Raw genomic sequence first — 66,026 nt, 5'->3', positions numbered from 1 at the left:
ATGTGATCTTGTTTTCTCCATGAACAGAGATACCATTTGGATGTAACATCATCTTCCTTATACGTCACATTGAGAGTTGCACTACGTTTGGTACAAAATTAAAGAGGAAGCGAGTAAGATTATGTACGACTTACAGAATTTAACGTTAAGTCACAAAGGTTGGTGCCGCCTGCCTATAAGAACGTAGGTATTCAATGCGATTTACTTCGCTCTAAACACATAATCACGGATCCTCCCGATACATTAACGGTACTTTTAGATACCTCAAGCACCGGTCACCGTCCTCGGCGAATCCGTCGCTGGAGACGAAGGACTCGACGAGCGAATTAACCCACAGACACAGCCCACTGAGTTTCTCGCCGGATCTTCTTAGTGGGTCGCGTTTCCGATCCGGTGGTAGATTCTGCGAAGCACTGCTCTAGCTAGGGTCAGTGTTAGCAACAGTCCCGGTTTGAGCCCCGTGAGTTCACTAGCTCGGTGAATTTAGAATAACCCCTCAAGGTTACTAGAACGGGTTGAAACAAAAAACGATTTACTTCTGATAAGATGTATTATAAGCCCCCACAGGTAAAATGCTACGTCTCTTAATGCCACAAAGTTGCTATGCATTCCGGCTCCAAAAGACACCTGCTTATTAATGCATTACAGCCCCAAAAATTAAGTCAGCTCAAAGATCTGTTTGGGACGCCATTTTAAAAGATGCCGAGATGATTAAATATATTTAACAGTGAGACATTGCTATTTTATTTGCTTTCGTCCATCGAAACCTGTGTATTCTCACTAATTTTCCTATCTAACTCCCTAATTGCTAATCTCCAAATCCTATCAACATGTGCCTATTCGTGTCGTTAAGCAAGCACGCATTCCATTTACAGCTTGGTACCTACTCCTTCTATCAATGCTATTGTAATTTCAATCTTAATATTGAAGACGGAAGTTTCATTTGCATCAACATTGTATAAGTCGGTTCCAGCTTAAATCAAATGATACGATAATTACCTTACGTTTATTTTAATAAAAAATGTTAATATAGTACCTATACCTAGTCAGGTCATAAATTCTGTCACATGTTTAATGTAAAATAATTGACACAAGTTTATTCATTATGTAACCATTCATATACCAAAATGAACTTAACAAAACATAGATTCTTATGACACTAAAGTTTATTCAAAATGACCTCCGTGATTTTGAATACAGGCCTTCAACTGCGCGGCCAGTCGTCTATCGCAGCACGAACGAGGTCCATGTCAATATCGGCGGCTGCCTTAATCAAGGATGTCTTGAGTGACTCCAAATTGGGATGAGGTTTTGAGCACGCCTTTTCCTCCAAGTGTTGCCATATCTTGTAATCTAACGGATTCAAATCTGGACTGGAGGAGGGCCAGTCTTCGTGCCGGATGAAGTCGATTTCACGCGCCGCCAGCCAGTCTTGTGTGCTCTTCGCTCTATGAGCTGGCGCCGAATCTTGTTGGAATACCCAGTGCCTGTTATTGAACATGGTATGAGAAACAGGTTCCACAAGGTTCGTCAGGACTGTATTTTGATACACAACTGCATTCGTTTTTACACCTTTTTCACAAAAATGTACCTCTGTTAAGCCCCAATAAGAAACTCCCAACCATACCATGAGCGAGGATGGAAAATGACCTCGTTGGACACGCGGAATACGGTTGCTCGCTTCTTCACTACTGTGTGCGTACACCTTATCATTTTGTTTATTGTAGCTCTCTTCTACGGTAAAAATTTTTTCATCCGAAAAAAGAATTTCCCGATATTTTTTTCCCGCGTACCGCTTCAACAAAGCGCGGCATATCTTCAGTCTCCGGTCCATTAGACGAGCATTCAAACGATGTCCTGTTTTTCCTCGATGTGCCCGAAGCCATAAGTCTTCATTTAACACCCTTTTCACCGTGGTTCTGCTTAACCCCATCTGAAGGGCCAACAGTTTCTGCTTACGTTTGGGATTTCTTTGAATTCGCGTCTTCACAGCTTTTATCACTGCTGGAGTCCTAATAGACCGAGGGCGACCACTTCTTGACCACATCTACACTAGAGTCTTCATTGTATCGTTTGATGGTACGATAAACGAATCTTTTGGTTATATTCAAATTTTTCAGTATGTTAAAAATTTGAATTGGCGCGTAACCGCAACGATGCAACGCAATAACTGCAACACGGTCTTCTTTAAGCGTCCACTCCATATTTAAAAATGAGTAAAATTCTAAAAGTATACATTTTTATTTTCATGAACAATTCGAAATTCGAATTCAATAAACTTTTTTGTGGCCAGCATTCTAAAAGAAAAGTTTTTACTTTGTGACAATACTTATGACCTGACTAGTTATATTTTACAAACCGCCTTGCGCTTCGCTATCAGACCGCATCCGAAAGCATTTGTCAACGTTATAATTTAAAGCATTCACGATGACGTAACGTATGCGAACCTAATTTACTTCATTAATGCTATGCTTTATTACCAAGAAGACATATCTTATAATGATAGTGTAGTGATTAAATTTAAAATTTGATTTTCATTTTCGTGAATAATATTAATGATTTAAAAAGAAGGATCTGGTTGCAGGGTGTGGTGACGAGCCTTCGGGGAAGCTGTGTGAGCTGATAGATACTTAGATAATAGTGTGTAGGTATAGATTTTTTTTTTTTTTTTTTTTATTGCTTAGATGTTTGAACGAGCTCACAGCCCACCTGGTGTTAAGTGATTACTGGAACCCATAGACATCCACAACGTAAATGCGCTACACACCTCGAGATAGAAGTTCTAAGGTCTCAGTATAGTTACAACGGCTGCCCCACCCTTCATACCGAAACGCCTTACTGCTTCACGGCAGAAATAGGCGGGGCGGTGGTACCTACCCGTGCGGACTCACAAGAGGTCCTACCAGCAGTGATTACGCAAATTATAATTTTGCGGGTTTGATTTTTATTGCACGATGTTATTCCTTCACCGTGGAAGTCAATCGTGAACATTTGTTAAGTACGTATTTCATTAGAAAAATTGGTAACCACCTACGGGATTCGAACACCGATGCATCGCAACAACGAATGCACCAGACGTCTTATTCTTTAGGCCACGACGACTTACAAATTACTAATTACTAATATACTCTGCCTTACTAATTACTACTACTAAATATAGAGAGCCTGGTTTGGATATTGAGCTGTCTTAATATGGATGCGTCACCACATCAACAAATTAGTAGATATACTACCGCTAACTACAGGCACCACTACAGGTATTCGGTATATAAACACGATATAAATATGACGGCGATACCTATTCCCGTGGGATCGATATACATCTCCTAAATTATTACCCGAATTTATACATCTCGCATGTGCAGTTTTATCACCCGATATTTTCGGAACCCTTTATAAACTCGTATTAGTTGTTCAATTATTTAAGGAATATTTTAGGAATTTATTTGAGGAAATTTCTTTCCTTAAATCATTGTCCATCCGATGGTTGTCTGGAAGAGTTGGTGATAAGACCAAGCCTTTGTACTTTTGTATTTCTTCTTCCTAGTCGGAACTCTTGGCAGAGTGGTCGTGACTGTCGATGGACAGGGTTGCGTCTCGTCGTCTCCGCTGGCATCCACGGCACCCGCACACCGAGCGATGTTCCTCCAGCGGAGGCGACTGTTGGCATTGCGAGCACATTACTGGTGGTAGGAGCTCTTGTGAGTCCGAGCGGGTAGGTACCACCACCCTGCCCATTTCTGCCGTGAATTAGTAATGCGTTTCGGTTTGAATGGTGGGGCAGCCGTTGTAACTGTACTGAGACCTTAGAATCTCAAGGTGGTGGCGCATTCACCTTGTAGATGTCCATGGGCTCCAGTAACCACTTAACACCAGGTGGGCTGTCAGCTCGTCTACCCATCTAAGCAATAAAAAATAAAAATAAAAACTTGTGTTTAATGTTTTGCATCAGTGCTTATTTTATATTGGTGTGCAGTAAGGCATAGTAGAGACTCTACAAGAGCAAGGATTTGAACCCGGCATATTTGCACCAATTGACGTGTAGTAACACATCGCATATTACTATTCGACAATCAAAGTTTTAAGATAATTTCGATCCCACATCTCAAGGTGGATGGTAAACGCAATCAGCTCATATGTTGGAGGCGATCAAATAACTGCGAATAGTCATTTCGACAAATTACTTACTCGCTCAGTTAATAAATAATAATTTATTTTTAATTCCAGCTCACTTAATTCGGTTAATAAGTTATGATGACGTCCGGCTAAGTACCTTATATTTTAAGTAACACTTCTCGAGGAGGGTTCACGGTGAAATCTCGGAGGCTAATTTAATGTTAATTTGCCAGATTCGTGAAGTACGTCGACAGTGACGTCGTGTTGGGTTCTTTATAACAAACAGCTGATTCTAGGGCTCAAACGGGTCGTACTGACTATTCTAGATCCGATACAGGCAACGTAAAGCCGCCGTCGCCCGAAATATGCCTTGTCGGATCCTCCGGATCTCCTCTCGGTGCTTTAAGGCTTCTCAAGCAATAGACACAGCCCACTGAGTTTCTTCGAAGATCGGGTTCAGTGGCGAGCTTTGGGGGAGGCCTATGTCCAGCAGTGGACTGCCGCAGGCTGATGATGATGATGATGATGATGACTGAGTTTCTCGCCGGATCTTCTCAGTGGGTCGCGTTTCCGATCCGGTGGTAGATTCTGCGAAGCGCGGCTCTTGCTAGGGCCAGTGTTAGCAACACTCCGGTTTGAGCCCCGTGAGCTCCACCTATACATCAAGGAGAAGCTGAAATAGCCTCTCAAGGTTATCAGCATAGGTAGGGAAAAAAAAACGCCCAACACATTCCGACTCGAGCAGTCGAACGGAGTGGAGCTCCCTGTTGTTATCATTGTAGGTGCACTTGAAACGTATTAAGTGGAATTCATAGGAATAGTGAGTCCTAATTACTGTCACTATGCTAGGCTATGATAATAATGAAAGATCATCATTTGGAATATCAACCATCAGTCGTTACTGGTGACGTCATCATTTTAAAAACACCATGGAACCACTCACTCCATGTGTATATTCGTATTACAAGATAAAAATAAATCCGCAATTAATTTGTTTATTGTTGAATTAGTTCCTGTGACGAGAATTCGTAGATCGACCAGAAATCAATAACTCATTAATAATTAATTCAAATAACACAGCGAAAGAGCTAAATTAGCTATTCCGATAAACCAACCGACTTGGATTAATTATCTTACAAAAACAACGGGTTTTTGCTGCAATCAAGCTGATCCCAAATAAAGTTGCCTTAGCGAGTGGAAATGAGACTGAAAAAATATGAAAGTAAACCGGTCTAGAGTTTCAGCTGCCTTTCCCTGAAACATTTATTTCAATGCTTCAGGCTGAGATCAAATTAAAAACGTGTTTAATTGAAAGGCAAATAAGTAAATACGGAAATTTAAAAACAAAAAACGCTTTTATATACAAATTTAATTTACTTAGTCATCTTTATCGAGCGGGGGCCAGAGAGGCGGATCTCACCCAAGCCCTGGCTCTCTAAGTGTTCCAGGTCCCCCTCACATGTCGGTCTGGGGACCGGCGAGGGGGGCCTAAGAAGATGACGTGCAAGCTGCTCTACACCCGTTTTACGCAAGAGTTTCCGGATGATGGAAGGGCGGCTATCCTCGACCCTCGTTTTTAACCCAGCGGGGTATTCCGTTGAATAGTCCATTCTAATCGGCGCCATCTAGGCGGGCTTCGGATAGCCTGCCGACTGAGAGGACTGGTGGTCGTGGTACTGACGATCGCCGGTCCAGCGTCCCACGGGGAGGGTGATGGGAGAAATGTGTTCCGCACTAAACGCTTCATTTTTCCCCCTTTTCCTTTTCACGAGTTCTGTCTTATGTGAGGTTCAGAAGTGGGTTGATGAGCGACAGAAGATTGTGGTCGGTTCGACCCCGACATGCCCCGCCCGCTATCCCCAGTGGAGGGCACTGTTGTCTATACTTGAGATCTTAGAACTTATATCTCAAGGTCGGTGGCGCATTTACGTCGTAGATGTCTATAGGCTCCAGTAACCGCTTCACATCAGGTGGGCTGTGAACCCACCTGATGTGAAGTCCACCCATCTAAGCAAAAAAAATAATCCTCCTGACAAAGAAAAATGTCATCTTTGTCGGGACGTTTGATTAAAAGTATTAAGCTTGTCGTATTGCCGTCATCGGCCTTCGATATGTGTGAAATGGTCACTTTAATTGGACGCCTTGAAATTGGTGAAAATAACGTTACATAAATGTGTACAAATCAGGCTAATAAAAGCATTATTATATGTATAACAAATATGAGTATTATTATTTAATTTAGACGATGACATTCTATTATATATTACTATGTAGTATGTTTGTATTATATAATACTACAATATTTTTGTTGATTAAGAAGGAAATATATTCAATATTCAGATCAGACTTGTACGAGTAAATCTCGCTGCTGTTGTAAGATATGAATATTGCAGCGATAGTTGCCTGTTGCTCTTCTGACATAATAATGAAGTCGTACAACGCACACTGATCGCAATCAGAACGAATTTATATCGTCAATTAAATGTAGCAAAACATTCATTTAATTGATCACTTAACTATTAACATCCTTACACCGAAATTATGTCAAAACATTTCAAAAACAACTAAGACCTATCCATATTTCCCTTCCGCTACACTTTTTTTTTTATTGCTTAGATGTGTGGACGAGCTCACAGCCCACCTGGTGTTAAGTCCTTACTGGAGCCCATAGACATCTACTACGTAAATGCGCCACCCACCTTGAGATATAAGTTCTAAGGTCTATATAAGTTCTAAGGTCTCAAGTATAGTTACAATGGCTGCCCCACCCTTCAAACCGAAACGCATTACTGTTTCACGGGAGAAGTAGGCAGGGTGGTGGTACCTACCCGCGCGGACTCACAAGAGGTCCTACCACCAGTAAACACTATGGTAATAATACAATAAAATCTTCAGGTGAAACTTTCGTACAGACTATTCAACGAAATTACATTAGGTTCTCTTTATGACACTTATTTCCAATAATGTTCGCGGGAACGTGACATTTTTTCCGGGACTTTTTTGTGGAAATCACTTTCCTTTGACCTGAAATTTCGGGTGACACTTCTCAAAGTCACTGCCAGCGATATAGTGACAGTTTTACATTCTCGTCGCGAGCACGCCTAAGTGTAATGTGCTTAGAAAGTTCGGCTGCATTGAAAACTGTTTTATAAAATAATCTATACTAATACTTATTATAAAGCTAAAGAGTTTGTTTGTTTGAACGCGCTAATCTCAGGAACTACTGGACCGGTTTGAAAAACTTCTTTCAGTGTCAAATAGCTCATTTATTGAGCAAGGCTATAGGCTATACAAAATCACACTAAGACCAATAGGGCCAAGCGGAGCACCAATAAAGAATGTTTCAAAATAGGGGTATTTTCCCTTTTGAGAGTTTACGCTATATTATTATGTAGATATACGCCAAAGTAACTATTCCACGCGGACGAAGTCGCGGGCAAAAGCTGGTAATTTAATAATTGTAATACAATTAATTCAAAAATTTGGATATTTTTTTATTGCCCTTGTAGGCAGACGAGCATAAGGCCCACCTGATGGTGAGTAGTTACCGTCGCCTATGGACTTCAGCAATGCAAGGGGCAGAGCCAAGCCGCTGCCTACCGTAAAATATTTATATGTTGGAGACCGTCATTAGTTTGGTAGCTAAACGAAACGCAGCACGATTCCCGAGATATGGCAGCACGATTGCGGTATCGTCGGAACTCGGCTAGCTTCGTGCTACGACAGATCCCAGCCGATGGAGGCGCGTAGACGCCAACACACTTACCAACCAGCCTTCTTGAAGAGCGGTGCCTCCGTCCTAAGAACTATCATTCGTTTTCGTTTGCTAACGTCAAGAGAGGATTTCTAAATTGTTCTAAGACAACAAACGATTCTCTCGGATCGTTTGGAGCCTCTGGGTCTGCGGAGGGACTTCGGTTCCCTCTGTATTTTGTACCGTATGTTCCATGGGGAATGCTCTGAGGAATTGTTCGAGATGATACCAGCATCTCGTTTTTACCATCGCACCGTCCGCCACCGGAGTAGAGTTCATCCATACTACCTGGAGCCACTGCGGTCATCCACAGTGCGTTTCCAGAGATCTTTTTTGCCACGTACTATCCGGCTATGGAATGAGCTCCCCTCCACGGTGTTTCCCGAGCGCTATGACATGTCCTTCTTCAAACGAGGCTTATGGAGAGTATTAAGCGGTAGGCAGCGGCTTGGCTCTGCCCCTGGCATTGCTGAAGTCCATGGGCGACGGTAACCACTCACCATCAGGTGGGCCGTATGCCCGTCTGCCTACAAAGGCAATAAAAAAATAAAAAAACAAACGTGATTGGTGTACTCAATATTTCTCTTAGTTCGATCACCCTATTCGCCCCTACGATATCTGACGATGGTGTTAATAATTGTGGTTTCTCCGACATATAATATAATAGTATATCTCTACTCACAGACCGTGGTACTTCCCTTTCATCAGCGAAGACTTCAAGCCTAACATTTAGGTCTATTTTGAGTGTTTTGGATGTTACTAAATGGAAGCTATCTTTACAAGAAAAAAATTATCGTTTGTTGCCTTTTAAAAAGATAACGGCAGAAAACAGACAATAAGAACAATGGAACGACAAAAGAATTTTACTTCGTGGTAGGACCTCTTGTGAGTCCGCGCGGGTAGGTACCACCGCCCTGCCTATTTCTGCCGTGAAGCAGTAATACGTTTCGGTTTGAAGGGTGGGGCAGCCGTTGTAACTATACTTGATACCTTAGAACTTATATCTCAAGGTGGATGGCTCATTTACATTGTAGATGTCTATGGGCTCCAGTGACCACTCAACACCAGGTGGGTTGTGAGCTCATCCACCGCCACATCTAAGCAATAAATAAATAAAAAAGAGCTACCTTAAATTGCGTTCACCGAATCGTTGTCCCACATGCTAACGCGGCAGGCAGGTCCTGATGAGACATAACAATTCTTAGGAGCGTACCGTTTCAAGGCGTAGACCTCGACCCTCCGGCATTAAAAAACGATTAGAAGGCTGATGGCCTTCCTGTTCTGCCATCTGGTAGGACACAGGACGCTATAAGCACAGCTGTCGCATTCTTCCTACCAATCAGAGCGAGTGTAGAGCATGCTTCACCCAAAAACCTAATAACGTTTTTTTTTTTCAGTTCAATTTACTTGATATATGAAAGAATGTATGAGTCAAGTTCATTCGTAGCACTAATGTCCCTTATATTTACGAAATAAAGAAATCGAATTTTCATGTGTCATTCCTTTTCAGAGGTAAACGTCTGTAGTATTGATTTCTTTCGTGAGACATGCGTGTGTGTGATAATTTTTTTTTCTTAGTGTGTGGCCAAGCTCACAGCTCACCTACCACCAGTAATGACGCAAATTATAGTTTTGCGGGTTTGATTTTTTTTACACGATGTTATTCCCTCACTGTGGAAGTCAATCGTGAACATTTGTTAAGTACGTATTTCATTAGAAAAATTGGTACCCGCCTGCGGGATTCGAACACCGGTGCATCGCTAGATACGAATACACCGGACGTCCTATCCTTTAGACCACGACGACTTCAAGATTTTTAAAACGATTATTTATTAAAATGTAAAATATCTTGTTTTAGTCCCAATGTTAAGGTAATTTCAAGAAACACATTTCGGTGTATTGACTTCCATTACAAAAAACATTGCTATCTCTCCGTAACCTTCAAAGAACTCCACTTCATTATATTCCGATTATCATTCAACTGATCTTAATGCGTTCTTTTTAAAAGATTTTATTTAATACTAGCGACCCGCCCTCGCTTCGCTTCGGAAACATTAAAACACACATGAAACCAAAAAAAAAAACAAAAGTACCCTATGTTCATCAGGGACAATGTCGGCTTCTAATGGAAAAAGAATTTTTCAAATCGGTCCAGTAGTTTCGGAACCTATTCTAAACAAACAAACAAACAAATCTTTCCTCTTTATAATATTAGTATAGATATAGATTTTTAAATATGACTGGATTTTAATTGTGGTACTCACATGCCCTGGAAATCGCTTAGCACTAAGTAAAACTGTCTCGTGTTCTCTTCTAAGAGAAATAAATAAAATCTACATAATGTCTAAAGTATCACTTTACATCAAACGTATCCTCGAATAAATGTAACTTTCTAGCCCTTTCGTAACACACCGATGGCAAGTCAGGAACCCCTTGCTGACTTTAATGATGGAGTTATTAAAGAAAATTCGCTACAACAGACATGAAATTGCAGTGAGATTAATAAAGCAATATATCATAATGGAACAGTATGCTAAGTTGACATGGAAATAAAATTTGTTCTGACATCAAATCTATGGGATTTCTTAATTTTTCGGATTTTCGTGGTCAGAAAAACTCCACTGTATTATGAGTTAGGTGGTGATAAGAATAGTCTGGGCGACATGTTGTAAATTTTTAAACAAAAAACACAGTACATACTTTGTGTTTACAAGCGCTCAATATTAAGGTGGGACTGTGAATATTTATTAGCTTTGTTTTAAGACACACTTTGTTTTTGCTTAGCGCAAAAATTGTCATAATGGCACTTAACTATGCAAGCGTCCACAATCCGTCCCTGCCAACAATAAACTCAGTAGTCTGGTTTTCTAGTTAGAACGCCGCCACCATAGTAGAGTTCATCCAAGTATGGATGAACCAGGTAGTAGCCTGGAGCCACTGCGTTCATCCACAGTGCGTTTCCAGAGATCTTTTTTGCCACGTACCATCCGGCTTTGGAATGGGCTCCTCTCCACGGTGTCTCCCGCGCGCTATGACATATCCTTCTTCAAACGAGGCTTGTGCAGAGTACTTAACGGTAGGCAGCGGTTTGGGCGACGGTAATCACTCACCATCAGGTGGGCCTACAAGGGTAATAAAAAAAAAAAACACAATCACCGATAAACATTTTTTATTGCTTAGATGAGTTGACGAGCTCACAGCCCACCTGGTGTTAAATGGTTACTGGAGCCCATAGACATTTACAACGTAAATGCGCCATCCACCTTGAGATATAAGTTCTAAAGTATCAAGTATAGTTACAACGGCTGCCTCACCCTTCAAACCGAAATGCATCACAGCTTCTCGGCAGAAATAGGCAGACACACAAGAGGTCCTACCACCATTAAAAAATATTCCTGCTATCTGAATCCACTTCCACGTGTGAGATGAGTTTTCAGCAATTTGTGTGCGATACTATTAAGCTATAGATTATGAAGTCTAGAAGGGATTAGTCCCTTTCACTGTTTCCACAGTGCATTAAATTTTTGCGGCGCCGGTTTTCGAAATTAATATTCATAGAAAGTTACTGTTTCTCTCTATACTGTTCACTATAATATTTCGTAAGGGTTTGATGTTTATGGCAATTAAGTATGTTTAGGATATGTCCAGCATAATTATTACGATAGAAATTCTTGATGACGTGTTCCAGAATAAATTCATATAAACGAGTACCTTTTAATTTAATGCGGATATCATTTTTACAAAGTACGTGAGTAATGTCCACTTATCTATTTTTACCCGAAAGCACTTAGTCATGTATCTAACGGTTGTAACTCTGAGGGCCTAAAAAGCTCCGTACCTCTAATGAAGTAACAACAAAGACATTTCATATTACTTCAGTTAGGACATATTCTATGTTGCGGTAGTAAAATACATCCGAGATAAGGAGAAGAGGGGTTTACTGGTGTTAGGACCTCTTGTGAGTCGTCACGGGTAGGTACGACCACCCTGCCTATTTCTAGGAAGGCCTATTTGAGGGTAAGGCAGCCGTTGTACTGTAAAAATTGAGATCTTGGAACTCATGTCTCGAGCTGGGTGGTGGCATTTACGTCGTAGGTGTCTATGAGCTCCGGTCACCACTTAACACCAAACTAAGAAAAAAAAAGAATACATACGCGATAAGAACAAGAGCCCGAAAACCTCTGACAACGATTGCAATCGACTTGGATGTTTGTATTTCTGTAGTGCCACCGTCCTAATTTGGAATTTTATCCTGTTTACACCGATAACACAAAAACGTGACAAGACCAAAACGCGCTGTTTTTATTCCCTTAATAAATTTATCAGTACAACTACGCTCCGAATGACAAGTATCTTCACTAAAGATCCGACTCCAGCTCGGTGCCAAATACAATTCGTACTATACGATCAGGCCAACGAGGTAATAAATGTTTTTATGCTTTGCTTAGATGCTTTTTACTGGTGGTAGGACCTCTTGTGAGTCCGCACGGGTAGGTACCACCGCCCCGCCTATTTCTGCCGTGAAGCAGTAATGCGTTTCGGTTTGAAGGGTGGGGCAGCCGTTGTGACTATACTGAGACCTTAGAACTATATCTCAAGGTGTGTGGCGCATTTACGTTGTACATGTCTATGGGCTCCAGTAACCACTTAACACCAGGTGGGCTGTGAGCTCGTCCACACATCTAAGCAATAAAAAAATAAAAAATTTAAAAAATGGAATAATGAGCTCATAGTCTGCACCTGGTGTTAAGTGATTACCGGAACTCATCACCACGTAAATGCACCCACCCATCTTAAGATATAAGGTTCTTCATATGTGTTAAATACGCATTTCATTGGAAAAAACCTACCTACTGCATTTGAATACCGGCACAGCCACATCACTCGACACGAGTACACTGAGGGTCTAATTCTTACCACCACGACTACTTCCAAAGTGTGTGTAGCTATTGAGATGTCCACGTAAGAAAGGACTGTGATCTTAATACTATCGAAGTACCATCCTGAGCAATTACATGGCATGCTCTTCACGTCTGCATTGGTTTGCCACGTATATATTGATAGTAGAAACTTGAATGCCAGAGATTACAACCCTTTCATTGATTGAGCAAACAAAGTGTATATAAATTACAAAGACTCGAAGATTATAATGTAAGCAGCATCAACAATATCGTCATATTTACAATACAAGTTTGCACAATGAGAATAATTCAACGAGTCAAAGTTATCGCGTTATTTATGAGTTAAACCTGAAACAGGGTTATTATTTGGGCATTCGCACGTGTGCTCCTTCGATGGACTGTTATTGCCAAAGAAGTGAAAAGCGAGAGTGATTGTGTTAAATACAAATAAATGTGTGGTGTCGTGGGACACCGGATAGGAACGAAGTTCCTTATTACAAAAATATTAATTTTAAGTTCTATTCGAGGTATAGAGAAAATAAAACTGGAGGCTTCGCAGCAACCCACGGTCATTCGGTAACGTGTGAACTTATTGTGGTACACTTCATTCACGGTTGTTTGCATAAGAGTTTTAGTGTTTTGCGCAAACGAACACTCTGAGATCGTGGTCAATGAATGATAAAAATCATGTTATTTCTTGTACGTTATTACAAAGTTAAGTCGTACACTGTGTGCATTACTAATAAAAATCTTACGTTACGGACGTTTTTTCCCAGTTAGGGTACCCCTCCATAAGGAACTTCGTTCCAATAGAATTTCTAATAAAGACTATTATTATTACTTGCTTATGCGGCAAAGCGGCAAGATAGATCTGCACTACTTGCTAAGCTTTTTCAGAAGTATCATCGTCTTGGTCAAGTGGAAGAGAAGCGAGCCGCAACGAAAAGTTCGGACACTATGAAGAGGATAGTTGGCGGCAGCATCCAACAAACGATCCACCTCGCAGCAGATCTTCACGGAATACTTGCATACGTGTGGTCGCGATCCGCAGTTATGAGGTACGCAGTAACGGCGAAGAAGAAGAATGCGGCAAAGCAGTTCCGTTCTTGTTTAAAGAATGAACGAGTGTATAACAAAACAAAACTCATTATAAATTAGTTTTTGAATTCGCGTCTTAAAATGGCGGTATTCAGATTGTGATATTATCTATGAATTTCTGCAAAAAATTTAGTTCAGGTATGCCGTGAATTTGTCCGAGTATTTTAGCAAATCAAAATATAGTGACAACATTTTTACGAAACTGTAATTCAAATTCAAAAGTTTCATTATTGCCAGCTAAAAACACGAAACAGTAAATTGATGAGAAGCTAAACCATAAATGACGGGATAGTAACAGTTTCAGTTACTGAATAAATATGACAACAATACAATATGACAAAAAAGTCATTTATCAAGAAAGACGGGCGTGTAATGACAGATTGCTTTTATAGTGAGAGAGTGCCGGCAAAAATCATTTCATGTAGGTATATTATTTTATTATACATAGGCGGCACTGAAAATTTCGAGAATTAACGAAGTGACCCAACATTACTATTTAAAAATGTACTTATTGCTTTTCGAAGTATTCTCCGCGAAATTTGACACATTTTTCCATACGATGAAACCAATCATTAAAGCAACCATTCCATTCGGAAGTTGGGGTCTCCAAAATTGCCGTTTTGTAGGCGTCCACAGCTTCTTCAGGTGATGAAAATCTCTGTCCACGCAAATTATTCTTTATTTTAGGGAAAGTATAGAAATCATTAGGGCTTAGGTCGGGGCTGTACGTCGAATGGTCTAATAGTTCTATGTTTTCTTGCTCTAAAAACTCTTTTGTTCTGTGCGCGGTGTGAGAACTCGCATTGTCGTGATGGAGGATGATGCGGCGGTTGCAGTTCTCTTTACGGAGTTCCGAAACGACCTGTGGCAAACAAATGCTAGCATACCATTCTGCATTAACCGTTCTTTGTCCCTCAAGAGGAATAGTCGTAACATGGCCGGTTTTGGAGACAAACGTGGCCACCATTTTTTTTGCAACACTCCGTGAACTAACAATTTTTGTTGGCTTTAACTCATTTTCGAACACCCAAACTCGTGACTGGTTTTTTGTTTCGGGTTCGTACGCATATATCCAGGATTCATCACCTGATACAATGTTGTATACAGCATTTGAGGATCCTGCGTGGAATCTTTCGAGAGTTCTGACGCACCAAGTAACGCGAGCCGCTTTTTGCTCTTCACAGAGCGAATGCGGTATCCATCGGGAAAACAACTTTTTTACACCTAATTGTTCATGCAAGATGATTTGTATTTAACTCATGCCAATGTCTAAAGTTGCCTGAATTTCGCGATATGTCACATGTCGATCTTCCTCAATCAGCTTACGCACAGCATCAACGTTTTCTTTGGTGACTGCAGTTTTTGGACGACCTTGACGGGGATCATCACTGAGCTTGACACGTCCACGTTGAAACTCAGCAAACCAGCGATAAATTGTGGTTTTGGATGGGGCTTCATCACCAAATGCAGAAATCATCCGGTCAACACACTGTTTTTGTGTTAAACCACTTCGAAAGTCACAAATAAATCATCGCTCTTGAATTTTCTCGAGTCAATTCCATTTTCTCAACGACTAAACAAGTTTGACAAAACCTCGTGACAAGACCGAGAATCTTTTTTTAAATAAATAAATGGTATTCGACTTTTAAAACCTAGGAGTTTTCAATTAAAAAGATTTTAATATGACAGGAACAGTGGAAATATTCCATTCCCGATACTTTTAGTGCAGCCCTCGTAACATTCCCAAGTTTTTAAGGGTATAAAATATTGTGTCAAATCAAATACAAAAAAAGCCTCGCAAAGAATACTTAAAGCCAAAACGTTTATAAACTTAGTGCGAACGATCATTGCGTGTATGTATTCATGGGGGGTGCTTGTGTGCGTAAACGTGTCTGTGTGGCATTCGACAATAACTCGGTACCGTCTTACGAAACGGGGTCCGCGGTAACGTGGATAACATTAACACTGGGGCAATACATTAAAATATGAAAATTAATTGAAATCTTCAACCGCGAAGGGCCTCTAATCATCGTTTAGTTAACTGTCTAAATTGTACATAAATATATATATAATTAAATTTTAGTTTTTAAATGAGATCTAAAATTTTATGATTAAGAATCGTTAGCTGCAAAATAAACATAAGACAAAACGAGTACTTAATTTACCAATGAGGTCATTATGTTCTTTTTTACCCTACCTAGCCGTTTGTAGCCTAAGGGGTTGTTCCAACTACGCACGGACGGGTGGGTGAGCTCCCGTGCTCAACCTGAGAGAATTGCTAATACTAGCTAGGGTTTGTTAGGACAAGAGCAGTACTTCGCTGTCTCTGAATCTACCACGGATCGGAATCGTGACCCACCGACAAGATCCGGCGAGAAACTCAGTGGATTCTGTCAATTCTGGAATTTTTCATTCAACGAATTTGACGAGAACGTTGACAAGTGCTTGAAGAGCTTAAAAGCACCAGGAGTAGATCAGGAGAAGGCACTTAATTTAAAGAGTTTCTAAATTGATCGTTCCTTAACAGTAATTTCATATTCATCCTTGTTCTACAACGTAATTATTTTACATACACGACATAACATTCGAAGTCGTCGTGGCCTACAGGATAAGACGTCCGGTGCATTCGTATGTAGCGATGCGCCGGTGTTCGAATCCCGCAGGCGGGTACCAATTTTTCTAATGAAATACGTACTTAACAAATGTTCACGATTGACTTCCGGCGAAGGATCTAACATCGTGTAATAAAAATCAAACCTGCAAAATTATAATTTGCATAATTACTGGTGGTAGGACCTCTTATGAGTCTGCACGGGCAGGTACCACCACCCTGCCTATTTCTGCCGTGAAGCAGTAATGCGTTTCGGTTTGAAGGGGGGGCAGCCGTTATAACTATACTGAGACCTTAGAACTCATATCTCAAGGTGGGTGGCGGCATTTAGGTTGTAGATGTCTATGAGCTCCGGTAACCACTTAACACCAGATGGACCGTGAGCTTGTCCACCCAACTAAGCGATAAAAAATAAAAACATAAAAAATAAATATATTTTAAGAAGGATCATCCACGCTAATGTAACAAGGTACTCCAATCCATTGCAGAGCACCCTGTACAAAATAAAATGTATTTGCCGTAAGCAGACCGTAATGCCAATGGTAAATATTTGTACTGAATCGACAATTCGGCACCCCCTTCCCCCTGCCCCCCCAGTCACCCAGTCAATTTGCATGTAAGGGGCTTTGGAGTTTTCGCTATCCAACGTTCACGATTAACTGTTATGATAACTGCGTTAATATGCCATTTTATTCGTTTATATTGGTTGAGTAACTCGGTTTAACCTAAACGCAATGGCTGTCGAAGACTGTGTTGTTTGTTTAGGTTTGTGCATGAACTATAAGCACGCAAGTTTTTTAAAGAAGTCGTCGTGGCCTAAAGGATAGGACGCCCGACTCGTATCAAGCGATGTGACGGTGCCGGTGATCGAATCCCGCAGGCGAGTAAATTTTCAAAGGAGCTCGTTCGCTCTAAAACTATTTTTGTTTTTTTCTTTGTTCTTCACTTGCTCGAACTAAACCGTGAGAACTAATTAATGAAGGTTTTTAAGAGTAAATAGTTTTTCATTGTCATTAGTATTATTACGTCTATGGGAATTGAGTAAGGTGTTTCATAATTCGTTTTCACAAGCAACTAGTGACACCATTCTCGATATATTCTTGTTAGCTCACCGCTCAGTTATTATTTTTATTGGAATAGCACAGGATCTGTCTCCTTAAAAACTGTTTTATTTTCCTTCGGCCTAATGCTAAGTGAAGTCAACCAAGTCAGTGACGGTCGTGTTAATAAGCGTGGTGAATTTATGAATACCGCGTTACACCACGTTTTGTCTTCTTCACACGCAGTCAACTTCAAACACAACCGAAAGAGAGAAAAAACCGGCTGAGCATGAATCCGCTTCACCTTATTTATTACCTAAATATCATGAATATTCTTTAATAACGACTATGTAATACATTCAATAAAATTTCTCTATAAATTTAATATACGAACGAACTAGTTTTTTTTTTTTAGGAAATATTTGAGACAGAATCAATCTGTTTTGTAACGCTTGTTGCGAAACCACGTTGACTAATGAAACCAGATTCTGATGAGCCTTTTGAAAGAGACGCGGATATTCGCCGATAGGCCGGAGAGGAAGCTTTTTTGATGGCCACGCTCATATATACATTTTGTTTAGATTTTCCGTACGAAAATTCGCGAAATATTATATACTAGAAGCACGCTCCGGCTCCGCTCGGTTCTTTAACAAAAATTTCAATGATATTTGACGTTGTTTTATTTTTAAAAATAAAAGAACACTTATTGCGGCATAACTATAATAGTTAGGCATATGCTGTCGCGACACTTTTTGTAAATAATAATGTGTTCTACAAAGTCGTAGTACCTTATTTTCAAAATCAATCATCAATAGTTTTCGCAGGGCACGCGATGTAAAGAATATTTTAGGTAATTTTATTACACCTTGGGTTACATTATTGGAGTCTTAGTAAGGATTCCTAATTATTTTCAAAAAAGATTACAGCCGATGTCACTCGGGAATAGTGTACCTTCCAAACAGTGAAAGAATTTTTCAAATCGGTTCAGTAGTTTCGGAGCAATACCAACAAACAAACAAATCTTTCCTCTTTATAATATTAGTATAGATGGTGCAAATATACAATAAATACAATACCACAAGAAGCTATCGATTTGTCTGCGCCAGTAAAAAAATGTTTTTAATTGCATTAACTGGGAAGAGAGTTCACCTGAGAGCACGAATTGTTCGAGATGATACCGGCATCTCGTTTTTACCATCGCGCCGCCCGCCACCGGAGTAGAGTTCATCCATACTACCTGGAGCCACTGCGGTCATCCACAGTGCGTTTCCAGAGGTATTTTTTGCCACGTACCATCCGGCTATGGAATGAGCTCCCCTCCACGGTGTTTCCCGAGCGCTATGACATGTCCTTCTTCAAACGAGGCTTGTGGAGAGTATTAAGCGGTAGGCAGCGGCTTGGCTCTGCCCCTGGCATTGCTGAAGTCCATGGGCGACGGTAACCACTCACCATCAGGTGGGCCGTATGCTCGTCTGCCTACAAAGGCAATTAAAAAAAAACGAGGTCACCAGCGCCATCAAGGGACGCTGTCTACCTGAAGCCATAAAGGCATTCGAAATGTAATCCTACCTTTCAAGCCGGAATCAAGAAATGCTTCTCGGAATAGATTTGATGGTGGGACGTTTACACACAAAATAAGTACGCGCGCCCCATTTTCAACATTTTCTGAATGCACCAAATTAAGTAGCTATTAAAATACTCTGGTGTCATTTATGATGTATGTGTCCTAAATATTCTTGTTTTAATTGACGCAAATTAAACTTGTTCTGAATACTGAAAATAATTTAGTATTTCTAAATGGCATACAACTTCGCTAATGCTAATGAAAGGCTGGTGGTCATTAGTTCTGGTATCAGGAAAACTGAAGGTAGTAAATACAAAAGGGAACAAAAATTACCCTGTTTCAGAAATGCCCCTTTAAAGACCTCAGCTTGCTGCAGCAAAACCAGTACTTGCGACCTACGATTCCTTCTCAATTGAGCCAAGATCCATTTAGCTTTAAATCTACCTTTCACAGTGTCTTCTATTAGCCATCATAGCATTGAGAAGTAATAATTGGTTCTGCTTCGGTTGACGAGTTGACGGTTGAGAGACGATGGCCACTCTGTCACTAAAATAACCATACGAAAGCAGACAAACCTACGCGCGTCAGCTAGTCTCTATGCAAAGGTCGCAATGATATGCAGTTTAGCAACTTTTTGGTGAAATCTTTTTGCCGTTATGCAAACATGAAAGAAATATATTAAAATTTAGGATAGGCCTATTGAAATGTATTTAGGTCTGTGGCTCGGAGTAATGTCTTTAAATTAATAATCATGAGAGTTTATTAACATACTGGCCCATTAGGGAAACGAAAATGAACACAAGTGATTCCTCTTATGAAAACAAATGACGATCGTGAATTGTAATAAACAAGATCATTACAGCACATAATATGTATAAAGTATAATTAAGAAATACTCTACCTGATTAATAACTAAAATATATATAAATATATCTATATAAATAGGTAAAAACACAATGTTTTAGTATTGTTTCTCTTAGATTTGCTAACCGATTTTCTCTTCTTTTTTTTTCATAGCTCTAAGTATTGACAACTTTTGATATTTTCAATAAATAAAAAAGTGATATTAGATAGTGTTTTTCTCCATCTTCATAAATAGAAGTGAAACTATCCAACACAAAATGAATCTAAATGCTAAGATGTCAATGAATGTTGTCGTATTTAAAATAGTTGGCGCAGATATTTCAAAGCCCATTAGTTTGTGGTACGCACAACGTCAAGTCATATCTTTAGCTAAAGCATCACGCAAATTCTAGATTTCATAGACCTAGGTCAGTACGAGAGGAGGTGACGTCATGCAGTCTAGATGTAATTTAGTTTTAGCGTTGGAATTACAAGCCAATTTAATCTACAACATGGACAAGATGTCCGTGGGATCAGCAAATTCTGACGCCACTTACGTCAGAAATTCGAACGGAAAATTGATAAATTTTTCGTATTCATATCTCGGAGTGTCCATTTTTCAAACTGGGCTCATCTGGTCTCACTGTACTTTATAGCTTTATAAGCCATCTTGTTGTAAGTTCAATCTAAGAACTGAAAATTTTACGAATGTGTCGTTGGAGACAAGTTTGAGATAGGGAATTCTCTTAAGCTATATTTGTGTTTGCACGTGTTAGCAGTTCTAAATTCTATTACTTGTAATCATCTGATTTGGAAAATGCTTTCTCTAAAAAAATAGCAGGTTACTGTTCCAACCCTGGAATCAGATTCCAACCGTAAGCACAGGTCACTTATTGTGAATCCAAGCTGGTTGGTACCTGGCTGGTATCACCACCTTATCTATTTCAAGGAAATCGATCAATCCATCACGCATTCCGGCTTGAAGCCGATCAGCATAGTTTGTCGTTGCTTCCCTTGGCATTTCATTATTGAAGCTCATGAGCCTCGTAGTCCACGAGAAGGTCTGTGATCTGATCTATCTTCGATTAAAGGGTAATTAAAAGTAGAGGATTTTGCAACTGCTTACGCTGCGTTAGCAAGTGAGCACACGGATTAATTTACAGCCTCACTCATTCCCCTATTTAAATATTATGTGGTTTGACGAGATCAGTGATATATTTCCAAGAAAATACTGAGAAACAAAATATTCTCTAATCTTTTACGTATGTTATGATGCTCAACTTAGACCAAATTTTTATGTTTACTTTGTAAACAAACTTACTTTATTTCTAGTAACAACAATTATAATAATTGTATTAAATAAAATTGTCTGTTTACATTTACCGTGACACCGTCGTAATCGTCCTGTATTTACGACATATGTCAGTTTATGAGAAATCTAAAAAAGAGCCCGCGCGTTCATGCCAAACTTGGGACCTCTGTCTGCTTTAAAATACATTTAATATTCTACTACCCATTATGGACAGAGACAAAACTCATATTATACCACTGCCGTCGCCTCTTCGACACTCTGTTCCAATATCTTACGTAATAACTACAGTTCAGAAGGATTGAAAATAGCATATAGTTTTCATTACAAAGTCAAAAGAGTCCATTAGAAACTCTATTACATTAGCATATTATTTAATGTTACCAATTTTCGATAACAACTGTCTTGACGAAATAACTAAAATTAAAATATGTATATTATTATCAAAGACCACATAGTTTTGTGAACTTCCGAAATCAGCTTATATTGTTACCAGGCGTCAATGCAGAAGAATGCTGAAAGAGAATTCGGAATGAAACAAATATGGTTTCGACAGAGCTAATTGGCGCTCATGGATGATACTGTTAGTTCTTACAGACTCGAGGCTCAGAATGTGTATCGAATATCAGTGTCATCTAAGTCAAGGCTACCATACCAGTTACTTACTGTTGGTAGGACGTCTTGCGAGTCTGTACTGTTAGGTTCCACCGTCCTGCCTATTTCTGCGATGAAGCAGTAATCCGTTTCGGTTTGAAGGGTAGGGCAGCCGTTGAAACCGTAAAAATTGAGACCTTAGAACTATATCTCAAGTTAGATGGCGGCATTTGCGTTGTAGATGTATATGGGCTCCAGTAACCACTTCACACTAGATGGGCCGTGAGTTCGTCCACCCATCTGTGCAATAAAAAAAACAAAAAAACAAAACAGGCCATCATTGAAGTTATCATACCTGCACTAGATTTATCAAGAACTGCTGTTTAGATATGAAAATATCACTCCTTCTAAAAGACAGTCTTTGAACAAAGATAATCATGAAATGTAGTTCAATTTATGCTTTACTAACCAAGGTCAAGTGTAATGATGGTGAGTAATAATATTCTACACCCTGCAGTGATCAAAACGGTGTGGTAGTACCTCTTGTGAGTCCGCACGGGTAGGTACCACCACCTCGCCTATTTCTGCCGTGAAGCAGTAATGCGTTTCGGTTTGAAGGGTGGGGCAGCCGTTGTAACTATAATTGAGACCTTAGAACTTATATCTCAAGATGGGTGGCGCATTCACGTTGTAGATGTCTATGGGCTCCAGTAACCACTTAACACCAGGTGGGCTGTGAGCTCGTCCACTCATCTAAGCAATAAAAAAAAAAAAAAAACGGATTCACGTGGATAGTTACTGGCGGGCTTATTATCCCACCACCAGCCAGTTGGCAAGAATAACTAATAAATTCGATGAGCAAAATAATTTCAGTTATTTTACACTTATTTTATCTTATAACTAGTGCGACTTCTTTCACATACTGAGGGTCTCAGAGGGCGTCTCTGTAGTCCGAACTACAGACCAACCAATAATTGAACGTATTAACTCAATAAACACGATTAGAGTCAAATCATGACAAATTTAATATGAATAATTCGTGCACAAGACTGCGAAGCGTTCTGAGCATCGGAAATCTTCCTCTTAAGTGATCTAAGGATCTATAAATAAATAAACTGAACGAGCAACTGTAATCGCAGGTCGTTATTTAACTCATTTCGTGTCGTGAAAACATCAGAGACATCGAATAAAGTCTGAACTTCCATAAGACTGAACTGCGAACCATATCCAGATGATAGGTCTTAGATTTCGAACAACAATAATAATAATTAATCTTTGGATTACTAAATGATAAATAAATCGATGATAATCAATATCAAGTATTCAATTTAAATCAATAAAATAAATAAAACGTATAATATGTAACACTCTCGCATGTACTTTCTGTGTTTTGTAACGAAACGACAGCTTTGGTGACCTTACACTACGTATGTTGTGTATTGGCCGTTTTCTATTTTTACTAGTAACACCTACACTAGCCTTAATATTTTTTACCTTATAAAAGAAGAGTTTATCGAAACAGCAGAGTGCAAAGTGGTTATAGACTGCCCCTTAAAAGCAGATAAAAGCATCAGGTGGCTTTGCTTAACATTTAAATAATAGTTTTAATTATTAAGCAAAGAATAAAGGTCAACAGTATCAACAATAAAACTCATTTGCAACTTACTTACTAGAGACTAAAGTTTTATCATCAGAATTACCAGTACAGTATAAATATTTAACAGCAGACTTGAGCAACCCTCAAATCGGCAAATATCTGCGTATTATGACAACAAATAAAATGTAGTAATCTTTTGTAAAGTAATTGTGAAAACACAGAATTCTATCGTAAGCCAAAGAATAAAGTGCCGACTTATTCCGGCCGTATCAACAAAACATAATAAACAGCATTAATTATGAGGATTCAAATCCCTTTAATAATTTAAAGGGCTAATCTTCAGCCCCTTGTGTAGCCCTTCGTAGAAACAACCTCAGCGAAACATCAAAATTTCACTGTATAAAGCAGTATTCAATTGTGCAAAGCAATTATTTTTTTATTTCAGCTTATGACCTCAAATCCAGGACTGAATTTTAATAAAACTACATTCCCTGAGAGTACTTGAAGTAAAATTTTACTGTTTTCCAATGTCAATAAAGTTCCAGGCTATGTGACTTATCTGAGAGTAATTTAAGAGTTTAAATAACATAATAAAACAACAAAGTTTAACAAAGTACTCGATACTGGGGAAGTGCCAGAACAGTGGAAAAGATCCGATATAATCTTACTGCTCAAAAAGGGAGATCCAAATGACATAGGCAACTACAGGCCTATTAGCCTCCTTTCGAGTATGTACAAGCTATTCACATCAATTTTACAAAGCAGAATGACTCCAAAAATTGATGAACACCAGCCGATCGAACAAGCAGGTTTCCGTTCGGGTTTTTCCACAATAGATCATATACATGTTATACAACAAGTTATAGAGAAATATAAAGAGTTCAATAGACCACTGTACATAGCTTTCATCGACTATGCTAAAGCCTTCGATACAATCGTACATAATTTCATATGGAAAGCCCTAGATAAATGTCACGTTCATGATAAATACATAAAAATATTAAAAAACATCTATGATGGAAGTATCAGCAGAGTCAAACTGGAAAAACGGGGAGAGGACATAAAAATCTGCCGAGGAGTAAGACAGGGTGATCCTTTGTCGCCTAAGCTGTTTATAGCAGTACTGCAGCTTATCTTTGAAAATGTACACTGGCCATCGAACGGAATCAAAGTAAATGGGAAGCGACTTACACATTTGAGATTTGCTGATGATATCGTTCTCTTCGCTGAAACAAACGAAAAACTCGAAAAAATGATAAATATTTTAAGCGAGGAAAGCGAAAAAGTCGGTCTCAAAATGAACCAAGACAAAACCAAAGTAATGACAAACAGTAGTACTGATAAAATCAGCTTGTATGGCAAACCGTTAGAGTACGTAAACAACTATATATATCTCGGAAAATTAATTTCATTTAAAGAAAACAACGATGAAGAAGAAGTCGAACGCCGAATCAATATAACTTGGAGAAAATTCTGGAGCTTAAAGGAAATTCTAAAAGGGTCCTTCCCTCTTCATCTGAAAAAGACTGAGAAAAATACAAAGGATAAGAAGCGAATACATTAGAGAAAAAACAAAGCTGATAGATGCTCTCAGGTACGCTCTGACACAAAAGTGGCGCTGGGCAGGACATCTTGCGAGATATACGGATAAAAGATGGACATTAGAAATTACAACATGGGAAGGACCAGCGGGCAAAAGAAGAAGAGGACGGCCAAGAAGCAGATGGATCGACGAAATAACAGCAGCAACTGGAAAAGAATGGAGAAACAAAGCCAAGGATAGGGAAGAGTGGAGCAAGCTGGAGGAGGCCTATACCCGAATGGGGTTTCAAGCACAAATTTATATTTAATATTGTAATTTTTATTTGATAAGGTGTTTTTTCTTTTTTTTTCTTTTTTCTATTTGTGTTTTGGAAATAAAATGGGCTTTTAAAAAAAAAAAAAAATAAAAAAAAAAAAAAAAAAAAAAAAAAAAAAAAAAAAAAAAAAAAAAAAAAAAAAAAAAAAAAAAAAAAAAAAAAAAAAACATAATTTGAAAAAGAATATATCAATCAATTTGTCAATTCTAAGGATGCGAATTGATTTAATTTATCTGGTGATCTAAGAAATGGTATAAGTTTCAATAGTATTGTAATGAGAAATAGTCTTCAATAGATCTTTAGTATCAAGGCACATTAATTTACGGGAAAAATAGGTAAGATGACCATGAGATTTACGCCCTCTCACCATGGATTACGAAAATAAAACAATATATTGTAGGTTTAATTTCACTACAGATATCGTTTGTCTTCTGGGAATTATTTCTACACAAGTTTTGCCAACAAAGCCGCCGCTATTACACGCCACTACGATATTTCCATTAATCACAGATTTTTTTTTGACTGAGAATGTTTGCAGCATCTTGAAAAAACTAAAAAAATCACCCAGCAGCCAATTCACATATTGACCATTAATGATATAATTTATACCACAGCTCAAGAGCATAAAAGAAGGTTCAATCTTAGATTTGATACACTCGTGATTCACAAAGCGCGGAGCTTGCACGCGCTATCATTAAACCTGTGAAAATGAAATTTACGGTTAGTGTTTTATTTAAATAGCTGTGAAATTTTTACTGTGATTAATCTGTGGTTTTTCGAAGTGGAACTTCTTTGAGCTTTATGAGAGTAAATTGCAAGTTCGAATTTAAGTGAAATATTTCTGTGTAACAAATAAAACGTAACTATAATTTGAAAGTAACCGACGCGACGTAGTCTTTCTTCTTTCTCCGTTTCTCTTAAGAAGTTCAACTTCTGTACACTGGAACAAGTCTAATGCATGTAAAGACATCTTATATTAGCGTGTGTCGATTTTAGTACTATTTTTCATACTAATTTTTATTAAACTTGTATTTTAAATTTATATTATATTATACTGGTAATCATTACATCACGTTAATTGAAGAATACAGAAATTGGTATACAACACGGAATAATCGTAAAAAGGACCTAAATAAACTTTTACGTGTGCGTTTGCTAGATATCATGGTTGATATAAAAAATTGTGAAAAGTTCGGTCTCAATAGTAAAACTAACAAACAATCAAACCTAAAACAGTCAGTATATATTTTAAATTATTTCTATAATTTTTATGAGTATGGCTGGGAGATCTTCGACAATCACCTCTTGATCACGGCTCTACGTACTCTACTCATCTAGTTAGGCCAATTATTACCAGTACACAATTGGACCACACCATTTATGTTCTGATCCAAAGCTTCAGTAACCACGTAATGTGAGACGGTCCGAGAACACGTTCAATCATTCTTACTGAAGCTTTTTTTTATTCCTTAGATGGGTGGACGAGCTCACAGCTCACCTGCTGTTAAGTGGTTACTAGAGCCCATAGGCATCTACAACGTAAATGCGCCACCCACCTTGAGATATAAGTTCTAAGGTCTCAAGTATAGTTACAACGGCTGCCCCATTCTTCAAACCGAAACGCATTACTGCTTCACGGCAGAAATAGACAGGGTGAATGAGTGATCTAAAATAAATTGATTTAAGTGACTTCTTGTTTTAAAAAGTCTCAAGTATTCTATTCGTAGCATAAGGTTTGAACTTTAACAGTTCTTAAATAAAAATTACAATTGCAGGTGGCCCTTCTCTTAGTGCTGGCCCTGTGCCATGCCGCTCCGGAACCTAAGAAGTCCAAAGCTAAAGCTTCGGAGTCCAGCAATGAGAAGCGGGCGCTGAAGGATGGAAGCTATGAAGACACCGCTTATTTCAAGAGTGGTGAGTAATTCGTTTTTCAAAAATATATATTCAGCGCTATGTGACGAATAGTGTTTATTTAGGAATTATATTTATATTAGGTACTAGCTGACCCGGCAGACTTCGTAGTGCCTCAATCGATAAATAAAAGACCAAAGCTTTTGTATGAAATAAACTTAAAACAAACAAAATGAATCCGTCCGACGGGGGACACATCAAAGGAAAACAAAATTGTTATTTTTATTTAATTCCGAGTATTTTCATATTTATCTACCTTTTAAGCCTTTTCTGGACTTCCACGAATAATTCAAGACCAAAATTAGCCAAATCGGTCAATCCGTTCTCGAGTTTTAGCGAGACTAACGAACAGCAATTCATTTTTATATATAGAGATAGATTATACATCATAATTACGTGCGTCCTTAGCCGGGATTAGAGAAAATTTCAAAATATCGTTCAGACAAGCTAATCGTCCACTTGGTATTATTACCAGGGTCCATAGACAGAGAACAAAACAGCAGTTCCTCTCTTAAAAATTAAACGCAAGCTTGCATTCAGGTAGAAACAACCTGGATGGTAAAAGTATTATCAAATGGTCGGACTGATAATGGAAATGTCATCATTTTCTTTTGTTTCAGTCCTCCGATCAATCGACCCAGAAATTGATTTTGCCGATGATTCTGAAGGCCGCAACGTGAGTACCGTCTCCTGAATATGTCTCTCTTTAATCCAATGTCCTACCATTGTTTCGACAAGAATCCTGAGAACACTCAGAAACTAGCTTAATTTCATATTTGCGCGTAACCCTGCGGCGTCATGCGGAGCCCTAAAGCGATAGGTTCGAAGCTTGTACTGAGTATTTTCTATCTATCATCTCATATTTGAACTTACGCAACACTAATATCATTCGATACGTAAATTCATAAATAAATAACATAAAAATCGCATTCAATTTACGATTCCGCAACTTTCGAATACATTATGCTTATGTTAGGAACATAATTTGATCACATTATCTTTAGTTTTAGCACGTTGTGCAATTCCAACTTCTGATCTTTATTACATAAGTGTTATTTTCAAATTCCCGGAAACTAGATTTCACGCGTGACTCAGATACTTTTAAAACATTATTATAGAAGGTAGTATATGATGCGGTATTAAATTTTTTTTTTTAAATCTTTAGACATATCGTATACATAGGAGCTTTTGTTGTGTTTTTTGGTTAGGTAGACAGACAATCAGATAATCATGATAAGTATATAATGATAATAAAAAAGAAACCTCAAAGGAATTTAAGCGAAGGATTTTTTGATACGACGTCTAAATCCTTAAAGGTCCTATAAATAACAAATTGACTATATTCCAATCGATATGGCACCGTGGATTTTTTTCCTCCTTTCGCATATTCAATTTTAAGGCTAACATTAGTACATCGGTTAAAGTTATTTGAACTACGATGATTATCTTTCTTATTATACAAGATACATGCACTAAGACTCCGAATACCAAAAACACTGGCCTCTCCCTCTAGTTCGACGAGGGAACTAGCCCATAGACACAACCTACTGAGTTTCTCGCAGGACCTTCTCAGTGGGTCGCGATTCCGATCCGGTAGTAGATTCAGTGAAGCACTGCTCTTGCTAGGGCTAATGTTAGCAAACCCTCTCAGATTAAGCCCGTGAGCTCACCTACGTATCCGGGCTTAGCCGGATTAGGTAGGAAAAAACATTCTGACTTAGATTGAAATCGAGCCCTGAAACTTTGCTACACAATATTTAGGATCACTAGCCACTAAGCTAACGAGGCAAACAAGGCTTTTTAGCCTTACAGATGTTTTGTATCTATTCAATATCGACATTTCGGACTCTAAATCACAATCGAAAGCTTTCCTAAAAGCAGAGCAGAAATGCAGAGCAATTCGCTGTGTATTTTATGTCTCTATTTCAAAATAGGGAGGCTCTAGTATAATGATGTGGAGTCTTTACCCCTTAACATTGATTTAAATATGAGTTTGCCTGTGCCTAGCTTGACAAAGATAACGGCGTGCATTTTTAAAACTGCTGCTTTTCGTTGTCCTAACTACTTCCACTGGGACTATATTTAGCTTAGCTTAGCCTGGAATAATGACGGGTCCCTTAGAGTATACTGGGAGCCGACATATTTCAGCATCCAATCGACAATCATCAACAAATTTTGCTAAGAAATTTAATAAAGAAAGAACTGAACTTTTTTTTTCCTTCATACATTTTTTATTCAACTATTTTAACCTAAATATATTTAAGACACAATCTCGTACAGATGTAATTTTTATATCATTTTCAAACTGAATCAGTTCTCGACCTCAGAGTCATAAGGTCGGATATCTATTTAATTTATAATTTTTTTATTTTGTTGATGCGCCTATATTTAGTTTACAGACACTATTCTACCACTGACTACTATTAAATTCAATCAATATAAAATGTTACAACATTATTTGGTGATTCCAATTTATATTTTAATGTCAATACGTAAAAAGGGCATTAAAAACTCTCATTACCTCTAATATTTTTGTTACATATAATAACTCTGCAACCATTCAATAAGTCTTTTTAGTTATCTACCTAATATAACTTCACTCTAAATTAATCTCTGAAGAAAGACAAAACAATACACGTTAACAAAATTAGATTATAACAAAATATACTACCTAATGTGTCTGATAAGATTTACTACTAGTAAAGTTATAAACAGCGTTATTAGATAATCGAGTTAAGTAGAAATTGTGAAGTGAAAATATCCTCTTAATTTTAGACAGAGAAATACCCTTGTATGTACATAGTAATAATTGACAAACAGTACAGATTTTATTCGTAGAATAGACACAATAGAATATACTCACTGGTTGCGATAGTTTGTTTGTATTTAGTGAGGAGCTTTTGAGGTTTTTTTTTTATTTCCAAACTAGCGACCCGCCCTCGCTTCGCTTCGGAAACATTAAAACACACATGAAAAAAAAAAAAATATTTTAATAAAAAAGTAGCCTATGTTCATCAGGGACAATGTCGGCTTCTAATGGAAAAAGAATTTTTCAAATCGGTCCAGTAGTTTCGGAGCCTATTCGAAACAAACAAACAAACAAATCTTTCCTCTTTATAATATTATAAGTAATAAGTATAAGTATAGATAAGACAATTACCAATATCTATAATATATATATTTAAAAACTTATCATTTACATAGAAGACAAACTTATAACCCATAATATAAGTTATGAAACACGATTCACCAAAATGTGTTGTGATGTTGCGTAAACCGTACAGCATATTTATTGACAAAATTTAAATAAAGTCTTACGTAAATAAAACAGATTTGAATAATTTTTAGAATCGAATATATTATAAAAAACATTTTGACCTAAATATTTGTTCATCAAACGTGTTTTGCCGATGGTAGGCAGACGAGAGATGACACAAAGATTTTATAGTTGGTTAATGGCGGCATGACAAAGTACCGATGGTATTTTTTTCCTTTTTATGAGCAGGCGACGTTTGCCTGGTGTCAAGTGACTACTGCTCAGAATAATAATAATAATAAAATAATTTATTGCCTTTCACATTAAATAAAAAAAAATACAAAAAAAGAAAAGAAAAAAAATGTGAAAAAGGTAACACGAAGTGGCTCAGCTAAAGCTGTTCAAGGTCCATAAATCGAAGAGCGATGATTTCAGTCACCCCCGTTTCCCTTTGGTTCACTGCGGGAATGAAGGCTAGGTACGTGTGTACAGACTTAGAACATGGTGTAAACTAGCATAAAAATAAGAAAAAAAACAAAACAAAAATCAAATTAAATTAAATAGTGAACCCAAATACAAAACATATATAAACACACATAGTAATAACAACCTGTGGGCAGCCTACAACGAAACAACAAAAAATAAAATAAAATAAAGCACGATAATACTATTACTATTACTGGCAAGTAGCAAAACATTTACACTTGTACATTATTAAAAATAATTTTATTAAAAGAAAATTTTGACAAGCAAGTATCAAACTATATATTATAAATACCATAAATTAAATTAGTTTTTGTGAGTCCAAAAGAAATGATTTAAATGATTTTATAGAGTATACTGTCAACCAAATAAAACCATGAGGAAGTCCAAATCACATTGTTTAAGGGTTATCCTACGTTGCAGACTGTAACGTATGAATTCCTTACAGAAATACAGATTTTGAAAGAAGCCTTAAGTTGACGACATCTTAATGAACTCAAGTGATCGAATAAAACTTACGAATTACTTAGACCCGCGACTACATAACTTAAATGTAACTTTACTCCCATTTAAGTTGGTGACATAGATTAACTAACTTTTAGTTTTATTAGTTAGATTTTGAAGTAGTATTTCTTCACGTGTTTGGTACAATCTAATGTTTTTGCGGCGATTTAGATGTGATTGAAAAGCATTTCCTCTAAGACCTCATGCGCCTATTCTATTCAATTGGGCAAATGAGTCCCGTTCTGTTCTACCACACTGTGTTCCAACAGATAGGTAAGTAGGCAGCGGCCTGGCTCGGCCACTGGTTTAACTGATGTCCATGGGCGACGGTAACCACTCATCATCAGGTGGGCGGTATGCTCGTCTGTCTACAAGAGCAATAAAAAATAATAATAATAATAATTGTTGCCAAATACCATACGGCACTGTAACGAGCGCTTCTTTTTTTTTTATTGCCCTTGTAGGCAGACGAGCATACGACCCACCTGATGGTGAGTGGTTACCGTCGCCCATGGACTTCAGCAATGCCAGGGGCAGAGCCAAGCCGCTGCCTTCTTTACGGTCTCTCTTAAGAATTGGATGTGTCCTTATTCAGATGTTTGCAAATTGTATAATAATTGACGTTAGATAGCGACCTTAGATACTGTCCACGAGAGAAAGTCTCATCTAGAATTCAATAAAAAACCGTACGTGATGAATATGATGTCGATGTTTCTATTCTAGTAATGACTGTTCAAAATTCAACTGTCACTTCGGGAGCATTGCACTCCCAACTAACTAGATTGGCGGTTGTAAAGATCGCACACTTAAACTTGCATGTTACATTCATTTATTTAACAAGCAAGTGATCTTCTTAATTGTCGATCGTTGAAGGTAAAGAAGATTAAAACAAACATTAGCTTAAGAGCAAACATAACCTAAGATATTTAGAACTTTTATTTTTAAATAATTTGTTGTATCTTTGCCGCCTAACGTTTATCGCCATATATCTCTTCTATACGTTTCGTTGAAAAAGATTTGTCTGCGAACGCTTAGTAAATTTGTAATCAACGAATATTTATAGAAGCCCCTTCTACGTCGCAAATCACATCATCCCCTAAGAAAGAGGAAGATTAAATTGCTTCCCCGTATAATACTCGTTAAAAATTAATTACGAGCCCTAATAAATTGAGGGGGTGGATTTCAAAATATCAGAATTATAAGAAACGGATTTTTTTGGTGTGAAGCTTGGAGCCGAGAGAATCAGAATGCATTTCACTACACATCCTGATTGGCACGTCAAGTGATTAGTGAGCCCAACTACTGTACCATAGAATCTGGGTATTGTAAGTACCTACGGGTAGGTACCACCGACCTGCCTATTTCTGACCAAGGATCCGGTTCAAAAGATTAGACCACTCTTAAACAAATTAGGACTTCGGCCCTATGCCCTCCAGATAGGTGACGGCACTCTGTATTTTGTACCGTATGTTCCATGGGGAGTGCTCTGAGGAATTGTTCGAGATGATACCAGCATCTCGTTTTTACCATCGCACCGCCCGCCACCGGAGTAGAGTTCATCCATACTACCTGGAGCCACTGCGGTCATCCACAGTGCGTTTCCAGAGATCTTTTTTGCCACGTACCATCCGGCTATGGAATGAGCTCCCCTCCACGGTGTTTCCCGAGCGCTATGACATGTCCTTCTTCAAACGAGGCTTATGGAGAGTATTAAGCGGTAGGCAGCGGCTTGGCTCTGCCCCTGGCATTGCTGAAGTCCATGGGCGACGGTAACCACTCACCATCAGGTGGGCCGTATGCCCGTCTGCCTACAAAGGCAATAAAAAAAAAAAAAAAAAAAAGTCATATCATAATGCCTATAGGCTCAGTAACTGACCACTTAATAGGTTGTGAGTTCAGTTACCAAGATAATAATATACTTGGGCCCGCGGTCTGCTCCCAACATCTGCAGACCGTCAAGTCAAACATACCCCGCGTGACCCCTAGGCGCGGATACTTTATAGGAGGTTCGGCATCCAGCCAGAAAAAAACCCAAGGCAATAAATAAACCACACTGCATGCTCCTGATGACACTGAAAACGTATGTGATGTGTGTGAATATGAATACGTATTAATGTGGCGCGCAGTCACTAAATGTATTAGGCAAGGATTCAGTTATCTGCAGATTGTCCCGCTATTCAAGGTGGCATCTAATTAATTAGTAAGGCATCCGCAGAATCTGCCCTTTGTAGTGGGATTGCGAGCCCTAAAAAGACCGCTATCAGGTGTGTATCCAGAAAATAGGCGGGGGCAATAAGTTCTGCGCTCTAATTGTTCATTCATTTTCTTGTCACTGTCGATGGTCAGGACAAGTTATTGAATCTGTAATTGGGTTTCGTTATACATCAAGCTGTCTGTATTTCTCCATTCAAATGATAAGCTATTATTTTTTCTATCCCGCCTTTAACTGTTACTTGGGGTCCTTACTTGGGTCTTTTTGATTTTAGGATCCTACGTATTCTATTCTCTTATAATTGGCCCACAGCGTGCGCTGTGTTTTTAGGCATATATATCTCGTAATCATATGTTTTTGGAGGATTTTATCTGCATTTCAAAAGAGTAGCCCTTCGAAACTCCGGCTTCATTCCTGTTTGTGTATCGTTAACTTCTAATAAATTAACTTACAAAGAAGTACATTTATTATAAAAAAAAAAAAGTCCTTAATATTAAGATCCGTAGCTCAGAAATTGCATATCTACAATGCTATATTGATAACAAATAAACACATCAACAGATATATAAAAAAACGTTTTAAAAAAAAGAGAAAATTGTACTTAGCTGTTACGTGTATTTGTGTGCAATAGAATAAAAGCGGTGGACACTGTTACTACAGATATCTTAGGCGCATAGTTACAATAAACATAAATAAATGATAAAACTGTAAGAACGGTTTCAATACGTTAGACAAAAAAAAACCCGAAAAACATCATCTATTATAAAACTTTGATTTGATCTTGTAAAGTATCCTCGACCCCCCGTTCAGTTTTGAAGTACGCCCCTGTTGCTTATGATTGATGACGCGATTATTGTACCCTTTCGTCCCCTGGCGGCTCGGGCTAACACCGTCTCTCTCCTTAATAACGTCTTAATTAGCTTTTATTACGGAAACCGGAGAATATGACGGAATTCTGAGGATTCCTCGGCCACGTGGGAATGTCTTGTCATATATGATGGTTTTCTTTTCATCATTATTCCATTTTCCTTATTTCTTTGATCTTAGAAGTATTTATATGATAAAGTTGTATAATTAAATTAAATAAATATAATTAAAAATAAAAATCGGTAGGCAGCGGCTTGGCTCTGCCCCTGGCATTGCTGAAGTCCATGGGCGACGGTAACCACTCACCATCAGGTGGGCCGTATGCCCGTCTGCCTACAAAGGCAATAAAAAAAAAAAAAAAAAAAAATTATCGCTATGGCTATTTTCGAATGTTATTATCGGTAAGCATTTCGTAATCAAATGAAAATTTATGTTAACTAAAAACATCAAAACGCAATAAAAATTCAATAATATATAATAGTTAGTGATTTGTTTTCAACCCCTAAAAAGATCAGCGTGTAAACAGCAAAAGAAGTCGGTACTTTCTTAAATCTCTACGAAAAAGTTACATGCAGTAATTATTCTCCATAAGCTACAATGAAATATGAATGTAATAAAAGTCAAGACTATGCATCAACTTAGTCTGATCTGCTGTTATCAATGTCAATGGCTACCGGGCCATCAACGACAAGCATTTGCTAACACATCGTACGTAGCACAGATATTTATAAAAATCACAGTAAATCGGTACTGGCTTAGTCTCGAACCTATGACCTTTCTTGCAGAAGACATGTGCTATAACACTTAGTCATACATTCGAAAACCACTCATCGGACCTCAAAGATGTCACAATGTGAATACCGACACCCTCCCTGAGACGTGAGACCGAAGCCTCTATTGTAGTTTCGTGACTGTTCTACATTGCACAGGAACGAATTACTGCATAATGGGAGATTTTTTTTATTCCCCTTGTAGGCAGACGACCATGCGTCGTCGTTTTATTGCTTATGGTCGTCTACCCATATAAGAAATAAATAAAAAAAATGTGTGCAATTCACACGTGGTAGAAGTGAAACCTTCCAAAATTAAAATACAATTATCCTAAACGTCTTAAGTATATGTAAAATTTTGTCATTAGTAAATAATTGTAAGGTCATTAGTAAATAAATGTAAAGTGCCCTCTGTGAATTGATATTTTAATTTCACGTATAATCCTAAATTAAAATTCACTACAAGAGCTTTCATACACATGTTAGTATTAAAAAATCTCACAGATGGCGCTGTATTAAATAGTATGTATATTTCTGTCTCATTCTTTGCTGGCTTCATCCTACACATTTTTGTATTTGTGTCTCTTACCTGTCGTTTTTTCCGTTGCATCCGGTTTGAAATCAAAACGATTCTAAAGAAGTTTTCACTTCAAAAAAAAAAAAGTTGCATAACAGAAAGAGATGCCATTACAATGAATTATGACGTCCAAGCCTACGTAATAGTGTGGTACTAGCGAGCCAAGATGCTGTACAAAACAATACTCAACAACATTCATTCAACAATCAACAAACAAAATTCTGAAAACATTTCGTAATCTTCTTTAGTATATTTTTAATCAAATTACGTCCGTCCCTCCGCAAACAGTAATAATCATAATTAAACAGCCCTGAGAAATAGCCCTTACAATGTGACAAATTCACTGTTTACCGACAAACAAAGGGTCATTAACACTTTAATTAATTAGGCCATTAATTACGCTTTAAGATGCCTTATTGGTATTATATTTTGTGTTGCCTTGAAGGAAACGGTTCGAAGATTTTTATTTGGTGTTTAAATTTAATTAATTATTGGGCTCTCGCACAAGGCTGATCACAATATGAATTATTACACACATTTGAATAGTTTCAAGCCTTCACTTGTGTTCAATAACATAAATTAAATCTAAAATCTGTTTTTTTTTTAATTGCTTAGTTGGGTGGACGAGCTCACATCCCACCTGTTGTTAAGTGGTTACTGGAGCCCATAGACATCTACAACGTAAACGCGCCACCAACCTTGAGATACAAGTTGTAAGGTCTCAGTATAGTTACAACTGCTGCCCCACCCTTCAAGCCGAAACGCATTATTGCTTCACGGCAGAAATAGGCGCGGTGGTGGTACCTACCCGTGCGGACTCACATGAGGTCCTACCACCAGTAAAAAACTTACTAATTACGACTTGCTAATTACGATTTTCATTAATGTAAGCAAAGCAATACTCTTGATTGTTTTTAGTAGAAGTGGCCAGAATGATAGTGCAAATCCTCGGAAGGCCAAACATACGTAAACAGTAAAAGCACGCTTGTCCCCAGTCAGATTGTACTGTCATCTGTCAATCTTGTCAACAAAAAATCTTTCAAGTCTTAATTTTTACTCCGAGTAATTTCGGATGTCGGCGACAAAATGAAAATTAAATTAAAATACGCCCCTGCCGCGGTAATTATCTACTGAGATAACAACTGTTAGCGGAGAACGGTAAGGCAACGTAATTAAAATAATGTTTAAAATTTACGCAGTTTTCAACTTTGGTTGGTTTTAAGTTTTTGTTGGTTGTATTTTTATAGTTCTGCCGCCGTATGCTACGGTTTGAAGGATGAGACTACCATTATAAAATATAATTAAGATCTCGAACATGAAGTATCTATGTGAAATTCATATATTATTTAAAACCATTCTTGCGCCATCCACAAGCGTGTTTTAGTACTATAAGTGAAAACTAAAACGCGACCAACAACTGTCCAGCTTCACCTTAAGCGAAAAAGCGATACGCCAATAGATAAACACGAAAAAACATAACAATTAATTAAAAAAATTTTAGTATTTTTTTTATATCATTTTCAAATTATACTACTCATAGAAAAGACAATTAATTATTATTTTTAATCATGACACCAAATATAGCAGAATTGATGAAACAAAATAACTATATGGATACACAACTAAAACAATTATCCTAAATTAATAACAAAAAACAATGAGTTTTGCCATTTCTTTTCGTAACTTCTTTTAACTCTTCTTCTATCTTAGCAAAGGTGGAACCGAATAAAAAAATATGAGAATTGAAAAGCGGCCACAGAACCTTTAACTTGAAACAACTGATCTGAATGTTACTCTACCGTTCTAGCTTACTCCTGAAGGGGTAGTACTCTGCGGATAAATCTGCTGAACTGGTAGCTTTAACGAGCGAGCTTTGTAATAAATAACTGAACTTTTTGTTGGTCAGGTGCCGGCGTACTCCAAACTTTCGTCTGAGCTTCGTGATTCATGACTCTAAATTGTGTTTTACAAGCTTTTTGGGTAGCTTTCAAGTTCGATGTCCGTTAGAAGTATCAACTAGTCTTTTCCCTATTTCTCAGTCGCTATGCTCTTCTCGAAGCAGTTCTAGTTGTCATGACATCTTATTACGACTTAATATGGTTAGCTTCCCAGCATATTGCTAGCTGCATACAAACTTACAGCGAAATAAGGTGAATGCATACAAACAAAATGAATACAAACAAAAATTCACTTTCGGGGGCATCCAGAAATCTAAAAATACTATAAATCTAATATTAACATTCGTACAAATTCAAATTCAAAATCATTTATTTCAACTTAGATGTCGGTATGACACACTTGTTGAATGTCAAAATATAAATAACAATGTTAACTCTACCACCGGTTCCAAAAAAAGCCACAGTCCTGAGAAGAACCGGCGAAACAAACTCAGCGGGCTTTTTTTTGTTTTTTCTCAAATATTTACTTTTTTTTAATAAATAATATAATAATATAAATATATATAATAAAAATATTTACAATAAAGGAAATAACAAGTCAAAAAATACAATTAAAAAAAAAATTATAATGAAAAATGAAAAGGCCAGGAGCGAGCGCCTCATTCCCACGTAGTGCCATCTAGTAAATAATCCTGAACTTTATAATATGCCTTGTTGCGCAAACGTTCCTTGACAGTTTTCTTAAATCTATGAACAGGTAGTAATTGACAAATATCTTATTATTCAAAATGTCCATTGCTTCACCGAAACACTTTTATCAATTTTATTTGGCAATATTAAAATATTGTTGTTTCTGAAATTTCATCATAAAATTATTAATATGTTAATATAATATTTTAATTATGACAGTTGCTGAATATCTTAAGTCTAGTGATGAAAGATAATGTCATCACGATTTCGTGATCATCGTATTAAATTAGCATTCGGAGTGGTTGTTGGGTGTGGTCATGGAAGGCATCAAGTAAACGCAATCCTGAACGATCCATATTATCTGGAACAGCTGCGTTCATTGACAGTGCGTTTCCAGAGGACTTTTTGCCACGTACCATCCGGCTATAGAATGAGCTCCCCTCCACGGTGTTTCCCGAGCGCTGTGACATATCCTTCTTCAAACGAGGCTTGTGGAGAGTATTAAGCGGTAGGGAGCGGCTTGTCTCTGCCCCTGGCATTGCTGAAGTCCATGGGCGACGGTAACCACTCACTACCAGGTGGGCCGTATGCCGTAAGGGCAATACAAAAATTTATCTCATTTTATTTTATCGTATTCAAAGGGCAGAATGGACGCTTAAATTATATCGCGGCAAATACGAGCTGAAGCTGAAATACTGGTTCTAATCTGAGAAAATCATTCATTATTGAATAAAGCCCAACTTGACCTGCGCATTCGCTTTCTCAGCATTCCTTCAAGCTTCAGTATCTGATGCTCAGGTGAGGAGTTTGTCTTTTCATTTACTTCACTGGCGGTAGGACCTCTTGTGAGTCCGCACGGGTAGGTGCCATCGCCCTGCCTATTTCTGCCGTGAAGCAGTAATGCGTTCCGGTTTGAAGGGTGGGGCATACTGGGATGACGCATTTACGTTGCAGATGTCTATGGACTCCAGTAACCACTTAACACCAGGTTAGCTGTGAGCTCGTCCACACATCTAAGCAATAAAAAAAATACGCCAACAAAAATTATTTGCACGTTGTTAATTTTAGTAAAGACCCATTTATTTTCATCACAAATTAAATTATCAGGTTAATAAATTTCAATTTCCACTGAACTCAGGCCGCCGCAGTTCGTTCAAAGGTCGAAGGCAGATTGTTATAATGTATGTACATACATTAATTGTTCATAAAGAAGCCAGTGCAGCTAATTACTTTCTCATAGTTCATTGTGGAGCGGAAAATCTGTATATATAAAAATGAATTGCTGTTCGTTAGTCTCGCTAAAACTCGAGAACAGCTGCACCGATTTGGCTAATTTTGGTCTCGAATTATTTGTGGAAGTCCAGAGAAGGTTTAAAAGGTAGATAAATATGAAAATGCTCGGAATTAAATAAAAATAACAATTTTGTTTTCCTTTGATGTTTCCCCCGTCGGACGTATTCATTTTGTTTGTTTTAAGTTTATTTTATACAAAAGTTTAGGTCTTTTATTTATTGATTGAGGCACTACGAAGTCTGCCGGGTCAGCTAGATAAGAATAAAATCTATATTGATACTTTAGACTAAAGTTTTTCTTATTATGCAACATTTGAGATGCTATTCTGATTACTTCATAGTTCAATGCGACATAGCGTTATTCATGATAGCCAATTAACACTCGCTGGTCAATCTAGCTAAAGCAGTAAATGACTTCTTTATATCGCTTCAAGTTAATCGGCGGTATTCAAATAAAAAAGATGTGTGGTGTCGTGGGACACCGGATAGAAACGAAGTTCCTTATTATAAAAATATTAATTTTAAGTTCTATTCGAGGTATAAAGAAAATAAAACTGGATGCTTCGCAACAACCCACGGTCATTCGGTAACGTGCGAACTTATTGTGGTACACTTCATTCACGGTTGTTTGCTTAAGAGTTAGTATATTGCGCAAACGAACGCTCTGACATCGTGGTCAATGAATGATAAAAAAATATGTTATTTTTTGTACGTTATTACAAAGTTAAGTCGTACACTGTGTGCATTACTAACAAAAATCTTACGTTACGGACGTTTTTTCCCGGTTAGGGTACCCCTCCGCATCGTCCCATAAGGAACTGCGTTCCAAAAACTAATTAAAATCGTATTGAAACTGAAACAAAATTGGTAAAGCGCTTCAAGTTAATTTCGTTCTAAATGTCTACAACATCAGGCACAACCAATCCGATCATTAGTAACCTAATTGGTAACAATTTCAAGGCCATTTTTCATCGACCCCTTTCGTTCAATCTTCTTCAAATCAACATCCCCCGATCAGCCGTTTACGTCAATGATTTACAGCATCCAATCCGGTTTTGTGCTATCTCGATGCGAAATCATTTGTACGAAAAGGATTCTGTCTGCGAGATAAATGACGTCCGATCTTGATGTAGGATAATAAGGGATGACTTATTGATCTGCTCTGCAAAAATTTTAAACCTATTTAAAATATTATCGGTATATTTTGGCTACGAGGAAGTAAACTTTTCATACGTAGTGAACCGCTAACGATCCGCAACAAAAAATCAACATATTTACTCAATTTCGAATATTTTTGGAAATTGTACACTTTTAATGCGAAAAGACGATATCTGTATTTATGAATTTAGTTATTTCGGATCATTGAGACAAGTTTTTTGACAGCAGCGTATCAAAAACCGGAGGAAGCCGTTAGAATTATTAATAAATGACGTACGTAGGCCTTTTTCTTGTTCTCCTTACCTTTATGGAACTTCATATGGATTTTCATATTTATCTACTTTTTAAACCTTCTCTGGACTTCTAAAAATAATTAATTCAAGACCAAAATTTGCTAAATCGGTCCTGCCGTTCTCGAGTTTTAGCGAGACTAACGAACAGCAAATTCATTTTTATATATATAGATAGAAGATAGATATAAAGATGTTTAAATTGTTCACTTTGTATTCGAAGCCACCGAGACATAACATAGTGAAAATTCACTAACAAATTCCTACGTTGTACACACAGAACCATTCCATAGAATATTATGACAGTAATAGCGTTATCTCGGCCGCGAGTGCGCAGGGCTGCTCCAAATTTTACTTAATATTTTACTGTTGTAAATTAAGCCTGTTTCAATTTTATGAGCAGACACGTATGGGTGGTACACTTGTAGCCCCAAAGCTCTTCGTTCTTAATCAAGATACAGAAAGCTCTGGTTTCAATTTGTTACAAGTTAAAAGTCTAGATTTATAATCTAACTAGTTGTACCCGTCCGCTTCGCTGGACATTTAAAATTAACATTATTATTTCTCACCCCCACAAAGATTCTCATTATTAACGCCCCCGCAACTGGTATAGGGAGTCCAACGCTCATATAAATATTAGTCTATCCATTAAGTACATGTATTTTCTACATGGATACCAGGTTTCAAGTAAGTCGGATGCACGTTTCAGTAGTTATAACGGAACATCCGTAAAAAACATTACATATTAGTATATATATATGTCTCAGAATATTCACAATTATCAACTAGTTGTAAATAGTAAACAAATACATATTTCTGAATTCGAGTTCTCATTAACAGAAAATCAACTGTCTTACTATTGAAACCGGAACGCATGTTTTCAATGCTACAGTAATAGGTAGAAAGGTGATACCGTAACAGTCAAATGCGGCACCAACCCTAGCCAGATCGACAGTGTCCTTTCAGGACGGACCTGCCTTCAGACACTCACAAGTCATAAAGTAATAAGATAAGACGCAACGTCTACGCCTCGACCAAGGTCATTCGTAGTAAATAAATAATATGTCAGAATAGGTAATCTATGTTGAACCTAGTATTCCTATTCCAAATTACTATTTAAGATATTAATAGTGCACATAAATTTTGAAGTCGTTCACTAATTTATTTAATATACAGCAAATTACAACATTTCAATTCCAAAGTGAAAATACAGTACAATAAAAAAATGAATATGTATAAATGTACTTAATAATATGTACATATTATTTAGATCTCTAACCAAAGAAAAGTTTCAAAGCGATTTTCTAGACTATTGAATACGGTTCATGAATTTTGTCAAGAAAGATAATGGACTGCTTAAACGGCTTTTAAAACAAAATCAATTTGGTCGTGCTTTTTTAGTGGTAGGCAGCGGCTTGGCTTTGCCCCTGGCATTGCTGAAGTCCATGGGCGACGGTAACCACTCACCATCAGATGGGCCGTATGCTCATCTGCCTAAAAGGGCAATAAAAAAAAAGAAAAAAAGTATTAGTACCTAGTACCTATACCTATTAATATTAGCCTAGTACTGACTAGTCCGTACCCCTATTATTGGAGCTAGGTGGTTCGTGTCCTTTCACAATCCTAATACAGTTCAAGGTCGACGTGTGAATAGCGCAGATATTTCACCCGATAATAAGTTCCTTTCGGAGTTTCGGAGGCGTAATACGAAAAGTTCTTTTAGGTACGAAGTCCGCAATTCTAGAATTTAGGGTTAAAGTTTTAATCTGTATTGTAACATTTGGAGTTCAACTGGATTTTGACAAATGTTAACACAATTTAATAATTATTAATCTGATTAATGGTAAAAGATTATCAGTTTTAATATCTATTCTGTTTCAGTCATAATATTGTATTCGTAATTATAACCTTATTAATATACCTAATGAGCACTTTAATGATACGATCCCCATCGGAATCAGTTTTATTCTTAATAACCTTTGTTATTCTTTAGATTGATTAAAATTCTAGGTGTAGCCGTTGAATTTGGAACGTGTGTTTGTTTGTAAGTTTGTTCGTCATCTGTTATTGAACCAAATAAGCGAACAAAAATACTCGGTATGCAATGGTTCCAACGTAGTACCTATCGTCTCTGGAAAGAACCAATTAAATAAATAATGGCTTAAATTTTAAATCACTTTATGTTGTTGATTTTAAAATAAATATGTGTCATTTAAAATCTACAAAATCAGAGATAAGTTCCATTTAATTCAATTGGTTTCGTAAACTTCAAAATATATGAGAAAATTTCTTACTATTCACTATTTACAAAGTCACGTGGTATTCATTCTTCTTCTTCTTCTTCGTCGCTTTCTTCATTGCTGAAGGTCGTGTCCCTGAAACTCGACCGTTGCCTGTCTCGTGAGCTGTTTCCATCTCGTCCGGTCCTCAGCTGCTCGAATGGCGGTTGCGACTGGCAACCCAGTTAGAGCGGTTACTTGATCACACCAACGGCTAGGTAATCGGCCGCGGGGTCTCTTTCCTTCTACTTTGCCCGTCACAATCACTGGATCAGCTTCGCATCCGAGTCAGGCTCTCAACAATCTGTTACCAGAGGATCCTCAGCTACTTCGGTCATATTGCCCGCCGACAGTCAAATAACTTGGTATTCATTAAAACAACGTTAAACATACGGAACCGTCTCACCGAAATTTGCGTCAGCCTTAACCGAACCAAATTCTTGACTTGTTGCATTCTCTGTACATATTTTTAACCCCAATTTTCTCGTGGAATTACTTCGCCACAAATTTGCCTTCTTTTATTATTTATTAATAAAACACAAGATGAGTTTCGTCGAAATAGGATTTTTCCCTCCGCACATTCTTTGCGGTACACTCGTAGGTATTCGGGAACTTTTTAGCATAAGCTTTCACTGTTGAACTTTTTGTATACATATTTAATTTGAAAACTGGTTCGTTTCGTGTTAGTGTTACAGCTTTTTGGAGTCTCCGTCTTCCTTGAATATTTCATAGGGATAAACAAACAGACGAAGCGTTCGTTTTATGAATGCTGTTTTAGGAGTGAAAAAGCTCAGAGTCAATTTTATATTAAACTAGCCGAACTCGCCCCTTTCTCTGGGCATTTAAAATTAACATTATTATTTATTGTCATTATTATTGGAGTCCAACACTCATATAAATATTAGCCTATCCGTTAAATACATGTATTTTCTACATGGATACCAAGTTTCAAGTCAATCGGATCCATGGTTCAGTAGTTATAACGGAACATCCGTAAAAACCACTGTAGATGTATAGATAATTACAGGACTGTATAGATATCACACGACTGTTTCCTGTAGGAATAGGCAGCACGGCGGTGCTTGCCCATACTGGTACGAACTCATGCTTTGTGTCCCAAGGCGCCATTTTTATGGTGTCTCGAGAATCGCTCCATAAAATATACTAAGACTTCATCTAACTGTACTGAGTCTTAAAAATACTTCATAAAATTTTATGTTTATGAGTCGAAGCGATCTTACTGTATCGTCAATATTTCTGGCATTAGTGATATGTTCGTTTAGTTTAGCTATTGGAAAGGTGAACAAGCTCACGCCCCATCTGGTGCCAAGTGGTTACGGGAATTCATATGCATTGCAAACCCGAATGCCACAATCTACCTTAATAAATTTAGTCTAAGTCTCAGCTGTATGGTATAATAGCTCTTCGACCGACTACTCCGAAGCGGAAGTGGCCAGGGTGGTGGTACCTATCGTGGTCAGCTCACACTACACCCTATCACAAGTATATGAGATGTACACTGCCACTAACCAGCGCATAGTTTCATTTAGGATATACGCAAAAATAAAATTTTCGCAAATGCTAATTTCGGCTTCGCAAATTTACATTATTCGCGTTGGATTCGCGAAAAGCTTGTTCGCGTGTGAGCCTTTTATTTTCCACCGGAGAGAAACGTGTCAAGGCATCTGCTGCATGAGTAGTCAAGATTTTGTTCTCGCTCTTACAAGGGAGCTGTCGAGGGAGGAAGGGAGGGGTCGAGCTGTATTTTATTTACTAGTCTAGATGGGAAAACGATTTCACTTTCCTCGTGCAAGTAAAAACTAGAGACCATCGGCATTAAAAAGTCAATGCCACCACCCACCTTCAGACAAGAGGTTGAAGTCTACATTTTATTGAATAACTAAACGTCTACTCTTCATCAAACTGGAATTAATGACTACTTTGCAACTGAAATAGGCTGGATAGCGGTACCCATCCAGACGGGTCCGCAACACGCTGTACCACCGATAATTACGAAAATCAATTTCAAATCAAAAATCAAAGTTAGTCCGCACGGCTAGGTACCACCTCCTTGCCTATTTCTGCCATGAAAGCAGACATGAGTGAGGGAAACCCTCACTCATGTCTCATGTCTCATGTGAGTGGTGGCATTTACGTTGTCAGTGTCTATAGGCGACGGCGACCACTTAATACCAGGTGGGCCGTGACCTCACCAACGTGACAATAAAAAACAATCAATAAATAAATAAAAACACCGGCATGATGACGCTTTTTCTGAGTTAAGCCCCGACAGTCGAGCGAATATTAATCATTGTAAAAAATCTTTTTATCTCCGAATACTGCACTATGAATAAGCCATGGCTGCTCCGTGATTTGTGTGCCGATTACGTAAAAGTGACTTTCCACTTAGAGCTGAGAGGGCATTGAGCGAAATTATATATTTTCTCCCTTATTACTTCTGTCTTCGCAACTGAAATACTTAGCACAGTCCGTGACTTCAATCCTGTTAATATCGTAAAATTTTCGTTAAAGTAAACATTTTTTTTATGTCAACAAATATATATGTATAGACTGTATTATATAGAAACGATGTATGTACAATAAGGAATGTTCTCTGTTGGCACCTTTCTGACAATGTATTGATATTGTTAATGACAGTTTATTGCGTTTGAGCCGATCGCAAGAACATCACTGCACTAAGAGTGTCAGTTTTACTGCCGTCAAACACAAATTAACTACATGATTCCCTACCTATTCACTGGTAGCCTAAGAGGCTATTCTAGCTACGTACGGACGGGTAGGTGACCTCACGGGCTCAACCTGAGAGAATTTGCTAACACTAACCCTAGCAAAGGCAGTGCTTCGCAGAGTCTACCACAGGATCGGAAACGCGACCCACTGAAAAGATCCGGCGAGAAACTGGTGGTACTGGTAGTAGGACCTCTTGTGAATTCGCGCGGATCGGTACCACCACCCTGCCTATTTCTGCCATGAAACAGTAATGCGTTTCGGTTTGAAGGGTGGGGCAGCCGTTGTAACTATACTTGAGACCTTAGAACTTATATCTTAAGTTTGGTGGCGCATTTACGTTGTAGATATCTATGGACTCCAGTAACCACTTCACATCAGGTTGGCTGTGAGCTCGTCCACCTATCTAAGCAATAAAAAAAAGAACTTCCAATGAATAGTGCCGCTATAGGAGACGCTGAAATTTAATTCATTATTACTGCCGAGCTAGGCAGCTGCCCCTCGCTCACTCTTTTTAAGCCTCACTAAAATTAAAACTCCTAATATTCATCCCCCGGTGCTTACAGATTAACTATTTTAAATATCAACTGTTATTATAAAGTAAAAGATAGATTTTTTTTTATGAACAGAATTCGTCGCACGTTTTTGTAACATACAGAAAACTCTCTTAACCTTATGTGTTAACAGATCACATAATGTTTCTGAAACAATAACAAGATACCCAAAGCGTACAATCGTTTATCCAATTACGATAAAGTCTAGATGTAAGTGATTTTCAAACATACATTTTCATACATTATATTGTGATATTTTTATCTTAACATAAACAGAACCTTTATGCACAAACAAAAAAAAAGATATGTGGAGTCGTGGGACACCGGATAGGAACGAAGTTCCTTAATATACAAATATTAATTTTAAGTTATATTCGAGCTATAAAGAAAATAAAACTGGAGATTTCGCAACAACCCACGGTCTTTCGGTAACGTGCGAACTTATTGTGGTACACTTCATTGACGGTTGTTTGCATAAGAGTTAGTGTATTGCGCAAACGAACGCTCTGAGATCGTGGCCAATAAATGATAAAAAAATATGTTATTTTTTGTACTCTATTACAAAGTTAAGTCGTACACTGTGTGCATTACTAATAAAAATCTTATGTTACGGACGTTTTTTCCCGGTTAGGGTACCCCTCCGCATCGTACCATAAGGAACTTCGCTCTAAAAACTTTAAAGTATAAATTAACTGGCAATTCTTAATTGGGTTATTCTGTTTCAGTACGACCAGCATTCGAGGAGCCCCAAGATATCCGACGTCTTAACAGGAGAGGGTCCCCACTTCCACGCAACCATAGCCGGTCAGCTCTACTCTCCTGGTTCTCCGTATGAACACAAGGTGATTGAACATAAAACATATATTTATAACGTACTAGCTGACCCGGCAGACTTCGTAGTGCCTCAATCGATAAATAAAAGACCTAAACTTCTGTATAAAATTAATTTAAAACAAAAAAAGGAATCCGTCCGACGGGGGATACATCAAAGGGAAAACAAAATTGTTATTTTTATTTAATTCCGAGCATTTTCATATTTATTCACGTTTCAAACCTTCTCTGGACTTCCACAAATAATTCATGACCAAAATTAGCCAAATAGGTCCAGCTGCTCTCGAGTTTTAGCGAGACTAACGAACAGCAATTCATTTCTATATATATAAGATAAGATAGATAGATAATTACCATTGGGAGAGCCTATTGGAAGACCTAATGGTTAGGTACAACGACCCTGCCCATTTCTGCAGCGAAGCAATTTGATACTTGGATATGAGTAGGCGGCATTCTCCTTGTGATGTCTCTAATAATCAGGGGCTCTAATAACCAGTTTCCATCATATGGGTTGTGAGTTCATCAACTTATAAATGGAATAAAAGACATAAAAAGGCAATGTGTTCATGCAAGCATTGAGGTACGGACCCAGTCTCGATCTTACGATCTCCGGTAGCACAAGCCGTACAAATATCAGACCCTGGAAAAACCCTGAAAGGAAACCAACAAAACCCAGAAAACCATGGTTTCCCTTCTCAGGATATTAAGTCAAAGTTAATAAAAAATTACTGATACCCAGTTGATAAGATATCTACAAGTATCTGAAAATTACGTTGAAAGATTTTGGCACATAAATAGATACAGTCCAAGCTAAAAAAAAAACGTTGTATTACCTATTAACATTGGTACCGTCATCCCTGGTTTTAAGTTGTACAGCTTTCTGAAGACTATAATTACTAATGATTCAGATCTCTTTATGTCAAATTACGTATCTGATAAATAGCCGCTTGCCACATTACAAGCAACAATAATTCTACAACTGCAATCGACAACGCAAATCTGATAAACAAGCTTCTAATAATAAGCTCAATACTACCATTACACTAAACAGATGACACCCAGTGTCCAATTAAAAGTTTTGCAACCGATAACAAGTGTCCCAAAAGTTTTTGTTCTGTAAATGGCTTGTTTGGGGTCGATCACGTCTCATTGGGCATGAAATAACCCTTAACGTTTATTGATGGAGACGCTAATTACCATTATTTGAGCGTACTTCATTAAAACTTTTGAAACAATTGTGTTGTTTCGCTGAATTAAATATTTGCTGACAGTTTTGAATCCAGCGAATGTAGAACGTAATTGAATTCAGTAGATCTTATTACTGCTTGTAATTTAATAATAAATCGTTTATCTCATCTCTTTCTAGTATTCTGAAGAATCCCAATCTTCTAACGGCCAACGCGAAAGCGAACAAGAAACTGAAGAAGAGGAACGTAGACCAGCACCAAAGAAGAAGGCCAAGAAGCAAAAGAGCAAGTCGAAACACTCCAGTCACAACAGCCACGAAAGAGACAACGAAAAAGATCACGACGAGGATTATGACCACCAGGAATACATCTACCCATCATACGGAGGCCTCCACCACAATCTATTCGGACACCAACAACTGTACCCTGGCCTTGGCTACGGTCTGGACCCCAGAATCTTCTATGGAAAGCATCTTCTCAACCCTTACTTGTACCCCAATGCCTTTGGTCGCCCGTTCATCAGACCGGTCTTGGGAGCTATTCCCCCTCACCCATTGACTTCGCCGCACCTTTCGCAACTAGCTCTCAGAAACCCTCTGCACCCACTTGCCCATTCTCAGTTCCTTTTGAACCAGGGTCTGACCCATCCTTTACAATACGTAGAACAGCAAGGCTACGAACAAGGCATCCCTGGTGTGTCATACGCACAGAATGCTCAAGAAGTGAACGCCCAGGGCGCGGCCGCTAATGCGCAACAGCAACTTGAACAGCAACAAATTGCCGCTGGTCAGCAACAAATCGCTTTAAACCAGCAACAAATCGGTCTTGCGCAACAACAAGCCCAAGTTCAGGTTCCTCAACAGGTACATTTAAACAATTTGTATGCAAATAACTGACCAATCAGCTGAACTAAGCTTAGCTAATAGATATGGATATGGTGTTAATTCGTTCAACGCACTGCCCGGTCTTATGCATCATTACTAAATCTACGTTTTACAAAGGAAAAACAAAATGAAATTATTCAGTCTGTCACTGCTTCGGATCACTTCACGAGGAACTAGTACCATATCCCGGCTCTTTTAAGAAGATCGACTGGTTCTGGCGCACAGTTTCAACTATTCAAAGATTCTGCACATAGCCAAAAATGCGTCAATAACATTTTGGCTTTGAATTTACAGAACTACAACGCTCAAGCTACACAACCAGGAGCTGTCAGCTACGCCACCTACACTCAGAACGTCCCCTCCCCTTTCATCCAAGTTTACGGAACTCCTCAAGAGCCACAACCACAACTAGAACTTCAAGCCATACCTAACGTACAGCTGCAAGAGCTGCCGTCGCTCAGACCGCTACCCAACTTCCAGAACCAGATAATTCAATCTGAAGTGCGTCCAATTCGGCTAACTCAAGGCCTGCCTGCCCAACAACAATCATTACCTCTTGTGCGCATCCCCCAAGAACCTCGCAACGAACAACGTCAACAACTGTTTAGCGCACAATCAACGTCTCCGAGTCTGTTGAGCGACGTGAACCTTGAAGCCCAATCTTCGAGTCCTGCTCCCACAATTCAGACGAGCCAATCTTCTCAATCAGTCACCATCGAACCATTGGAACAGGAATCTCAGTCTACTCCAGCACCCCAGGTCACTGAGCAGACACCCAGGCCTGAGCCTTCAAGTACCCCAGCACCGGAGAGCGAGGGGAATTTTATTAATGTACCGGATCAATCTGAGGCTTTTAACCCAGAATTGATCATTCAGCAGCCAGGACTGACTGCACCTAGCGTTCAATATTTTGGAAACTATGCCGAGTCCCTGTTCAACCCTTAAAGGGACCTGTAGCTGAGCCTTTAGCAGAGACTTGAAGTAAATGTAAATAATGTAATGTAAATTCTAATTCGAACTTCTTCCAAATAATATGTGGAGGCTTACCTTCGAGCTCAGCTGTGCTTTGAACAAAGATCTGTTAATAATTTTATTGTAAATATTTTAATTAGGTTTAATCCTTACTTCGGTATTGTTCATAAATTAATTTGGAGCTTATGAAAAACACTATGGTTTTACCTAAAAATAATGTGATGCTTTGAAGCATATAAATTTCTGGTAATAACAACTTAATTTTTTTTTCCAAAATAATAATAGAATAGCTAATTGAATTAAGAGAGATTCTAAATGTTAATTTGTGGACAGTATTGAGGGCAGTTGTTGAAATGGCTAAAAAGCGAATGTTGTTTCTACATGCTTTGTGATGCCATATTCATTTGGATAAGAAAAGTTTTTATTGTCATTGTTTTTTTTTAAATAAACCGTTATATTTTATAATTATTTGTAGTTTAATTTCATTATTTATTGTTTACAATATTGGAGTGAACTACGTGGTTCAATGTGATCCTTAGCCGCTGTTGAGTGGTTATCGAAGTCTATAGATAACACAACATGAATGCGGATAACTACCGCAATGTCGACACTGGTGGTAGGACCTCTTGTGAGTCCGCGTAGGTAGGTACCACCACACTGCCTACAGGGTGGGTGACGCATTTACGCTGTAGATGTCTATGGGCTCCAGTAACCACTTAACATCAGGTGGGCTGTGAGCTCGTTCACCCTTCTAAGCAATAAAAAACAAAACCAGAATACGTAACTGCTGCGCGGTTAAAATAGGGTGTAGCTGCAAAAGACTTGATTTTTTTAATTGCTGAATTAGATGGACGAGCTTACGGCCCACCTAACAATACGTGGTTACCGGAGTCCGTAAACATGTATAACGTAAATGCCGCCACCGACCTTGAGATAGCAATTCTAAGGTCTCTGTTTTTATAGTACAGCAACGACTGTCCCAGCCTTCAAACCGAAACGCATTACTGCTTAACGAGAAAAGCAGGCAGGGCGGTGGTACCTACTCGTGCGGACTCACGAGACCTCCTATCACCAGTAAAATTATTATAAACGAAATATTCTTACCATTTAGTAAATGCCGGTTGGCCATTGCAGTACACACAGAAATCGCTGCTGTCGATAGTACGGTGTTAAGGTGCCTCCTAGGGTAGGAGGTAGTAGTACCAGTAGCTATAGAGGCAGGAGTAGCACCCCAAATCCCCCCCTCCCCCCAAGGAAGGGTTTTTGGATGCTACTCTAGTCAGAAATACATTATACAGATTGGCAATTTGTATAAGAGCTTCCGGTCACCGTTCTCGTCGAACCCGTCGCTTGCGTTGTAGGGCTCGACGAGTAAATTAACCCATAGATACAGCCCACTGAGTTTCTCGCCGGATCTTCTCGGTGGGTCGTGTTTCCGATCCGGTGGTAGATTCTGCGAAGCACGAGCAGTCTCTTGCTAGGGCCAGTGATAGCAACACTCCCGGTTTGAGCCCCGTGAGCTCACCTACTAGCTCGGTGAATCTAGAATAACCCCTCGAGGTTACTAAAATAGGTAGGAAAAATAAAGAGAATTCTTCTTTCTTCTTTGTTTCCACGTTATCCCACTAGGTGGGGTCGGCACAGCGAATTTTCTATTCCATTCACCTTTATCAGCCGTCATCTCAACACTCACTATTCCTCTTTCCCTCATATCGTCATTCATCCACTCCATCCATGTCTTCTTGGACAATTTGTCCAATAGCATTGTGCACAACAAAACATAGTTGACTCGGGGAGTTTACGGTTTCTTACACAGCATCTAATTATATTCGTTTCTGTCTTCTCAAACCACGTAGGGTGCATCTGATCTCTATGGCTGCTTTAAATGGAGCATCAAAAGGGAACTCCCTAGAATCATAAAAATGTATGTTATTAGTCTGTCCAGTTATGCCGCGGTACGTTTTAAAGCCATATTGGAGAATTATCAATTTAATAACAGTGATAACAAGTAATCCTTACTCTCATAGACTAACTCAAATGACAGCTCTTATGCTAGTATATAGAAAGACTCGAATTTAAACAATAACAACTCCCGAAGGGTTTGGTCTATTTCCATTGTAACGAAATCTTATGAATCGGTTCGAATGTCTTCTCAAAAATTTTGTTACTTGGCTCCTCAGTGCAGAGACACAAAATCTTAACATGACCACCGCTTCCACTTTCTCGGAATTTTCAATCTAATGTGCGAAGTCTTACGCCACTCCAGCAAATCTTTGAATCTCCCTCTAACGCCTGCTAGAAGATAATTATCTATCTGTTGATTTTCCAACGGTTTTCTGGACACACATTCAAATACCTACACTTTACCATTAGACAACGCAAAAACTGAGACCTATTTATTTGGTGCTAGCTGACCCGGCAGACTTCGTAGTGCCTCAATCGACAAATAAAAGAACTAAACTTTTGTATAAAATAAACTTCAAACAAACAAAAGAAATCCGTCCGACGGGAGACACATCAAAGAAAAAACAAAATTGTTATTTTTATTTAATTCCGAGCATTTTCATTAGTATTTACCTTTTAAACCTTCTCTGGACTTCCACAAATAAATCAAGACCAAAATTAGCCAAATCGGTCCAGCCGTTCTCGAGCTTTAGCGAGACTAACGAACAGCAATTCATTTTTATATATATAGATTATGATAAAAACAAATTCCGGAAGTAAGTCACCAACTCACCCTATTCGCAAAGTTTACAGGCAACCGCGCAATTACAAACATAAACATAACAGTAAAATTAAATGAACGCATAACACAAAGAGTTGAATATAATATTTGCTATTATTCCCATGCATTGTTCCCTGGTGCCTCGATATAAAAGCACGAAAGCGCCTCTTAATATTGTATGCGTAAAGAGAAACATCCGGAGATAGAGGTGTACTGAAGATGTACTCTAGGGAGACAAAATTTATGAAGTGATGAATGAGTAGCAGGTTTTCGAAACCCGGGTCATTTTAGGCACTCGCAATTTTCCGATTACTCGTGAGGCGCATAATATCTGCCCACAGCAATGATACTGAATGACGAACCACGACTGCTCTGACAAGAGTGATACGACAATGAAAAAAAATGGCGCGACTTGGTTAGTATGTTAGATTTTTTATTTTTTATTCCTTCGATGGATGGACGAGCTGACAACCCACCTGGTGCTAAGTGGTTACTGGAGCCCATAGACATCTACAACGTAAATGCGCCACCCACCTTGAGATATGAATTCTAAGGTCTCAAGTATAGTTACAACGGCTGCCCCACCCTTCAAACCGAAACGCATTACTGCTTTACGGCAGAAATAGGCAGAGTGGTGGTACCTACCCGCGCGGACTCTCAAGAGGTCCTACCACCAGTAAATATTTAATATGTAATGTTTAATTGTTCTTACAAGTGAGGTCTTTAGTTTATGTACTCTGATAACCACATAAAACCAGATGGATCGTGAGCTCATCTTCACTTCAAAAGCAAACGCGCGTAGCACTATCTGGCTAGTTTCACAAAGCAATAATGGTTCACCTTGTGTTGTCTATATTGTACGGTAATTGTTTAACGCTAGCTGGACGGTTAACCAGTCTACCTATATACATATGCCAATAAAAACCGCTACAAAATATTGGTAATAAATTCGGCGAAGCATATTTTTCTGAAGTCGTAATTAGATCATAAAATGCGCAAATAAAAAAAGTCTGTTGGAATCGGAAACTCATCCTCCCTTTTGATTTGATTGTTCTATAAAAATAGTAAGTAATCATAACTTAAAAGCTATTTTTATCATACAACGTACCCTTAGCTTTGGAAATAATGCGTCAATTACGGTCTCCATCATACGTGACTATTTTTACCGAATAAAAAAGATACTACCCCACCAGTCTATGGAAACCAAGCTATCTTAATAAAACACTATTTATAAAATCAAAATATTATATAATTAAAAAAACGTACCAATAATCTACCTGTATATGACTAACAGAAAACCATAGGGTTTCTGTTTAAGTTTTATCTTACCTAAGTTTCTTTGTTGCCTCCCATCGTGGATGAGCATATTTCTTCTTGCGATAATCCTCGATGCTGAGGCTCGTAGTCTCTTTGAGAGGATTTCTTGGAAAAATACACATGGTGGGGCCCCGCATCCTTCCACGGCAGTGCTTTTGGAAGAGATTTAGTTCTTCGAGGCCGCTGAAGCCAAAAACAAAATCGATTCGATCCCTATAGATTCACGCTATCACATTCACTGGCCGTTCGACCAGCTACACAATCCCTGTTTCATTAGTAAATCGACTTTATAGTCGCATGCCTAAATTGCCAATCTTGTCCGTAGATCCTTTGACATAAGCCAAGTTCCTATGTCACTGGTTTTGATTCGAGAAATTAGATTGCACGAGATGCTAATACTGAAAAATATATGTATATCATCGAAGTCTGTCGTGGCCTTGTTGTATTGGTAGCAAACGATGCGACTATCCACGAGTAGGTGGATCCAATCTTTCCTTCGGCGCGCACTGTGCAGTACCGTGGGTTTCGTGGAGTCGGAGTGGTGGGGCTCGATGGGGTTTAGTCGGTAGTCGGTTTTGCGTGGTAGCTCTTGCGTAGCTGACGCCGTGCAGTGCCTCGCATGCAGGAATTGGGAGAAAAGGAGGACCCCTGTCTTCTTCTTCTCCCTGTTCTTCTCTGGAGGCGCCGGAGTCCGACATAACCCGGTCTCTTACCCCCCTCGACCGGGTATCTGTAAATGGATTCGCCAGCGTTAAAAAAAAAAAAAGGTACCAATCTTTCCAAGGAAACATGAACCCGACTCCGTATGTGTTCCTGAATGACCTCCCCAACAAAAAACACCGTGCAATAAAAATCAAACCCAAATAATGTATAATTTGCGCAATTACCGATCTGAAAGCACGGGTCTGAAAGCACCGAGTGTTAATCCGAGGGATCCGACAAGACCTGTGTCGGGAAATGGCGTATTTGCATTGCCCCGTCGCGGCCAGATAGTACTGAACGGTAAAACAGCCTTACTGCAATATAGGAATGATGCAAAATTCGAGTCTCAATTGGAAACAGGTCTGAATATATCAGAATACTTGAAAATACGGCAATGGGTAGAGCTCGTGTTTTAATGTCGCAAATAAACCGCATTATTTACATGACATGAGGCCAAGACGCAACACGAGCAAAAACAGGAGGTGATGTTTGTGGGGATGATGCTACAACTAAATGAATAGTATAGAATTCGTATTTTAGGTTTAGAGCTGCTAATTTTAACCTTAGATATCAAGAATGTTCAGAGATATGAAAATAATATAACAAAACCAATTGAGCATAAACGAGCAAAGTAATACGACACGTGCTTGGCTTGAAATGTGCACAAACTTAGGGTACGACCCATTAGTTGGTGTTGGATATTTTGAGTTTTACATTATGTTTAAGTTATTAATTGTATGCTATGATTGCCTCCTTTTTGGGCCGTTGGATAAATCTTGAATAAATTACAATCTCGACCATTAATTATACAGATTCGTATCGAACTCAATCAAGTCAGTACTAGGGTCACGTGGCCCGATGAAATCCTGACAACTTGGAAAAATTAATAGTTGTAGGTCACGTGGAAGGAAAGAGAAGTCGAGAAAGTTCGCCAACCAGGACGGACATTGTAAAGGAGGCCACAAACACCGGCGTCCCGGGCGCCATTAGCAGGCAGAATGTAGGCAACGTTGGAGGAAGCTGGTGCAGAAACTAGACCAAGGTGGTCACGACCCTCAGTAATGAGGAAGCGACGAAGAAGAAGAGATCGAGTTCAAAAAAGAGGAAGTTCTATGTTGGACTGTATGTTCAAGTCTCCGTCATTTGTGAACGCGTTTGGAAAATAAATTTCGGTAAAACTATAAAAGCTATAAACGCTAAGCTCTCGAGGTGGTCATATTAAGTTAAATGAACTCTTGGAATTTTGGAGTCGGTTTTTTTAACATATTTTCTCCTACCTACGCCGAAAGTTCGGTTTTCCTCCCGCTGTACAGGGAAGAAAGTCTAACTATTCCCCCCTGGGTACAAGTGCGCATGCGCGTTAGTGTCTACGTCTGCTCTCACGCACCTAAAATTCTCCGCCATTGTTGTGCTCGGGTAATTTGCAATATTGTTTTTAGTGTAAAAGTGAAATAAACAAAAAGCAATAAAATTTATTAATGAAGTATTAAACAAAGATAAGTTCATCAGACAGTTCTTATTCAATTAGTAATAGTTTACTTAAAAATAAAAAAACAGGTAAATTGTTTTTTATGAGTATATGGGCTACCCCCCGCCAGGGCTTCGCCCCTGGACTCCGGCTCGGTTCTCGACGAACTTTCGGCCTGGTAGAAGAAAAAATAGTATGTGAACCGCGGGAAAAAAGTACAATGTACTATTTTGATTACAATTATCTAATATATAAATTGTAAATAATTTATTTATTTTTTGTTTATGAAGTTATACTCGCTAACTTAACTAGTCACCAGTTACAAACCCTGGGCTTATCTCAGTTATTTACAGGTAAATTCAGTTATTTATTTACATGTAATGATAATCACGAACTCTCCAAACTATAAACTAAATCCACTAAGCAGATTATAATTTGAATAAATGTTATTTCTTGATGAATGGAAATCGAGATTAAATCGAGCGAAATTAATAATATAAACTATACTGAGGTCGTAAATAGTTATAACAAACTTCTAAACGGAGATAATCTTCCCGCCCACCTACAATAAAGACATTACGTGGATAAACCTAAAACAGAGAATGAGAACTTTATAGAAAGGTGGGGCAGCCGTTGTAACTATACTTGAACTCATATCTTAAGGAAGGTGGCGGCATTTACGTTATAGATGTCTATGGGCTCCTTTAACCACTTAACATCAGGAAGACCGTGAACTCGTCCACCCATCTAAGCAACAAAAAAAAATCCGTGATGGATTCTTTCAAAAATTGATACCTAGCTTCGGAAGAAGGTTGCTACCACTCGGTGCGAATGCACCAGCTTCTCAGACCACAACATTTTGACAAATTACACTAAAAATTTCTTTTCCCTTCTGCACATCATTTGTTCTATGGGAACAAACTTACTTAAGCTTTAACGACAGATATAAATAAAGCTTCGTCAGTCTTTACAGCGCATTAATTTCGATAATTATAACGTTACTTACACGTCAAAGTCGCCATTAAATTTCTAGTCCTGCTCGAAAGCGCTACTCAACAAAGACGAGGGATTAAAAGAGTCTGCGATATTACTGTCATCTAATGTCGTTGAAATACTATAACAAATTCAAAGCAGGAAGAAAATCCATGTTTTTTTTTATTGAAGTGAAACTTCTTTATCGACGTGTTTCGGTTACGCGCCATCTTAATTTCTTCCGTTACGCGCCATGTTTATTTTATTTCTATTTATTTTGTTATCAACAGATGTCGCTGCATGTAAATTCAACAATTCCTGAATCGCGGTGACGAGTTATACAATTAATAGCTGATGTTCTCGTATTTCTCCATTGCACTGCAGAGTGGTTGACCCTTGCGATTATTTTTATATTTTATAAGTTTCACTTCTACCGTGTGTGACTTGCACACACACACACATTTTTGCTTAGATGGGTGGACGAGTTCACAGCCCACCTGGTGTTAAGTGGTTACTGGAGCCCATAGACATCTACAACGTAAATGCGCCACCCACCTTGAGATATAAGTTCTAAGGTCTCAGTATAGTTACAACGGCTGCCCCACCCTTCAAACCGAAACGCATTACTGCTTCACGGCAGAAATAAACGGGGTGGTGGTACCTACCGGTGCAGACTCACAAGAGGGCCTACCATCATGTTTAACAGTATGTCTAAACATGTGTTTACTTTAATTATAGACTCTTTCTACTCGCCTAACTACACCCGTCTCTCCGACGAGCTAGGGGTCTACCTGGTGCTAAATCCTTACCTGACCGAAGTCAAAGTCTCAATTGCTGTGGCTATTGAGAAAATGAGATGAAGCTACCAAAATTGATGACTGATTCGTTGTAGAAATAAGCAGGACAGCGATGATGCTGATAATTTTCCATCAGATAAACTTCAGCAGTCAAACCTTGTTTGAACATACAATATTTACGAATTTCATTCCCTCCCAGGACATCGTTCCTTGATCGTGGACACATTCCATTAACGCAGTGGATATGAAATCCATTAGTCCAGAACTTTCATCAAAATAGTTAAAGGAGTTCATCAACATAATGCGGGGTATACAATAATTACGGTCGGCTCGGAATAGCCCACAAATTCCTGAAAACTTCTATGAAACTCAATTAGAGTTGGGACATTTCTTTAAATATTTTAAAGTATTATAATTTAAGATATCACTATTATAACTATCAATAACAGTCTCTAATTAGAACGTATTGAAAGCCACCGCGGATCGATACCACCAGCCTTATCCTTTCTGACGAGCAATCCGTTTCGGTTTGACGGATACCCGTTATGAGTAGACCGGTAGCCGGACTGATTCACAAGACGTCCTACCATCAGTAATTACGTTTTTGTGGATTTAATTTTGATTACACGATAAATTTCTTCAGCGCCGAAATGATACGTGAGTGGTATAAGTTAAATACGTATTTGATTAGAAAAAATGGGGGTGTGGTATTTGTAAACTCAATATGAGGATACCAGGTGTCTTATCCATCATTGTAATATTGCGGCGATTTCTGAGACTTCGTCTTATGACAGGATGAGTAGCAGCATCCATGCTGTCTTTCCATGCTATCCCAGGAGTCCTCCTCCCGTCCCACTAACGGTGATTTTAGGTACCCCAAGCACCGGTCATCGTTCACATCGAACCCGTCGCTTGCGACGAAGGACTCGGCGAGTAAATTAACCCACAGACACAGCCCACTGAGTTTCTCGCTGGATCTTCTCAGTGGGCCGCGTTCCGATCCCGCGGTGGTAGATTCTGCGAAGCACGGCTCTTGCTAGGGTTCGTGTTAGCAACATCACCTACTAGCCCGGCGACGTTGACTGGTCTCTCTAGACCATCAGATTAGGTAGGAAAAAAAAATTGGAGTATAATTACATCGTGATTATTTCATCGTAAAACCACCAGATCAGTCAAAATACATATCTCAAGCTGGGTGGTAATAATAGTGTGATTGTCTGGACTTTGCCACTTCATACGAAGTTAGCGCTGTGCTTGTCACAAAGAAAATAAGTAGCAATAAATGAATGACGGAAATGAAATAATGTAAGCACATCATTCGCCACTCGGTACAACACTAGTCGTCACGGCCAGATGTCGTCACCGGGTCCTATCTAATAGAAAATTCGGGGTCCAAATTTCTCATTACCATTTTCTATTTAATTGTATCCGTAGCCCACCTGATGGTCGTTCTGTGAGAATCACAACGTATTTTAGAACCGTATTTGAAACAACTTAGGTTTTAAACGAAATTGGAAGGATGATTTTGATTGAAAGCAGTAGTCGATCACAAGAAACATTAAGGATATAAATATTTGGTCATTCCATTCATTCCATCCATTCTTTTGGTCATTTTACATATGCAAGGGCGTGTGTATGTATGTATGTAGTATACACTAAATTAGAACAGTACAGATTATTTTAACCTATTTAATTATTATTTTTATACTTTCCATTAAAAAAAAAACCTACCTATTCTAGTAACCTTAGGGGTTATTCTAGATTCGCCGAGCTTGTAGGTGAGCTCACGGGGCTCAAACCTGACGACGTTGTTAACACGTCCATTAAATATTCAGTATGAACGCTTAAAAGTACATTTGGCAACTCTCTTTTTGACATCACCATGTCATCTTGTTTCGTAATAAGGTGTTGTCCAATGCACGGTAGGCAGCGGCTTGCCTGTGCCCTTAGCATTGCTGACGTCCATGGGCGACGATAACCACTCACCATCAGGTGGACCGTGCGCTCGTCTATTTAAAAGAGTAAATCTATTTATATAGTCAAAAAAAAATAGCCGACAAATATACACGTACTCATCATGTCACCCCCATGTTAAACGACAAATTCTTACTTTTTCGTTTTTAGCAATTACACCGGTATAGATTGAAACTCTTAAATTATTCACACTAACTTTAATATCTAGAAACACGAATTGTTTTCAGCCTTCAATACTAATTGGCGACATGTATAGAGAGCTAATCAAAATGAATGTAATCCATCTGGGTGCCCCGACCTCCGCGCTCGCACCAAAAAGGCCAATAGGATTTGCATGAATAAGAATATTTGTGATTTTAAGAATGTGTTTATGCCAGATGAACAAATTCACTTTTTATTTTCACAATAATATATCCACACATCCAACTCTCCTTGTCGGCTTAATTCAGACATTGCCAAATGTTCTGTCGGAGTCTCCTAGTCAAAATTATCAGTATTTTTACTAGAATAGCGGTATCTACTAACTAAATAGCCGTTTTCAAAATCAGGGGACTGTTTCAGAATTGGTCCTACATACTAACTGCTGTTGCAATATTACATTGCGAGATGTGATCTTTATCCCTTCGTCTTGGGAGACGTTCGTAACATATACATGCAAGCATAATTATGCTAAAGATTTGGCTCTCTACGGCATAACCTCCTGATTACTACAGAATACATATTTAAATATAAAATACTGCTTCTTCCTGGCATAAAATCGTTCGTTCATGGACCTCAATGGATTGTCTCTGATTGTCTTTTTTACTCATGAAACAATATTAAACACACCCTTTCCTTGGACCCCTATACTATACCTATTTACTAGCGACCCATACTAATGTAATGTTTTTTTTTATTGCTTTGATGGGTGGACGAGCTCATAGCCCACCTGGTGTCAAGTGGTTACTGGAGCCCATAGACATCTACGACGTAAATGTGCCACCCACCTTGAGATATAAGTTCTAAGGTCTCAAGTATAGTTACAACGGCTGCCCCCCCCTTCAAACCGAAACGCATTACTGCTTCACGACAGAAATAGGCAGGGCGGTGGTACCTACCCGTGCGGACTCACAAGAGGTCCTACCACCAGTACTCTAATGAAACGTAATGAATTCAAATGTTCTTCAAACGAGGTTCGAGACCTCATGACCGTCCTGGCACTTAAAATAATTTTGTTTTGCAAATTAATATGGTACTCGCCTGACTGTCCAACCCCAGTACCTCTAATGCTCTCCCTATATCTTGTCTTCAGTACTGGCGGCAGGACATACTGTAAAAACCCTTATATTGACATATTTGTACCTGCTTGCAGGATGACTTAACATACGGGCCATTCGCGTAAGTATGACAAGTCGCACGGATAGTAGCTTTGTGTTTATAAGCTTCGGAAACTCCTTGACATCAAATTTGATACCGACAGCCCTCCGACTTACATACGCTAAAATAAGTACAATTATCAATCCACACATACTGCAAAAGTAATATCTTCTGTGGCTTTGCTAATACTGTAATCATGAAGGACATAATCGCATAAATTCCCGATAATACCAAAGTAACAATGTTATTAAACTCGCCGCGCTCAGCAGGAAGCGATAGGAATCCTTCGGATTTCCCTACACTCCTCATTGGTATGCACAAATCCATTTCCGTCGCATGATTGATACACAGTTCAAATTCGATTTGATGTGATGATTTACGTTATTCAAATGATGGTTCGTGTAGCGACATCTCTCGTCGAAAAGAAGAAATCCGACCTGATTTTAGTTAGCGCTAACAATTTCAAATAATTTTAGTTGAATAAGGTTGAATTCACAGTTGAATGTAGAGGTCTTCTCTGTGAATTTAAAGTAAAGCTTTATTTTTTATTTGCATACTAGCTGACCCGGCAGACTTCGTAGTGCCTTAATCGATAAATAAAAGACCTAAACTTTTGTATAAAATAAACTTAAAACAAACAAAAGAAATTCGTCCGACGGGGGACACATCAAAGGAAAAACAAAATTGTTATTTTTATTTAACCCCGAGTATTTTCATATTTATCTACCTTTTAAACCTTCTCTGGACTTCTACAAATAATTGAAGACCAAAATTAGCCAAATCGGTCCAGCCGTTCTCGAGTTTTAGCGGGACTAACGAACAGCAATTCATTTTTAATTTGCATATTTTGATCTAAATTTAGAATATTAAGTTAGAAGAATATTAAGTATCAAAGGTCTTACTTAATTATATTGCTATTATAGTGATGTTTATGGACCTTGTCTGTGAGAGTAGCACAAATTTGGTTTAAGCGTTTTCAATTCGGAAATTTTTATGTCAAAGATGCACGTCGCTCTGGTCGCCCTATTACGGATAAAATTGATGCCATTTGTGAAAAAGTGGAGCAAGATCGGCATATCAGTAGTTACGACGTAGCTGAAAAATTAGGAATTGACCACAAAACAGTTTTGGCGCATTTGAAAAAAACTAGGTACACAAAAAAGCTCGATATTTGGGTACCTCACGAGCTCACTGAAAGAAACCTAATGAGCCGTAAAAAAAAACCTAATGAGCTGTGTACTCATTTGTGATTCTTTATTACAAGGTGATGCTGTATGTGGTGGAATTGGAAAGGCATTATTCATTATGAACTGTTACCACCAGGCAGGACCATCGATTCTGAACTCTACTGCGAACAACTGATGAGATTAAAGCAAAAATTTGAGAGAAAGCGGCCGGAATTAATCAACAGAAGGGGTATAGTTTTTCATCATCATAACGCTAGACCTCACACATCTTTAGCCACTCAGCAAAAATTAAGAGAGCTTGGCTGCGAGGTGTTAATGCATCTGCCGTATAGTTCTGACCTTGCACCTTCAGTTTTCCACCTATTTCGGTCTCTTCGGAATTCTATAGGCAGTGTCAGGTTAACATCACGAGAGGACTGCCAAAACCAATTGTCGCGGTATATTAAAAAATGTGAATTTTCTTAAAAACTGCGAAGAAACTTTTTCCCCAATCTATGTATTATTTTAATGCATTTGAATCTATCTCAGCCCAGTGGCGTCGATCAAGAGTTATTTCCAATGACCGCTTAAGAAAAAAAAAAAACAATGGTTGTACACGTACTCCTATTGTATTACAATTTTAGTTATATAAACTAATTCACCTCAAAACCTAGGCCATGAGTCATTCTTTAACCTCAAATTATTCACCACACGTAAATAATATGATAAGAATAAAAGTGTATTATGCATACACGACTTATGATCGAAGGACTCGCTGTTCAATCGACGGTGGTGGCCTTTCTACAATACGCTTATAGAATGCCGCTATGTGCATGCGGTGTGGCCATACCGCGGGCGAGAATATATTATAATGGAATTTAATCAATTGCTCTTGTTCAGATATAAATGCAAAATAGTATGGAACATCTCTTAAATCTATTTTAATATTAAAATCAATTCTGCCTTTGTATAACGAAGCAATTAGTTCTAGTCTCAAGAATTCACTTGAAACTGAGACTTCATGACAAAAATATATTTGTCTCTCTCATACATATCTGTTCAATCGTCATTTCTTTCAATGCAGTTTTTTTATTGCTTAGATGGGTGGGCGAGCTCACAGCCAACCTAGTGTTAACTGGTTACTGGAGCCCATAGACATCTACAATGTATATGCGCCACCCATCTTAAAATATAAGTTCTAAGGTCTCAGTATAGTTACAACGGCTGCCCCACTCTTCAAACCGATACGCATTACTGCTTCACGGCAGAAATAGGCAGGGTAGTGTTACCTACTCGTGTGGACTCACAAAAGGTCCTACCACCAGTTGAATAACCGATGCTAGGTCTTAAGTTCTGAAATTTAAATACAATTTTCAGCAGCGAATGTCAAAAAGAACGTGTGTTCGTACCGACCTTTTGCTCTTATCCTAATACCAATGAAGCTTCGACCTCATGTCTCAAAAACCGAGTTGATGTCGTGGTATGCATCACATCCGGCAGCTATGTACTTAGCGTCTAGATGGTCGCAAGTCTGAGCGGCAAATTTAAAGCACGCTTTTTTCGTGGCCTCAACATCTACGGAACACAACCTCAGTTGAGGTCCACATTCAAATTTGTGCTGTCGCTAATAGTGGCCATGTGTTTTTGTTGTTATTCTTATTGTGTTAAATAAGTTTTTTTTTATTGTGTCGAAATTTCATCTAAGGTAAGATTAATAATTTATAAAAAAAAAATACAAAAATATCATACAGTTAGTTTTTCTCATAAGTGGGGGGCAGCTAATTCTGAATTCCCGTGAATGTCAGCTGTCCCGGTCGTCCAAAATCGACAGTGCCCAAGGACACAGCCAAACTGCTCCCTACTAACAAGGACTATTCTACAGTTATCTGAAGAAGGCAATAGTAAATATTATTTAAGTAAATTAATTCAATGTTACATAATACACAGCAATACAAGCGGCTTGACTGTGCCCCTAGCATTGCTGATGTCCATAAGCAATAACGATTACTTACCATCAGATGAGCCGTGTGCTCGTCTGCCTACAAAGGCAATAAAAAACGTAACAGTAATTGTGAAATAATAACTTTTCATGTCAATATTGTTTAGTTTTTTTATCTACCTAAGCTGATGGTCTTGAAAGACCATGTCAGCGTCACCGGGCGAGTAGGTGAGCTCACGAGGCTCAAACCTGATGGTGTTGCTAACACGAACTCTAGCAAGAGTAGTGCCTCGTAGAATATACCACTGGATCGGAAACGCGACCCACTGAGATGATCCGGCCAGAAACTCAGTGGGCTGTGTCTGAGAGTTAATTTACTCGCCGGGCCCTTCGTCGCAAGCGACGGGTTTACCATTCGGTCCATAGGATCGGGTGTGTAATTACCGGCGGCCACGAAATGAGGGTTTTCATGTCGTGCCGCCTTCTCAAAGTGGCGCAATGATGCCGACTGTAAATACTTACTGAATGAGTCAAGCTCCAGGTCATCATGGAGATCCGCATTCCTTAGGAACCATGGTGCTCCGATGGCTATCCTGCAAAAACGGGATTGAATTGTTTTGAAGGGGTTTTAAATAAGCGCGGGCCGCGTGAGCGAACACTACACTTGTATAGGTCATGACCGGGCGTATGCAAGTTTTGTAGAGTGTCACCATATTATGAAGGGACAATTTACCTCGCTTGCAGGTCATAGGATAGATAAATTATATGATGCGTTCATTAATAAGTGACTCTATGGTGCAGTTGTTAGCGCCTCTGACTACTGCTCTGAGAGTCGTGGGTTCGATTCCAACATCGGTCAAACATTCGTATGATGAACAGGTTTTTTTTGCTCTTTGTCTGAGTGTTTACTATTTACATATATTTAAAGGTATATAAGTATGTATGTCAGTCTCTGGTACCC

At 38.5% G+C, this 66,026-nt stretch overlaps 1 protein-coding gene and 1 long non-coding RNA gene across 2 annotated transcripts in view; both read left to right on the top strand.

The window, feature by feature from the left end:
• Window positions 1-25,917: 25,917 nt before the first annotated feature.
• On the top strand, window positions 25,918-51,117 carry LOC101736442 (mediator of RNA polymerase II transcription subunit 15). The gene is made up of 6 exons (XM_004925890.5): window positions 25,918-26,006; window positions 27,062-27,200; window positions 27,818-27,873; window positions 47,501-47,617; window positions 48,973-49,656; window positions 49,972-51,117. The coding sequence occupies exons 1-6, from the start codon at window positions 25,995-25,997 to the stop codon at window positions 50,620-50,622; spliced, it is 1,659 nt and encodes a 552-aa protein (XP_004925947.1). The 5' UTR covers window positions 25,918-25,994; the 3' UTR covers window positions 50,623-51,117.
• A 13,582-nt stretch (window positions 51,118-64,699) lies between these two features.
• The window catches only part of LOC105841600 (uncharacterized), a 9,810-nt gene continuing 8,483 nt past the window's right edge, over window positions 64,700-66,026 (top strand). Inside the window, exon 1 of the long non-coding RNA XR_009975499.1 lies at window positions 64,700-64,831. This is a non-coding gene — a long non-coding RNA (uncharacterized LOC105841600). The remainder of the gene's footprint in view (window positions 64,832-66,026) is intronic.

This window comes from Bombyx mori, chromosome 18 (assembly GCF_030269925.1).
Source record: "Bombyx mori chromosome 18, ASM3026992v2".
Classification (NCBI taxonomy): domain Eukaryota; kingdom Metazoa; phylum Arthropoda; class Insecta; order Lepidoptera; family Bombycidae; genus Bombyx; species Bombyx mori.
Note: the sequence above shows the minus strand (reverse complement) of the source record. Positions and strands in the feature narration are given on the sequence as shown.

Coding starts and splice junctions, on each gene's coding strand:
- LOC101736442 (XM_004925890.5), top strand. Junction 27,874..47,500: donor ATGATTCTGAAGGCCGCAAC/GTGAGTACCGTC, acceptor ATTCTGTTTCAG/TACGACCAGCATTCGAGGAG. Junction 49,657..49,971: donor AAGTTCAGGTTCCTCAACAG/GTACATTTAAAC, acceptor TTGAATTTACAG/AACTACAACGCTCAAGCTAC.